Below are 72,089 nucleotides of genomic sequence, written 5' to 3' on the forward strand. Positions count from 1 at the left end.
TTTTCCAGAGGACCTCAGAGCCTCTCCTTTCCACTCCAGCCACTCTTTGTCAGAGATTGCAGAGGCATCAAAACTCTGTTCAGTGTGGAAAACAGAGACCCAAGGATGAAATGTAACCTGCCCAGAGCCAACTGGGAGTCTACAGTTAGAACCAGGCCCTCTGTGGAGCACCTGGAGTCCTTTCTCAGCTAACACAGAGTGACAGTGAACACAGCCCCAGGCTCTGTCTTTCCTTGGATGGTGACCTAGCGCTGTGACCCAGGGGCTGCCTGCAGGGCTTCTCCCCACTGGGCCTCTCACCTGCCTGAGGCGTGCTGCTCCAGGTACTGCTTCCAGCCAGGGGCTAGTTCATTGGGCTTGAGGTTGGGGTCTATGACGAGTTCCCAGCTGTCAGCCGGCTTTGCCACCTCCATCTTCTCGTAGAAGACTTTCTTCCACTCACAAGTGGTCAGGCTGGTACACATGGTCCTATTGGCAGGGGTGGAAGTTTGAGCTCAGTCGGAGTGAGAACAAAGAGTGAGCCTGGATAGGTGCAGCACAGCTCAGTCTCTGTTCTGAAAATCCTCATCAACAAGACCCAGCTCCTTCCTTTGTCACCCTGGAAGCTGTTACCATGGCAGCAAGCCAGGGCACCAAGGGCCAGGGCTGGGAAGGAGTGAAGCCCTGAGGAGAGATCAGGGCCCTGAGAGGCTTCAGAGGCAGGATAAGTCCGTGACACTAAGTAGAGCAAGTAGGCTGGAAAGATGAAACCCAGACTGTACTCATTCAGGCCTCTACAGGTCTCAGGAAGCAGGTTCTATGCGATGGCCCTGCTCCACCCTACTACCTTCCAGGTTTCCTCCACATTGTGCTATGGTAACTATGATACCCAAGGGAGTCAAGAAGAAACAGCAAGAAGCAGAGTCTGCTCTTCCCACACTCATCAATGTGCTGTGACCATCTTTTACTGTGTGCCAGGCACAAGTTACTTGACCTGTGTGCTGTCCAAGGCAGATCAGAAAACAAGTTTATTCAACCCCTAAGTGGTTCATCCAGGATACAGTTCCAGGCCTTCTGAAACCAAGCCCATTTGTTCATTTATTGCAACCCTGTTGAACTAACTCAGGGAGATTGAGAGAGAAGTAACATGTGGGCCCTTTGCTAAGGGAGATTTCAGATCAGTTGGTGAGACAGAATATAATTTAACCCAACATGAAAAGCACTTAATGATATGGTAAATTCATAGTCACAGAATCATTAAAGCCCACATTGAGTTCCCCACTGCAGATATTGGCTGATAGGTGCTGGAGGAGCAAGTTAGTTCTGAGCTAAAGGTTCCTGCTGCCTCAGCTGCTGCAGAACAGACCACAGGGTACCACAGGTCCAATGCCCAATTCAAATACTTAAAGAGTCTAGAGGGACTTGACTCCAAATTTGCATAATTCAGGGAAAGGAAGTCCCCTGGGAGGAGGCAGTCTTGAGCAAGGAAAAGTCCAGGCCATGTGGTTGCTTACCCCAGCTCTGCCACAACTGCTGGGAGTTTTTTCTGCCAGCTGTAATCATCTTTCTCGTTCTTAACTTGGAAACCTGTATCTCTAGATGTGGGCAGACACACAGAGTAAGGATCATGTGGAACTGCAAAGGTTTGCTAAGAGAAGGATTTTTTTTAACTATTGGGTTCTAGACGTGGCACTTGATTCTAAGTGCTTTTCATATGGGTTGGTGCAGGAAAATTGTCATTGAATATTTTGGAATGAAGTTTCCCACCACTAGTTTTGTGCTAAAGACCTCAGAAAAGACAAAAAAAGGTATCATACAGCCATTTACCAATAGCTCTAGGAGGGATGCTTTATTTTTAAAAATCTGATTTCTTCATTGAATTTTTCATTTATTAACTGAAATTTCTTTAAACTGATTTAGGACAAATAAGGCTAAGAAGTGGGATACTACATGCCCAAAGCCTCAAGTTGGGCTGCTCATATCTCACTGGGGACTCTCAGAAGTCAGCTACAAGACCAGATGAGATGGGGAACGGATGAGTTCCCAGGAATTAAATAAAGCTGAGAGGAGTCTCCATAGCCTGAACTTGATCCATGTGGCAGAATGAAGCTGGGAGAAATATTGTACTGTTGTTGCCAGAACAAATGGCAATGAAGGAAAAACAAAAAGAGAAAGAATTGTCAGGGTTTATCTCTTTGGTTTCGTTTGGTTTTTCTCTCAAATGATGCAACCCCTTAGGCCTAGGATCAGGTTTAATTTAGAATATGATCCCTCTAAGCAGAGACCAATATCATTTATCTTTCTGTACAAAAGAACTATTGTCGCTCAAGGAAAAACTTCCTTGTGATACAATCAATGAGCACAATTCCTTCTACAATTGTCTAGGAATGGTACTAGGTTGCTCCAGAACTAACAATTGAAGTGCACCCTGATGTACATTTTATAGCTGTGGCCCCATTGCTCATGGGCGGTTTCATTACACACTGCTGCCTGATTTTAAATCTAGATACTATTCTTTTTTTTTTTTTTTTTGCGGTACTGGGGATAGAACTCAGGGCCTTGTGCTTGCAAGGCAAGCACTCTACCAGCTGAGCTATCTCCCCAGCCCCTATATAGTATTCTTAACAGTAATTTTTTCTTTTATAAAATAAAACAATGTGCATCACGATCCTACAAACAAAATTGGCGAGGGTAGGGGTAGATCAAAGAACACTATAGGTCTGGATTAATAAATATTTTATAAAATATTAATTATTAGAGTGAAACAGACATTCTTACCTCATGTACATATATGACTGCATAACCAATATGATCCTGCAATATGTATAACCAGAAAAATGAGAGATTACACTCTATGTATGATCTATTAAAATGTATAAATGCATTCTACTGTCATATACAACTAATTAGAACAAATAAAATTTTAAAATGTTAAAAAAAGTTATTTAACTTTTACTTGTTAGAATAATATAAGAAACAAAGTGAAAAGTGACAAAGTAATGAAGAGTTAGAAAAATGGGTAAATCAAAATCACCTGGGAAGTTTTGGAAACTATGTATAACCCTACTCCAGAGCTTTCAACCTGTGGTCTTGAGAGAATGGTTTTATCCCCTACCCACGCACCCCAGTGCTTAGAAGAATCCCAGCCATTGCCAGGCATTGTTACTGATGGGAATATGGTGACCCACTGGTTACCAGCCGCCAAGAAAGAAGGAGAAGGAGGAGGAGGAGGAAGAGAAGGAGGAAGATTGAATACAGTAAGTTAGTGCTTCATGATATTTCCTTACTAAGAAACAAATTCAAAGAAATAAAAACTATGTTCTCTCTTCCCTGTCTCTCCACAATTCAAAGAACCACAGAAGATGCTACAGACAACCCCAAGGACCCCTGGGAATCTTTTTCAAGAGGTATTAGTAGAGCTTCTCCAAATCCAGGATGCAGGTCTCAGAGACAGCATGGTCCACATGAAGTATGGGGTGTCTTCTGAGTCTCAAGAGAGTTCACACAGTCAGAACAGGTCACAGCCCTTAAAAGATAGTGCCTGGTAAAGAAACAACTTCCAGGGAAATTTTCATGCTCTCTTTCATCAGCAGCAGCCAAAGGAAACATGAGCAGGCTACATTCTATTGCTTCTAGTGTCCCAGGATCCCAAATCTATGCATCATGCTCCCCAGCACCCAAAAGACAGTGGAGTCTTTAATAAGAGTGGTCATTGGGGTGGGACTGGGGCCCAGTGTCAGAGCACTTGCCTAGCATGTGTGAGGCACTGGGTTTGATCCTTAGCACCACATACAAAAATAAGCAAATAAAATAAAGTCATGCTGTCCATCTATGACTATAAAAAAATAAAAAATAAAAAATGAGTAGCCATTGTCACACTAAATTGGAAAGCAATAAGAAGTTCTATTGTACAATTGCATAGTAGGGTGACTATAGATAATAATAATGTGCTGTATATTTCAAGAAGCTAGAAGAAAAATGTTAATGGTTTCATCATAAAGCAATGATAAGTGTCTGAACAGATAGATATGCTTACCCTGATTTTAAAATTACACAGTGTAAACATGCTTTGAAACATCACACGATACCCCATAAATATGTACAATTTTAAAGTTTTTATGTATCAGTTTAAAAAATAAATTGCAATTGAAAAAAAATGTGGCTAATATCTCCTTACATTTTGTTCAGGGCCTTATCCTGGGCAGAGATTTGGTGAAGAATTATAACATTGTTAATGGAAGGTAAATAGTTTTCAAAATTAGGGTTGGAGAAGGGAGCACTTCATGCAAAGAAAAAAGAGAGAAAGGAGCCAAGTTAGTGACTCAGTCGTTCAGGAAAGAAGAACACAAAATTCTCTGCTGTAAAGTAACATTCAAACTCAGGGGATGGGGACACCGTTAGCAAGTACTGCCCATGATGACTTTTGTCCAAGAAGTTGAGGAACTCCATTGGAGTTCCTTAACTATATTCAGAAAATCTGTTGGTTTCTGATGAGCTGAGGTTCAACATACACACAAATAACTGACTCCTCTCTGCGATCATCCCCATCATCATGGCAGAGGGAAAAGGAAGCATGAGGAAACACTCATTCTCATTCTGAAATGAATCTTTCCTCAGAAAACTTGGAATGGAACCACCATTTGATCCAGTCATCCCACACCTAGGTTTCTACCCAAAGGACTTAATATCAGCCTGTTACAGTGACACAGCCATACCAATGTTTGCAGTAGCTCAGTTCACAATAGATAAGCTAGGGAACCAACTTAGGTACCCTTCAACAGATGAATGGATAAAGAAATACCCAATGAAATATTACTCAGTCATAAAAAGAATGACTTTATAATTTTTTGCCAATAAATGGATGGATCTGGAGATATCATGCTAGGTGAAATAAGCCAATCTCAAAAAACCAAAGGTCAAATGTTCTTTCTGAAATGCAGATGCTAGCACTCAACAAGGTGGAGCGGGGGAAGAATAGAAATCCATTGGATTAGACAAAGGAGAATGAAAGGAAGGGAGGGGGATGGGAATAGGAAAGACAGTAGAATGAATCTGATACAACTTTCGTATATTCATATATGAGTATACTGCCAGCAAAACTCACATCATGTACAATCACAAGAATGGGATCCTAATTAGAATAAGTTATACTCCCTGTATGTATAATATGCCAAAATACATTTTACTGTCACACATATCTAAAAAGAACAAATTAAAAAATAAATGATTATAAAAAATTTTGTTTAAGTTTTAGCAAAGAAATGATCCTTATTACTTCCCCTCACAATTACTTTGGTCAAAGCAAGTCACACAACCAAGTCTTCCATTAATGGAACAGGGAAGTATAATGCTGCCAAAGGGAGGGCCACTTTCAAGAGTGAGTCTGAACATTTGGAATAATAAAAACCACGAAAGCACCCTCCTGGAACAGTGGAGCAAAACAGTGTACTCAGAAATCCTAAACTCCAAGGCCAACTCTTTCCCTAGCTTCTCTGTGATCTTAGTGCAAGAGAAACCCACAGAGATGGAAGCCACATGGCACAGATTCTCCAGGAAGATTACTGCCCTGTCGGTCGTGAGAGCACATGTGCTTAACAGACTATGGGAAGTTGTGGTCGGTGCAGACATGTCGCAGAACTTAATCTCGACCCCTGGGGGTCCAGCCCTGAAGTCCTGGCAAAATCTCTACACTGTTAGGCAGAAAGATGTGTTTATTTTTTAAAGTGGTAATTAACAAAGTAAGAAGTATGTAGTAAACACCACAGCTTCTAAGTCTTACTGTGGTTGTTCCAGAGGACATTATTCTCAAAGTTGGCAGTGAGCCTCCTACTCTGTCTGCTTCCAGTTATTGGAGGACTTGATTATAAGGACCAAGGCTTTTGCTGACCATAATTTTTAAATGTTGCTTAAAATATTATTTACACAAGTGTCAATGATATAATAAGATGACAAAGCACCATTAGGCAAAAATCTATATAAAGAAAGGGACCCAGAGCCACCAGCACAGTGCTATAGCTGCTTTGGTTCTGAAGGCAATTTCTAACTTAACTGAAATAAAGGGCCCACATGTCCTTCAAAGGACCCAGTAGAACAAACAACGAAGCCCAGAAACACAAACAGAAAGGAGTATAATAGGAAATCTCTGAGAGCTAGAACCACATCTTCAGTTTAGTAATGAGTGGGAAGCAAGCCAGAGCCAGCCACCACTCCCAGAGGACACAAGAATAATTGCCTTGATGAGGAGGGTAAAGGTATTGATTAACTTTAGAGATGGACACTTGTAATGATACAGAGATAACTACTAAATGAATAGGAATGGAATACATATAACTTTCCTACTAAGAAAGAGAAAATAATGTAATTACTAGAAAGTATATATCCCAAAAGAAAGCAAAAAGGGATAAAATTAAATCAAAGTACAATGATAAAAATAGAAAGCACGAAATCATTTTGGAATGATCCAACATTTGACCCAGTTATCCCATTCCTAGGTTTATACCCAAAGGCATAAAATCAGCATACTACAGTGATGCAACCACTTCAATGTTTATAGCAGCTCAACTCACAATCTCTAAGCTACAGAGCCAACCTAGGTGCCCTACAACAGATGAATGGATAAATAAAATGTGGTATATATACACAATGGAATATTAATCAGTCATAAAGAAAAATGAAATTATGGCATTTGATGGTAAATAGATGGAACTGGAAAATATCATGATAAGTGAAATAAGTCAATCCCCAAAAAACAAAAACTGAATGTTCTCTCTCATATGTGAATGCTAACCCACAACAAGGGAGCGGAGTGAGGAGAAGAACAGAAGTCCATTGGATTAGACAAAGGGGAATGAAGGGAAGGGAAGGGAGGGTAATAGGACAATAGAATTAGTCAGACATAACTTTCCTAGCCTTCTATTTGAATAAACAACCAGGGTAAATCTGCACCATGAACAAACATAAGAACAGGATCCTAATTAGAATAAGTTATACTCTATGTATGTATAATTTGCCAAAATACATTCTACTGTCATCTATAGCTAAAAAGAACAAGTAAAAAATTCTCAAAAAATAATAACAAAATCAGATATTGGATATAATTCCAAATATATTAGCAAATATGTTAAGTATAAAAAACTCACTGTCTAGTTAAAATGTTTGAGTGAATTAAGAAATCAAATCAAATCACAACCTCAATAAAGTACTGTTAGACACTGCTTGATTGGCAAAAATGAAAATGTCTGACAATGTCAAGGGCTAGCAAGGATGTGAAAAAACCTGAGCTGTCACACACAGGTGGTGGAAATGAACAGAACCCTTTTGGGGAGCACCTGATTACATGTATGATAAAGTGTACAGCATCATCATTTATAACAACTCAAATCGCATTTTAGTGCATTTCATTCCATTTCCCTCTTCCCATTCCATTCCTCTTCATTCAATTCTGCTCCTCTCCATTCCTCTCCACAAATGTCCATCAGCCAAACAAAGGACACACACACTGGAAAACTACAGAGCCATACAAATTAATAACTTCTCCCCACATCAACATGGTAAGATCTCAGCATTGAACAAAAGAAATAGATATACACACAAAATGTATTCGCATTAAAAAATTTTTAATTCAAAACCAAAACTGTATTGTTTCAGAATTACAAAGACTTTTTTTTAATCCAGGAAATTATTATCAGAAAGGTGAGATAACAGTCATCTCTGGGGAGAGAGGGTGGTAGGTGATGTTGGGTGACTAAGTACTAGGGGAGGGGAGTTTCCAGGAGGCAGCTGTTTCCGAACTGAGTGTTTGTTTTTCAAGTGAGCAGTTTGTAACTGGTCTTTGAATTGTATCTATATTCTACATGTACTCTTTTGGCTCTGTGACATATTGTACAGTTTAAACCGAGTGGATGTTACCCCTCCCTGGACAAAGCCCTTTCCAATTGCTCAGATGATCCCTAGGTACTAGTCTCTAGGATTGACTCTTCTGAATATTTCATTAAGATGGTCAGATTTTAAAACCGAAGGAGGTCTAAAGAAGCCATTAGCCCCTACTCTGATAAGGCACTCAGCCAATGAGTCATGGAGAGTCAGAGAAGAGAGTGGGAGGTGGAGCCCAAGAGTAGCTCTTGGTAAGTGTGCCAGGACTTCCTGTCACTAGCAGTTCGATGTAGAACTCTAAGTATTACCAAAGGTCTTTAAATACATACAGATGTTTATAAATTTATCGTTGTTTTGAAATTCAGTTCCAAGAGAAGTCGTAAAATATAAACAAATTATTACTGTCAAAATAAAACACAATTAACATGAAGAATTACTAGAGAACTGTTGCACTTTTAAAATTACATCTATAAAGAAAAAAATAACCATAAGGAAAGATCCTAAATATCATCAGTCACTAGAGATATTCAAATTAAAATCACAAAGTTGTACCAATACCCATCCACTAGGACTGCAATCAAAAAGACCGAGAATTTCAACTGTTGAAAAGATGTACTTTCAAATCTGTCACTGGTGGGAACCCAAAATGGTACGACCACTTTAGAAACCAGTTTGGCAGTTCTTATAAAGTTAAACGTACCCTTAGCATATGACTTTGCAATTCTATTCCTAGTCATTTACCTAAGAGAAATAAAACTGTATGTCCACACAAATACATGATTTTTTCTAACAGTTTTATTCATAATAGCCAAAACCTGGAAACAAACCAAATGAGCATCAACAGATGAATAGATTTCAAACTGTATCAAATACATTTCACCATTATTCAGAAATAAAAGAGATGGACTATGGGATGCACCACATGGATGCATTTCAAAACACATGCACAGTGAAAGAAGTTAAAGACAAGAGTGAATATGTCTAATTTTTTCACTTATATTAAATTGAAAAGGTAACTCTAATGTAGAATGACAGAAAGCAAATCAATGCTTATCTGGGAACAATATCCCAGGCTAACTATTTTAAAATCTCTTTCTCCTGGAACCCACATTTATATAGTGAAACTTTTCTAGCTTCAGGGCCTTCCAGAAGGCATCAGTTCACAGTTGGGAAGGACTCATTCAAGTTGAGTCCCTCCTAGAGGCAAGACTTTCACTATTAATAGAACAAACCATTACTTTGTGTATTTTTAGGAACCAAACCACCTTCCAAAAACTGATGAGGATTCCTTGATATGGAGTCAGGAATGCTTTTTGGCCCAGACTTATCACTCAGTTTATTTTCTTGTAGAATTCACTTAACCAGAATTGACTATGTACCTCAGCTTATATGGGAGTGTAGTGAGGGAAAGGAGGAATGAAGTCATTTATATTGCATTTACCCTTAAGACTGGGCACTAGATTTACTTCTTTCATCTATACTAGATGTCCTTCAATTAATGAATGGATAAAGAAACTGTGGTATACATATACAATGGAATATTACTCAGCTATAAAGAATAATAAAATTATGGCATTTGCAGGCAAATGGATGAAATTGGAGAATATCATGCTAAGTGAGATAAGCCAATCTCAAAAAACAAAGGACGAATGATCTCGCTGATAAGCGGATGATGACACATAATGGGGGGTAGGAGGGGGGCAAGAATGGAGGAAGGAGGGACTGTATAGAGGGAAAAGAGGGGTGGGAGGGGTGGGGGGAAGGAAAAATAACAGAATGAATCAAACGTCATTACCCTATGTAAATGTATGATTACGCAAATGGTATGCTGTTACTCCAGGTACAAACAGAAACAACATGTATCCCATTTGTTTACAATAAAAATAAATTTTAAAAAATAAATAAATAAATAAATAAAAATAAAAAATGTATTTCTCACAATATCAGAAGGTGGAATTTTCAACATGAAGGCTCTGGCATCTGGTGAGGACTTCTTGCTGTTGTCCCATTGTGGAAGGGCCAAAGAGTGAAAAAGCATGTGCAAGAGAGCAGAGGGGCTTGGCTTCCTTTATAACGAACGCACTCTGGCAACATCAAACCCCATTCTGTGTTAGTGATATTAACCTCTTGTGGGGAGGAGCCCTCATGGTCTACTCATCTCCTAAGGGTTCCACCTCTCAACACTGTTGCACAGAGGATTAAGCTCCCAACACAACAGCTTTGGGGACACATTCAAATAGGCAGCCACCTTTCTTAAAAGTCCCAAGATTAAAGCAATAGAAGCTTGAAAGAGAGAATTCTACAAGAAAACCTACAAAAAGGAGTAAAGGAAGCAAAAATCACCTGTTACTGGTAAAATGAGGAAAGGGCCACAGGTATAGGCCAAAACACCTGACAATCATAATTGGACTTGCTTATGCAATGGGAAGACTTGAAGAGCCAATGCAAGACTCAGTTCATTTCAGGCAGAGTGACTATTTCTTTAAACATGACATTCCCCAGTAGCAATGAGCATACCTACTACGCACACCTGGCTTCCATACCTACTACACACACATTTTCCAGTTAAAGGAACTGGGTAATCTTGGAAAAATCATCTGACAGCTCATTCACTGGCATGCCTGGTGGCTGGTGCTGTCTTTTGGTTAGGACCTCAGCTAGGACTATGGCCAGAAAACCTACTCAAGGCCTCTCTGTGTAGCCTGGGCTTCCTCACAGCATGATGTTCCAATAGCCAGGGTCCCAAGATAATCAGGCAGAAACTGCCTCCTCTTATGACCTAGTCTCAAATCACAAAACAATATATTCAACCTTGCCCAGATTCAAGATAAAGGAATATAGATCCCACATTTGGCTAGGAGGAAGATCAAAGGTAGAATATGCAAGTCAGGAGATATTGCTGTGACCTCTTTGGAAAATACATGTTGTCACAGCAGAAGGGCAAGTCAAAAATCTTCCAGAAGGGGTGGTACATAATTACACACTTAAAGGATGACTAATTGACAATTAAACAAAGAAGGGAATAAATGTATTCTAAGCAGAGAGAACTATTAGCAAAGACTTAGAATATGAAATTATCTAGAATTGTTCTTGAAGTTCCATATCATTTACTACCTGTTGCTCACACAGAAGAATGATCAATATTGAGGCTCAAGAGGTATATGGGACCTGGTATTAAGAGTTTTTTTTTTTTCCTTTTACATCTCTTAGGGGTTAAGACTTTGTCTTAGAGGAGATGTGGAATCACTGAAATGCTTTTATCCTGAACTATATGATCTGATTGCATATTGATAGTGGGACATTCAGTGTATTTTACTCCCCAGACCCCCCACCCCACTCACACTCCTGACCCCTCTCTTTATCCATGAATTCACTGATGCCTTACAATGCTGTTGCAAGACATACCAACCCTTGATTCTGGTCTGTCTAGCTCCTTGCAAAGGAGGAAGGAGGAAGCACGCACCTTTGTTCCATTTTCCAAAAAGACTCCACAGTTTTCTGTTGTACATACTTCAAATTGAGACCTATTGAATTAAGTGTCATGAGAAAATAAGAAAACAAATAATTTACAATGTTTATATTAGAAAGTAAATAATAGATTTGGAATATTAAATTTTCTTAATGAGTTTATATTGTCAGTAAAGCTCCTATGGACCATTTTCCCTAATGGGGCTACATGTGAACAAGAAATGGACACACTGATGTTATATATAAGTCTGTATAGTTCATCAGCATTTGTCAAATGAACACAGCACTCTTATGGTTTGAATGTGTGTCCTGAAGTTCATGTGTTGGAAACTTAAATCCCTGATGCAATAATGTTAACAGGTGGCACCTAATAAGAGATGATTAGGTGATGATGGCTTGGCCCTGATGAATGAATTGCTATCTTGGGAGTAGGTTAGTTGTCATGAGAGTAGGCTTGTTCTAAAAGTGAGTTCAGTCCCTTACTGCTGCCTGGCTCCCCCACTTTCTTGTCTTTCATCCACCCACCATGGGATGGCACAGTCCCAAAGCTTTTACCAAGTGCAGGTGACTTGCTATTGGGCTTCCCAATCTCTAGAACTATGAGTCAAATAAACTTGCATTTGTTTATAAATTATTCAGTCTTCAGTATTCTGAACAGACTAAGACAGACACCTACAGGATATATATCCACCAAAGTGTCTCAAATCTCCTAAGTAGTTTTTTTAAAAAAATGATAAAGAAGAACAAGAGAATCTTAAAGTGGATTTATCCTGGTAGGCAGGGAGAAGGAAGTTTGAAAACAGATAATAAATTTGATGATGATAAAGTAGAGCCTGCAGGTACAGGGTCCACAACAATTGCTCAATCTGTGACATGCCCTGAAAGGTGATTAAGATTTGGTTCAGAACCCTTCAATACCCAAGGGAACCTACTGAAAGAAACTGGTCAAAGTTCAACGTCAAACTCATGGGTAGCTGTGGTTTCCACAAGGGAGTTAGGTCATCCTTCCAGGAGACCTTGTATGATGCAAGAAATAGCAGAAGCTGCAACCGGAGTCATCAGGAACCGGTCAAGGAAACAGCAGACTATTTCTTCACCCAAACTACCAGGGTGTGAGGGTGGAGGCCTTAATATACTTGAATTATAATTAAAGTTAAGAGTGATTGAATGGTTCCCATGTGACATGAATTTTCTAAATGCATATATTAATTCATTTAATCACACAAAAACCCTTTGAAGTAGTAGTATACCAAAATTACAATCCCAGTTTTACAAAGGAGAAACTGAGACTCGGAAAGGTTAAGTAATTTACTGGGAGTCGCATGGTTAATATGTGAGCTTATTTGGTCCCATACAATTTGGTTTACCCACCATGTGCATGTATCCCCTGAACTCTCCCTTAGGCTCAGTTTTAAAAGTAATAAATTCATTGTAAAAATTTAGACAGTATAAAAATGTAACAACTAAATGGAAATTCCACATTCTCTATACCCTCTCTCTCTCTGCCCCTCGTTTTTATCTATCATTAAAAATTCAAAATCCATTTTGTTATAAAATATATAACCAAAGGATTATAATATTTTATAGTATCTACAAGGTTTAAAAGTTCTATAGCTTTGATATCTTCCCAGTTTGGTACAGAGCAGTTTATGAGGCACAGATCTGATCCTCGTTTGTGAGCCTGTGTTGACCCATGAGTGCCTGATACGAAGCCAGCTCCAGCGCCTCAACACAGGACTGAGGACACCTCAGGGTGTCATATGGTGGCCCACAGGTCCTGCTGCACAGGTAGAACCCTGTGAAGTTATGAAGACACTGCCTCTGCATGAAAATTGTTTTCCAAACAGGGAAGAGACTTCATCAAGTTCATTAAAATGAGGACATGCCTTGGCAAGCTGTAAGTGCTGGTTAATTTTATGTGTCAATTTGACATTTCCACAGGGTGCCCAGATAACTGATTAAACACTAATTCTGTGTGTGTCCGTGAGGCTGTTTCTATCAACAGTTAAACTGGTGAGCTCAGTAGAGCACCCAGTGAGGGTGGGTCTCATCTAACCCACTGGGGCCTGAATAGAACACAAAGGAAATGGAAGAAGGTCACATTCGCTCTCTGCCTGACTGCTGCTGAACTGTCACTCCATGTCACAAGCTTCCCTGGGACTCCAGCTTGCATACGACAGGTTGTGACTCCCTACCCTCTGTAATCTGTAATCACAGGAGCCAACTTCTCATAATAAATCTCTCTATCTCTCTCTTTCTCTGTCTCTCTGTCAATACATACACATAAGTGCATGTGCACACACGTGTGTACGTATATTACATATATACTTATATATATTCTATTGCTACTATTTCTGTAGAGAATCCTGAGACCCATCTAATATAATAAATATACACATATATGTACATATGATATATATGAACCATATATCTAATAGACATGTGAATATATATATATATATATATCTCCATACATTTTATATGGAGACTAATTATATTCCCCCTCTACACACACACACACACACACACACACATACACACAAATCCTGCTAGTTCTGTTTCTCTAGAAGACCCAAACTAAAGCATCATGATTCTCTCTAAATGTGATTCCAGTAAAAGCAAAAAGCCTTTGCAAACATTCCTGTGTGTTTGAATTGGAAGATTCCTGGAGGTCTTGGCAAAAATTCCCTGCAACGTCAAGGGTCTACTCTGTGGACATTTAACAGCTATCTCTGGGGAGCTGGAGATTGAAGTTCTCCTCTCAAACTTGTGATACCCCTGAGTAAATCACTTTAGTTCCTGAGCATTGATTCTCTGCTTCTAAGATTCAATGACATTGATACCTAAGCCCTGTTAACTGCTGCAACTTGGGGTGTGTGAAGGCATCAGGAAAAGCAAAGCACTCTCTCTGGTCCTAGCACAGATATCCTTCCCCTCCCTGTCTCTATGCATCTCTGTCCTGGCTTTTGTGCACTTTTGCTTCTGATGGCTTACAGCATCTTTCAACTTTGTCTGTCCTGAATAATCCAAGGAAATCCAGACAGGGTAACTGAGGTCTATTTTTAAATGCATTGGGTAAGCATTTAATGCTCAGTGTTGGATGAGGCTCTGAGGATATCAGGATGCCTGAAACATGGTCCCTGCCCCAGAGAGTCAGTCTGGGACAGGGCTAGAATTACCTTCATCTGTTTTCAGCCTTGGAACAATTGACAAATGCACTCCTGCCCTCCTTTGACCTATGAGTTGTTTAGAGGTAAATTTTTTAATGATTTTTTGAAACATGGAATTTTTCCAGTTCCCTTTTTATTATTGATTTTTAACAAATAGCATTGTTCTTAGAAAATAAAGTCAATATGGTAACAATTCAATAAAATTTTTTGAAGCTAATATTAATCACTCTTAATTATGTCATCTTGTATGTAATTTTTAACAATTTATATTATATCATATTATATCTACTTAGAGATATAGTGTTTTCTAATTAAGACCTCAGATTCTAGAACCAAATCTAGATGTTAATCCCAGGTCTGCCAGTAACTGACTTCATAAAATTGGGTAACGATCTCAGTTTTCATGTCTATTAAGTATAGATAATAATAGAGGCTACTGCAATGAACTGCAAGCTCATGCTGGTACAGAACTAAAACTGTTCTTGGCACACCGTGAGTGTTCAATAATAATGATATTTAGAAATATTTATTTCACAATCATTTTATGCATAGAATATTCTCAGGAAGACCAATTACAGAAATGGAGACCATCTTAGTGGTGGCCAAGGGTTAGGGATGAAGGAGGAAAAAGGAAGACTATAGAGATAGTACAAGAGATCTCTGTAGTAATGGAACAGTGTGTGTCCTGATTGTGGTGATGGCTACATGAAGCTATACATGAGATAAACTGCATATAAATACATGCAAAGGTGCACACACATACACACACATATTCTAGTACATGTAAAACTGGCAGAATCTGAATAAGGCCAGCAGCTTCCAGGGTTTGATATTGTACTGTGTATGTGTAAAACACTACCATGGGAGAAACTAGGAGAAGAGTATATGGGATCTCTCTGCACTTTTTATAAGTTCTTGCGAATCTATAATTATTTTAAGATAAAAAATGTTGAAGTGTCCCTGGGATGATATGAGTGTTCAAAAACGGTTTTCCAGTAGTTACTTTTGTTGTAGTTGCTTTGCAAGGTTTTCTGCACTTCATATATTAGGTAAAAATTAAATAGATAGAAAATCACTTTAACAAATAGAAAAATGTATCCCAAAAAAGTTACATAGGCGCTGGTGAGATAGCTCAGTTGGTAGAGTGTTTGCCTTGAAAGCACAAGTCCCTGGGTTCAATCCCCAGCAGCACACACACACAAAAAAGTTACATATAGGAACTTTGAGTCCTAAACTGCAAAGTAACTTAGATGTGATAACTAGTGTCATTTGTAAGACCCTTTTAAATTGTGAAAATATTAAAAGGCATGATTAGGGAAACCTGAAGTCCTGGGGGTAAGTGCTGGTCTCCTGGATGCAGGGAAGATGGGGGATAATAGACAGAGTGCTCTGTGGTCTCAATGAATGGTTTGCATTCCCAAGTAAGAGCAATTTCCCATTTCAGTCTCCCCACTAACTAGACTGGAAAAGTCGGGGTCATGGATTCCAGAAAGGGGTGCTGGAGATAATTTTTGTAATTTTTTTCATTTACATTTAGAAATGCACATTCGGGGAGAATAAGTTTCCTGATCAAGGCCAGGAGATTGTCAATGGTAGAACTGGTCTTGAACCAAGGCCAGAGCTATTTGCTGGGTCTCACTGTGTCAGGGTCCCCCACAGTGACCCATGTGACCTGGAAAGCAGGGCTTCTGGACACCCTTCCAGTCCTCATCCTGGAAGCAGGGAACAGTGAATGTCCAATTTGTACCCATGGCACAGTCTAGGGACCAGACATCCAGAGCACAGATAACACTGAGATGTAGGTGGCAAGCTCAATGGCATATCTTTGTGGTTTCCTTTCTGTCTCTATTCAGAATTTGCAATTTCAACCCTAAGATAATTCCAATTCTGGAAACCTAAATTCTCTTCTCAGATTCTGTTGTATCGTTGGAAATGTCATACCCAAGGTTGAACAAAGATAGGGATACAAAGTGCAAAGGGACCATCTGGACCAGTAGGGTTTCAACTGCAGTCAGAAGGCAAATGCTCCATTCCCCCTGCCACTCACTAACCATGTGTTCCTAGGCTCTATTCTCTAACCCTCTGTTTCTCTATCTGAAAAATGGGATTATTTCCCCTTAACCAGCAAGACTGTGGTGAGGATTAAGGGAGCTCTTAGATATGAAAGGTTTTTTGTGACCTGTCAATTTCGTTATACTAGTTATCAGTCAAATCTCAAAAGCCCCTGCCTCCCTGTAGGGTTCTATTAGGGACTGACTTCTTTTGCCTGAGAGTTGTGATACGATCTCATACCAAGGTGAACCAGAGACCTGAGACTAAAAGGAAAGACTCAGGGTAGAAATCCACATACCCAAGTAGGTCTCCACCAGAGATATTCTGGAACCAGATGACCTCAAGTTGCTTCCAATAGGCCACCAGCCAATTCCACTGTATGGTCCTGCTGAGGAGAAGAAAATTGTGGGAAGGAAACAGGCAGACAGGGGAGACCTGCCCCTTCATACCTTCCCTGGAGTTAGAAAAAGTATACCTGTAACCTTCACTGATTGGCCTACCCTGCCACCTTGTGGCTGTTCTCTAGACTGCAGTAGTAAAATAGAAAACCAGATATCAAAGAACTATCAAAAAAAAAAAAAAAAACAAGAACTTTAATCATGCGCAGACTCTCTCGCTCTACCATTCAACAAACCTGTACAGATGCTCTTGCTTTCTAGGATGAAGAAATTCTCAGTCTTGATGGAGAGGACTTAGGGAAGAGTAAATGAAGAAAAGGACACACCAGGCAGAGACCATGACACATGCAGACACTGAAGGTTTGAAAATGATGCATCTTTCCATGTGACTGAAGGGTCAGGTGTACCAGTCAGAAATGACAGGAAATGAGGAATTGCCTCACTATTGAAAAAGGATATGTATGAAACCCTAAGCTGGGGCATGCTGGGAAAACCCTACAGACACCTTTGCCCCTAGAATGCAGCTCTGACCCTTCCTATGCACAATGGGCCCAACGTCCTATGACTGAGACACTGCTTTCTTGAGACTTGTAGCAGCCACCTTGTTTGTACTCCTTACCTCTTCTCAGGATCAAATTTCATGACTCCCACCATGATGTACCACCACAGGTCCAAAACAATGGAGTCAACCAACCATAAAACTATAAGCCAAAGTAAACCCTTCCTCTTCATAAGTTGATTATCTCGGGTATTTATTATAGTAACAGAAAGCTGACTAACAAAGGGCTCTCTCATAGCTCATTCCCTTGTTAGACATCTGCTTGAAAATCTTCTACCCTACCAAGCTGAGCTCTGCCTTTTTATCATTTCTAAACATTAATCTGAGTTCTTCCCCTTTAGGGTCAGATCCAAGAAGTGATCAGATATGTGAAGATAATGAAGAAGGCAATCATTTAAGGGTTGCACTAAGTTTTTTGGGGAAAGAGAAGCATGCAGTGAGTGATTTTAGTGGAAATAACACTGGGACAGGCATTTGGAGAACCATTTCCTAGTCCTTAGATAATAAAGTTGCTTAATGTCACTGGGCTTTCTTTTCTGAATGATGGAAATGGATTAGACTAGTGATTCTCACCCCTTGCTACATGTTCAAATCATCTGGGGAGCATCAGCAATATGTCTAACAGCTTCATATGGTAGAAAACTACCAGATTAGATCCCTAGAGTTAGTTCAAACTGTTCATTATATTTCTAAATGTGATGAGCGGTAATAATCTCCAGTTCATGTTAAAGAATTTTTACTAAGTCTGTGATGCTCTGGTATATAAGTTCCTGGTGATTCCTATTCAGAGATCTACTTGGACCTAAACTTTTCTCCCATCTATATAACCAAAGTGTGGCCAGTCACTGAGAACAATTATTTTGTCCTTTATTTCTCTTTTGGGATGAGAAAGACATGATATGAAAGAAAAAAACTAGTTAGAGGGGAAGAGAAGCCCCCTGGTCTTGGCTTTGCAACTCATTCTCCTCGCCAGTAAGAGGTAAGGCCCACCCACCTCAGTGAGTTACTGTGGGGTGCCTGAGACTGTGGGAGGAAAGCCAGGTGAAGAGAAGGTGCTCCAAACTCCAACTCCCTTGTCGCCAGCAGCTGGGAGAATATACCAAAGAGCAGTGATGGCAGTGCTATTTTTGAGAGTATGTCACCATCCCCCTTCCATAAATAGTCCCAGTTAAGAACTGAATTGTGTCCCCTTCAAAATTTCTATTTTGAAAAACTATCCTCTACTTCCTCAGAATGTGACATTATTTGGAAATAGGGTTGTTCTGTGCAATTAGTTAAGATGAGGATGTTAGGGTGAGTCTTAACCCAGTATGGCTCATGTGTCTTTGATTTTTTTTTTTTTTAGCATTCTTCTTTGTTTTTAATTGGCATGATCCTACAGACTTATGGTGTAGAGTGTGACGCCTGATGCATGTGTACATTGTGTAATAATCAAATCAGCACATTTAGTATATCCTTCACCTCATTTACCATTTTCTTTCTTTTTTTTTAACTGTATATATTCCACATTTTTTTAAATTGGTGCATTACAGTTGTCCTTAAAGGTAGAATTTGTTTCATTTACCATTTCTTTCTGGTGAGAATGTTCAAACTCCTCCCTTTTAGCTATTTAGAAATACTCAAAAGAGTGTTGGTCACCAGAGTCGCCCTATAGTGGGAGCACTAGAAACCATTCCTCCTGGCTGACAGGAACTTCCTACCTGTGCCCAGGGCGCCCCCTTCCGCCTGCATTCCCAGGCTTCTGGCAACCACCACTCTACCCTTAACTTTCATAAGACGACATTTTAGTCAGCTTTTCGCCACTGTGACCAAAAGACCTGACAAGAGCAACTTTTAGAGGAGGAAAAGTTTATCTGGGGCTCCCAATTTCAGAGGACTTAGTTCATAGATGGCTGACTCTGTTGCTCTGGATCAGCCTGCGAGGCAGAACATCATGGCAAAATGGTGTAAAAGAGGAAAACAGCTCAGGACATGGCCACCAGGAAGCAGAGAGAGAGAGAGAGCTCAGTTCAATGAGGACAAAATATAAACCCCAAAGGCATGCCCCCAGTGACCCACCTCCTCCAGCCACACCCCACCTGCCAACAGTTACCATCCAGTTAATCCATTCAAGTGGATTAATCACACTAATAAATTTAAGGCTCTCACAGCCCTCTCATTTTATCTCTGAACATTCTTATCTCACACATGAGCTCTTAGGGACACCGCACAGTTAAACCATAAGAACAATTTCTTTAGATTCCACATATGAAAGAGAGCATGCAGTGCTTGCCTTTCTGTGCCTGGTTTATTTCACATAACATAATGGTTTGTCTTTGTTGCCACGAATAACAGATTTCATTCTTTTTATGGCTGAATAGTATTCCATTATGTATATGTGCCTTGTTTTCATTATTCACCCATCAGTTGATGGACACTTAGGTTGTCTCTGTATCTTGGCTATTGTGAACAGTGCTGCAATTAACATAGAGCCCACCTGTCTCTTGGACATACTGATTTGATTTCCTTTGGATATTTGTAGGTTCAGGAGTGAGACTGCTAGATTATATGATAGTTCTATTTACAACTTTTTGAGAAACCTCTACACTGTTTTCCATAATGGTTGTACTAATTTACATTCTCACCAACAGTGTATAAGAGTTCTCCTTTCTCCACATCCCTGTCAGCATTTGTTATTTTTGTCTTTTCAGTAAGATGAGTAAAGTCATAGCTCATTGTGGTTTGGATTTGCATTTCCCTGATTATTAGTGATGTTAAGCTTTTTTTTTCATATATCTATTGGCCATTTGAACATATTCTTTTGAGAAATGACTATTCAGGGTTATGCCCATGTTTTTAGTTCTGATCTCATTTGTCCTTTCTTTTTAAAAATATATATTCTGAATATTAACCCTTTGTCAGATGCATTGTTTGGATCTGCTCTATAGCTTGTCTTTTCTCTGTATTGATTGATTGATTACTTTGCTATACAGGAAATTTCAGCTGGTGTCCTTAAAAAATGGAGGAGGGGACTGTGGTATAGTGACACAGAGAAAGAGAGAATGTCATGTGAAGACAAGAGATGGAGATGATGCTTTTACAAGTCTGGAAAGGACAAAGATTTTTAGGAAGTCACCAGAAGTTAGGGGAGAAGCCTGGAACAGATTCTTCCTCAGAGGCCTCAGAAGAAACCAGCTCTGTTGACACCTTGGTCTCAGAATTTCAGCCTGGAGAACTGTGAGACATAAATTTCTATTGTCGAAGCCACTCAGTTTGTGGTACTTAGTTTTAGCAGTCCTAGAAAACCAAGACACCTCCAGAGATGGCTCTGTTGGTGATATCAAAGAGGACATCTCTATCCAGACAGAAGGGGGCACTGTGGTCCCGCAGGGAGGTTGAGAGACACTTGAAATTCAGAAGACTTCTCCACAGATCACCTGTTCAGCAAGGCTGTCCACCTGTACTGTCCCGAAAGAACAATTTGCCATTGATAACACCCCCCAACTCAAAGGCCCTAAATTCATAGAAGCGTCTCTTATTGGCCATAATTTTGTATGTTTTGGTGCTTCCTTGAGATTTTCCTTCCATATTGTCCTTGTTTTGTTTTCCCAACATGATTGCAAACTGTTTGAGGACTGGGCTCATGTTACAAAACTAACCAAGAGTTAAGTGATCTCTCTGTTAAAAATTCTGGGTGAGACCTTGGACGTGTCACCTCTCCTTTCTGGGCCTAGTCTTTGACTAGATGAGAGGATTGTAATCCCTAAGCTGCCTCAGTTGTAATATTCTATAATTCTGACTCCATGCATGCTTGGTGTTTAACCAACTTGCCTTGGTGTGCAAAAGGGAAGAAGAGGCCTAACTCGTCTTTTAGATGTGCTAAACAACTGATCATCTGGGGTTAAAGAAATGGTTGAATAAAGGGAGAAGGTTCCAAAGGCTTGAGGGTCAATATGACACTCCTGGAGCTCTAAGCTCCACTGAGCCCCTTCCTAGAGTCCAAAGCCCCGGACCTTGGTATCTGCTGAAGCTTCCACCTCTTCTGATTAAGGCACATGGCTGCCTCTGAATGCTACTTTGGGTGTGCTGGGCACCACGCTCATGGCAGCTAGGCCCATGTGTACCTTTTAGAAGCCTCCTGCTTTTGCTTTAGGAATTAGAAGAACTGTCTTTCCAAGTGGACATAGTATTTTGGGTGAACCACTTTTCTATCTGACCTTGGAGAGACTTCAGCATGCCTCTGCCTTCACTTGGACCTAGTCAAAGAATATTTAAGGATCCTCCAAATGGCCAACATTCCAGAGGCCTGGGTTCTGTTAAATTTATTCTCTTAGGGATCCAGGAAATAGGAGGTCACACAGATCAGTCTAAGTAACAGAGGCGAGAGGACATGGAAAGAGGGATCTCAATATAAAATGATTGTAAAAAACAAAAAAGACTAAATCTCCTAGGAAACTAAGACCAGAAACCCCCAACAATGACAAGCTTTGTGGAACCTAGTACAGTAAAGTCACCCCAGTTCTGGGGACCTGCTCTAGTACTCTGCTCTTAATACCTCCCAGCTACTCCCCAGGGGTCAGCCTCTCTTTGTTTCTCTTCCCTATTCCTCTTAAGTTTTTTCCAAAGCATGTCTCTGGTAGAATATGAGACAACGAATTACTAATTACTTATCTAAGTGATGCAAAGAAGGAAATAGAAACCCCAGATTCTAGAGAAAACAATTCATTTCTCCTAAGCAGCCTGAGATCTAATATTTGAACTTAAGGGCCTGAAGTTTTACCAACAGCCAGTTGTGTGACCTCAGACTAACTGGACACTTTTAGTTGTATAACCTTGGACAAGTCACTGCCTCCATTTCCTCTTTTCTAAAAATGAGTATTTGCTTTCACTTTTTCTTTGGGTTGGGGTATGGAAGGCTCCACTCTTTCAATCCAGTCACTAGAAGGCAGTAGACAAGTAAGTCTCTTTGCCTTTTGTGCCTCAGTCCCTTCTCCGGTCAGAGGAGACATTTAACTAGAGGATTCTTTCCATCCAACCTCTTCCAATTTCTAAATAGCTCTGCCTGCATGTAACTACCCACCTCTTTGGGTCCTCCCTCAATGCACTCATCCTCCCCATGTCTTCAGAAACCTTTCCCCTAAAGCCCCCAAAGTGCAGAGAAGAACCTCCTGGGGACTCCATTTTATGAAACACGGTTTTGTGAACACTTGTATTCATGCCGTGCTTTTGTAATAAAATTCTATGTTCCCTTTGTCCTGGCTTATCTGTTTAGAGATGTTTTCTTTTTATGTACATTGATCATCAATTGGTTCCAGCCACTTACACTTTGATCATCCCTTTTATTGGAGCAGCACCCAGCATCTGCCCTGGCCCCTTGTTCGCCTATTAAATAGTAACGATATGTAAACAGACTTGGAGACGCGCACTCTCGTGGAGCAAGGGGACCCTGGGGCCAGTCTCCCTTAGGCCTGTGAATTGTCATTCCTGAAGCTGCCTGTTTTCTAAGTTCTTCTGCCAAGTTTCTATGGGAGCAGAGGGATCATTTTCTCCCTTTTCAAAGAGCAGGGTGAGTTGAGGCCTCCAGCTGGCAAGTCCTTTAAAGTCATTTTCAAAGGAAACCTGAGCTGAAAGGCCATGCGGTTGGCAGAGGGTGGTGTGACTTTCTGAAGCTCTCTCTGGGGCTTTGGGTGGTCAACTCCCCTAGGCATCCCAGCACGTGTTTGGAGCCTTCTGCAAAGTCACTGCCAAGGGATACCACTGTCCAACCAGTGGACCCAGGGGCCCAGGGCAAGGCTTCGCCTCATATCCCCTCCCCTCCACCACCCAGGAACAGGAAGAGGGGGGTGCGGATTTTCTCCTCTGGGCCATTTACCAGAACCACACTTATCCTCCCTGTTCTCAGGTCCTGTCAATCAAACTTGATCCTCAGGGTTTTTTGAGGTAAAATAAAACTGAGTGCCAAAGCAGACTAGGTTGAACTTGTATATGAGTCATGGAATCGTAAATGGTCTAGTTAATCCAACCCCTCATGGATGGGGTGGTAAGGAGACCCGAAGGGAAAGTGGTTGTCCCAAGACACACAGGAAGTAGCTGAGTTCCATCACAGGGCTCTTAGGACAAAGAGTACCTCTGCAGGAAGAGAGGTTTGCTTGACTACCTACCATTCATGAGACTTCTGGATCTATAGATGTCTGTCAATCACCCAGGAGACACCAGAAAGCCCCAAATGCACTGAGGTTAACAAATGTATGAGTGAGAACTGATGCCCGTGACCTGCCCCATGTAGCCAAGTGGACAGAAATTGTTTATGAAGCCAGAAGGCAATATGAGTCTTCACACTTTACAGAATGGGTAAACCGAGGCCCAGAGGAGGAAGAGACAGATATGTTTGTATCAGAAGAGGGAGAATTGAAGTCATTAGAAAACTCAGCCTAGAGCTTTCCCCACTTGGACTGGGAATAGTCATACATGCTTGTAATCCCAGTTACTCAGAAGGCAGAGGAAGGAAGATTGCTAGTTTGAGGCCAACCTCAGCAACTTAGAAAGACCCTCAGCAACTTAATGAGACCCTGTCTCAAGATAAAAAGGACTGGGGATATAGCTCATTGGGAAAGCGCCTCCTGGATTCAATACTCAGCTCCCTAAGTCAAACAACAATCAATCGATCAATCAAGGTCTGAGGATGTAGTATAGTGGTAGAGGGCCCCTGGGTTCAAATCTAGTACCACACACAAAGAAAGTAAAAAAACACCTGTGTCTTCATGACCAGGGGCTAGGACCAACAAAGGTCCATGCCAACCTCCCAAGAACAAGCTCCAGCCTCCTCTTAAATGAGGCTCTGTTCCAAGGCCACACAGGCCAGCAGCCCCTCCCCTCAGAGAGCATTCTCCACTAGAGTAAGAGCTGAGTAAGCCAGACCCACCCAAATCCCCATTTCAACACAGGGTAAAACCTTCAGAACAAGCCGACTTGACTTTTCAACATTTTATTCTTATATTTGTACAGCTATATTTTACAACGCGGTAATGCAGTTTAGACACAGCCAAACCCTGTCTCCGGAGTAGTTACAACACAAGCATGACGCAGAATGGGATGAGACAAACATTCCCAAAGAGAGTTTAGTTAGTGACAACTTCAAGTCCCTGTGTCTGCCTACACTTCAAAAAGGGATGGCGCACACTTGTCCATCACTGAAAACGTCTGAAAAAAGGCACCGTGAGGACACGTTGTACAGGTATATACAGACTGAAAACTAGAACAAAGTTACACATTTTTCCTTCTGCAGCTTTTTTTGTTCTTTTTGTTTTTTTAATACACACTTTGTAAATTGTAAACCTTCACTTGCAAAAAATACAAATACACTGAGGCATTTTAGACAAAATATTTTCTTACTTATACAGATGCAATACTTAAAATATTCTCTTAAGTGCTCTTTCTCAATAAAGATTCTCAGATCCGTGTCTGCCTGCAGATACAAAATCGAGCCTTTAACGCAGTTTTATATTTTTAATATATCTTTTTTAGGTTTATATATATTTATATTATATATATATATTTATATATTTACAACTCTGCCATATATTCCTTCACCTTTGGTTAAAAAAATTAAAGCCCTCTCTTTGATAACATACCGAAGTCTTGTCTTTTAAAAGAATGCACATTTACATACAAAAGAAACATCTGTTCCCACAAAACATATACATTCCTCATTTTGCAGACTGTCAAGTCAAAACTTCTGCGTACTCCCCCGCTTTGATATATAAAATGATTTTGCTTTTTGCTGACATGGTTCGCCGTACACATAGGAGAAGCAATATTATTTTCTTAATGGTTTATGGCAGCAGGGTGGGCTGGGAGCTGCCATGGCTCCCGCCCCCCAGGCCCCGACCCCACCCCCACCCCCAGCTATGATTTGCACTAGTGGATGAAAGAGGCACTACATCATGGGATGAACATCATAAAGTGTTACAGTATCCTTTGGGTAGACTCTGAGAAGGGGCTGGAGAGGAAAGCATCAACACTCCATGCTTCAGCAGGCTTTGGGGAGCTCCGGAGGCAGGTCAGTGGCCGACACGCGGTACTGCACCTTGGTGTTGGTGATGGCGCCGTGCTTCTGGCGCAAGTGAAGTCGCAGCTGGCTTTTGTGGCGAAAATGCAGGTTGCACTTCTCGCACTGGAGGGAGGGCAGAAGCAAATTGTTAGCTGTCATCAATCTAAGAAACACATCATTGCTCAAAGACCCAGGCAAGGAGATTCTCCCTGCAAGGGACTGGGGCAGCTGGTCCCTCTGAAAGGTCAGATAAAGAACCCACATGAATCTAGGCTTCCGCCAGACGTAAGTAAGTATTGCACAAGTGTCCCTTTCCTGCTTGCCAAAGTGTCACTTGAGCCTTTCCCTTGCTTGAGACATTCTTCCCTGATGTAAGTCTGTGAATGTAAGTCTTATCCAAAAACACTCTTCAGATGCAAACTCCCCTAATTATTAAGACATTTCTTAATATCTCTAGGATAAAAAAATATATACATCTCTTTCCTTTTCATAGCCTTGCCACAAAGCCACCCCCGTGCATTAGTATCCTCAGTTAGATAACGCTATGAAGGGGCAATGACCACTCCTCACTAAAACTTGATAATTTTCCTAGCACCTAGCAAAATACACCTGTTAGGCAAATTATACAACAAATATAAACACATATAGACAACTAGACTAGATCAGTCTGAATGCACGGAAATTCTTGAGTCTAGGATACATTTTTTTAAATGCAGCTGTATTCCTTCCTAGAGTATATGCCATAGGAAAAACTAGTAAAGTATTAGCAAGTAGAGCTGTTTCTCACTTTGATTCAGTAAATGGGTGATAATAGTTTTAGTGGGAAAAGTTACCTAAAAAAAAAAGTGGATGACTAAATGTAATGGATCCTGGAACAGAAAAAGGGCATTTTTAGGTTAAAAAAAAGCAAATTCACATATAGTATGGACTTTGGTTTATAATTACGTATCAATATTGGTTCATTGGTTGTGACAAATATATATAAAAAATTAGATGTTAACAATAAAGGAAACCAAGTGCACCTAAGAACCTTCTGTATGATCTTTGGAAATTTTTATAAATCTAAAATCATTCTAAAATAAAAAGTGTTATAAAATATGTTCACATAGAGACTATGTTTTAAAGAAAAAATGGAAATAGATTTAGGAAAATAATAAATGAATGAAATGGGCAAGACAGTAAGTAAGGAGCCCTGGTCTTGGGAGACATAGGTCCACCATGTCTATGCTATCCACTGCTGTGTGTTTCAAGCATGTCAGCTAATATTTGAACATGCCATGAGCTAAAGATGGTCTTTACATTATAAAAAGCGATTAGTATTTTTCTCTCTGAATCTTGTCTCTCTCCTCTGTAAGGTTCGGGATCAATAAATAATGATGGTCCTTCTCAACTCTGATATCCTCTGCATGCAAAATTCTAGTAAATGATTATATAGCAGATATTCATTGCACTCTTACTATGTGTGTGAGCTACCTGAACACTTCAATGCATTAGTTAACTTAACATTACTGCTCTTTGAGGTCAGTATTATTTTCAGGCACATTTTACAGATGAAGAAATTAAGGCACTGAGAAGATAACTAACTTCTTCTTACTACTTAGCTAGTAAGAAGATATCCAAAGTCTTATTTTTTTTTTTTTTTTTTTTTTTTTTTTTTGCAGTGCTGGGGATTGAACCCAGGGCCTTTGGCTTGCAAGGCAAGCACTCTACCAACTGAGCTATCTCCCCAGCCCTATCCAAATTCTTAAAAGCAAGTGAACAACAAGCACCACACTTTGCAGGTAAACACCTGAGATGTGAGTGGACTATTCACTGATTTGTTCTCATGCCCATCACCACCAAGCGTGACACCATCAACTCTTGAAACCAGTCAGACAGTATGCAAACAAATTAGCGTGGCTTTGTTCCAAGACCACTGTATGTGCCCTGAAATTTTAATTGCACATAATTTGCAAAGTCCCATAATACTAATCGCTTTTTATAATGTAAAGACCATCTTTAGCTCATGGCATGTTCAAATATTAGCCGAAAGACTAATAGCTTACAGGTTGTAGTTTGCCGAGTCACTACTCTGGGACACGATTCCTATGGCCTCTTCATAGCATTGTGCCACAGAGGCAGGCACCTCCTCTTTCTTCACGTGGTCTTTTCTCTGCTTTATTTCATCTTGTTTTTTCCTTACACCATCACGATTTTCTGGTTCTCCTCCTGCTTCTGAGACGGATCCTTTTCAAACACCTTAACTACTCCTAAATGTACATTTAGCTCAGTATAGAGGTATGCTGTAGACACTCAGTATTTGTGGAATGACCCCAAAATCTCTGCTTCCATAATCTGGACTTCTTTCTTAAGGCTCAGATCACACAATCCAATACCTCCATTTTAAAGAGGAACACACTGAGACCCGGGCGAAGTCAAGTAGGGTGTCTTTGACAATCAGGCTTAGATCTTGGTCTCCCAGTCACTAGTTCAGTGGTCACTCATTGTATGCTTGAGACTGGAGCAAAGCTCTCTGCTGCCCCTCATGACCCTCCCAGGCTGCCAGTGGGCACCAGGGGCTTACGTACATGGTAAGGTTTCTCTCCCGTGTGGATGCGCAGGTGGCTCTTCAGAGTCTGAAGGTGCCGGAAACGGGTGCCACAGATTTCGCAGGGATAGGGCTTCTCGCCAGTGTGGATGAGCACATGGGCACGGAGGTGGGCCACCTAAAGGAGCAGCATAGCATGAGAAGTTCTGCTGGGGTGGGCTGCAAAGCCCCAGGGTCCTTTTGCCACACCACTCTGCTTACCTGTACAAATCTGGCTCCACAGGTTTCGCATTTGTAGGGTTTCTCTCCAGAGTGAATTCGAGTATGGGTCTTCAAGTTGGCCGGCCGGTTGAACTGGGCCCCACAGATGTTGCAACGATAGGGTTTCTCGCCTATTGCCAAGAGGAAGAGAAAAAGAGAAGCCATAATCAATGGGGAAGGACTCCACTGCACCTGGATTTCCATGCAAACTGCCCCTCTCTGAGGCCACTGGAATTTTCCTTTCTCTTGGGGATGTCAGACAGAGAATCCAGAGGCCTGCTCCCTAGCCTGCCACCCTCTGTACATACACACCAGCACACCTTGCATGAGGCAAGGGCCAAAGACAAGCAATGACATGGATGGAAAAGAGGCTATGTGTGGGACAGCATGGGGAGGTTCCAGGAAGCCTGGGCTTCAGAACCACTGTTGCCATTAGAATCATCTGCCAGTAGGACTTGGGTAAGATCCTGTCCTTCTCTGGGCCTCAGTTTCCCTCCCTGAACTTGCAGGGCTAATTGAGATGGCCTGAGGAGGCTCTTTTGGCTCTTCCTTGGATGAGACTGAGGTGGTAAGGCACTTACCCCCCTGGAGATACCATCGAGCTGCTCTAGTCTCTCTTTCAGAACATACTTTTCTGCTCGTGGCAACTACAGCTGTATTCCAATAGCAAGGGGGGTGGGGCCTGGTTTGAGCAGAGGCTCCAACAGAGGAGACCAAACAGGCTTCCTCCATGGGAAGTGTTGAGAAAACTAGGGCCACTTCAAGGTCTAAGAAAGAGTAAACTGTGGACAACAGTCAGGTTGTAAGAAGCTACCTGATCAAGGAATATGAGACAATAAGGACCAAGTCCTTGGAGGACATTAAGAGGCCTTCCATTTTTTCCTGGCTTTACAAAAACCCATTTCACTCTGCCTCTATCAGCCTTAGTTTCTTCACTTGTGCAGTGGGATGAACACTGCTGACCCCCAGCAAAGACGGAGAAGCAGGAAAGAGTCTCAAAGGAAAGACGAAGAATACAGGGAGTGAGTGCACCCCTCCAGGAAAATGAACTAGAGAGGATAGAGCCCTCGCTCAGGCTGAGGGGGGCCTGTCCCTTGCCTCACCCACATCACATCCCAAGGCCAAGTGCTACTTTCCCTGGGATCCTCTCCCTATCTTGCCCCTAGGAACCCTGAGCACTGAGGTGGCAGGGGTGGGGGACAGGGCCATACCTGTGTGAACGGTCTTGTGGCTGGCGAGATTGCCCTTGTAGCGGAAGGAGGCCTGGCAGCGGTCACACTTGTAGGGTTTGTCACTGTGGGTCTGCAGCGTGTGCCTCTTCAGCGAGGCCTCCTCAGAGAAGCGGCAGTCACACTCATTGCAGAAGAAGGCCCCGTTCTCTGTCAGAGGGTGGAGGGACACCACATCAGCCCCAGGAAGGGAAGTGGACTCTAGGCCCACCTCCTCTGGAGCCACCCAGTGCCAAACTGGACCCCAGCCCACCTGCCAACACTCACGGGAACCCAGAGCAAAATGGAATTTTATTTTTCTGAATATTAAGAGCCTTGGTCATGGAGGAAAGAAAGGAGACAGACTGAATCTTAAGGTACAGAAGGGAAGTTCAAACCAAAAGGTACTCATATGGCCTATCCCAGTTGGAGGAAGCCTGGGCAAAGCTTTTCTTTGTCCCAGAAGAACTTGCTTTCTTATCAGTTCATAGTTTTATTTACATTTACACACAGAAGCCCTGGGGCAAGACCCTTCACCTCTCTCTGTATCATTTTCTCCAAAGTCAGGATAACAAATCCCTGTCCTGCCTGCCTCACATGAGTATATTATATAACACAAAATAAACACAAAGCATTGCAGGGATACGAAATACAGGTCAAATTCAATTATACTTTGAGGTCACTGAAAGAGGAATCAACGATGTAGACTTCATGGTCATCTGGCCTATCTGGATTTGTTATCTCCAAGACACTTCTGTGAGACTGGAGACTAAAGGTGACTGTAGAAGTGGAAACAGAGGCCCAGAGAGAAGGAGCTGGAGTGCAGAGCAAGGCAAACAGCTGGGGGACAAGAGGGAACAGTCCCTGCTCTCCTCTAACAATCTGTGATCCTATGCCAAACTTGTCGGTGTAAGCAACTGATTTTATTTTTCTTTTGTTAAAACAATTTGAAAAATGGCATGTCATGGTGATTTAACCCTGATTAGGTATGACTGAGTCATAACAGAGTAGCCACAGCCAGGTACAGAGTTAGACCTTTTTATCTAGTAAAAACTGGGGATGCCAATTGCAGACTACCCAGAAATGTAAATTTAATAATTCAGTTCTATCAACTTAATTCAACTCATATTTCAATTAGCTCCTCCAGGCTAGGGACCTATTAGGACCTAAAGAGAGTGCAGGTATGACTAAAGTCAGACATTTCTCCTGGGAGAATCTGCACCCTGGCAGGGAGAGTCAGGGTAACACAGTGGTTTAGGAACAGAGGGCCTCAGAAAACTCTGGAAGTTTAGCCAACCCTGAAAACCACACTTGCAGGAATAAAGGGCTCCATTACCCCAGATTAACTCCCGTCCCATGCTTCAGCCAGCCCAGTTCCCTGAAAAGTGAAGAATAGGGGGATATGCTGAAGATTTTATGTGCCAATGGACTTCTAATCAGGAACTGCTCCACATCAGAGAAAACAGTACCAATAAATTGGAAACACAAAGCCCGGGGAGCAGAGAAGGCTTTCTTCACCCACAAGAGGAAGGAGGGAGGGAAGGGAACTCACCACAGCTGGAATCCGAGTACTCAGACTGGGTCTCTCCAGTTTCCTCCGGGAAGGCAGGGCCACTGGTATGCAGGCACATCTCTGCATGCTGCGGGGACTGAGAACCACAGGAAGTACACTTGGGGGGGTGCAGGTAGAGTGGCGAGTGGCTCTCACTGCTGCTACGGGGTGAGCCTGTCAGAGACCTGTGGGTAGAATAAAGACAGACTCAGCACCAAAGGCAGGACAGAACCTTGTACTTGGTCTCAATGTCATCTTCTTCCTCTGCTTAGGCAAACACAGAGAAGAGCTGCCCGACTCTGGCTCTGGAGACTCAGAGTCCTCCTCAAGTCTACCTCCAAGAGTATCTACAGGACAGCACAGGCCAGGGTCAAACCAAGCCTGAACCCCACTCCTGGCCCAGCTTCTTCTCCTCAATACTGCAGCCCAGAGACTCTCTAAGTCTATGGGAAATATGAGGGTCCCTGCCATATCAATACCATAGGAAGTATCTGTGGGATTTGTGGGATGTTCTTCTACTATAGAAGGGAATGCTCTAATTCCACACTTCTAAGAGCCTCAGCACTTCAGGCAAAAAAGCAAAACCAAAACCAAAAACAAAAACATGGTCCCTGCATTCATTAGAAGAAATGACCCCAGAGCTTGTTCAGGTGGTCCCTGACTTCGGAATCAGACCACCTCTGAAATCACCTGTTGACGATGTTATTGAGCCGACTGGCTTGAGGGATGGTGGAGTCCTCCCCACTGACACTGAGCTTGGCTGGAGACTGGAGATCAAGGTTCTCCGGCTCCATGGGTGGCTGGCAGGCAGGTGGGGCAGTGTAGGCTCGTGGGGAGAGGCGTCCCAGCTCGGCCTGCTCAGGCCCCTCTGGTTTGGCATTCTGGTTGAGGCTGTTGAGCACGATGAACTTGTATTTCTTCCAGTTGCAGGCTTTGGGGTCAGTGGGGCTCTTGGCTGGAGGGGAGCCAGAGGCCTGAAGGATGCAGGCATTCTTGCTACTACAAGACTCTGTGGGGGAGTTGGGCTGGCAGTCAGATTTCTGAGGACTCTGAGGACTAACCAGACCCTTCCGGTTCAGGGGCGCATTGGGGGGCTCGAAATGCAGGGCGATCTCATCCTCTGAAGAGGGCCTTTCTTCTTCTTTGCTGGCCTTGTCACAGGGGAAGTATGAGGCATTCCGGACTGAGGGGGCAGCAGGCTTGGGGCCCTCAGCCACACTGTAGTGCATGTCACTTCGTGCCTCTTCTGGGACGGCCTCCTTGGGTGAGTAGATGTTGCTATGGCACATACTGGGGGACACCTCCATGGCTGGCCGGCTATACTCACTGGGCACTGGCCTGACACTATCGCATGGGAGGGCCCGCTCCTTGGGAAAAGGATTGGCCACAGGCATCCGGGAATCTCGTAACTCCTCATCAGAGAAGAGGAAGCTGCTGACCGGGAGGTGGCCATACATGGGATAAGAGGCTGGTGGTGTGGATAGGCCACTGTACAGGCTGGGGGCAAAGGCTCTGCTCTCACATCCAGGGGTGTTCCTTAGCGGTAGGTTGTTCTCTACCACCTCACGACCCCGATAGGCCATGATGTCTTGGGGCATCAGCATTCGGCTATTCAGGAACTCTTCACGAGGAGGCTTGATGGCTGTAACCATCTCTGCTTCACTATGGGAGAAAAAAGAGAAAAGACACTGGGTCGCAAATCAGAACCTTCCAGTGACACTACTATATAACCCATCTGTGCTTGAATCAGCTACAGGTGACTTTGGAGTAGGGAAACACAATAACAAGGCAGTTACAACAGAAGTCCAGTAATATAGGTTATAGTTGGGGAAACTGAGGCAAGTTACCCACACAATCTATGCCTGATTAGACTTAATCCTGTAAGTTTAAGGCACATATGTGAGGATGTCTATGAATCTGTAACTCTGCTGATGTCATAGAATTTATGACTTACAGAAAGCTTTCAAAAGCTTATCTCATTTTACCCACAGAAAATCCTGCAAGGAAGTAAAGGCAGAGATTTTACACACATGGAAACAAGAAGGGAAGAATTTATACAGTGCTAGTACTACACTTTCAGAGGGTCACAGACAAACTAGTTCCCTATCAGAGAAAGGGCTTGCCCCAATGCTGAAAGAATTTGCAAGGAAGTTTACGATGGAGAACAGGCAGCAAATGCCAGCACGAGAATCTCTGGCTTTGAGCAGCCAGACTTGGTTTGCAAACCCAGCTGTGCCACTTAGTGGCTATGTGACCTACAGGAAGTTACTAAACCATTCTGAGCACAAGGCCTGACCTGTAGAAAGTGCTTGTAAAATGACAGCAATGATGATCTTGCCACTATTATCACCCACAGGAGAAAAAGAGCTCTGGCTGCAAATACTTGAAGGGACATTATGTGGGCGAATAAGTAGGCCAGCTCAATAGGATCACATTTAACAGAGCTGGAACCAGTGCATAAAGGCTAAAAGAACCAGATTTCAACTGGTCATAAAGAGGAGCTTTCTAAGTGTCCAAGGTAGACTGTGTAGCTCTAGAAACACTGAGTTCTTGGCTCCTGAAGGTGATCAAATCCAGACTGCCAAACCCTTCTGTGGAATTAGGATGCAATCACCCTAGAGTAGCTAGATCAAATGGCTCTGAAGAAGTCCATCAATGAGAATCATGTCTTACCATTCCTTGGGTAAGGGGTTTAACCTAGTGAACTCAATTTAACTCAGTAAGTGTCTTCCCTGCCAGGCATGATGGAATTCTCCTGTAATCCCAGTAGCTCAGCAGGCTGAGGTAGGAGGATCACAAGTTCAAAGCCAGTCTTAGCAACTTAGTGAGGCTCTAAGCAACTCAGTGAGACCCTGTCTCAAAAAATAAAAAGAGCTGGAGATGTGGTTCAGTGGTTAAGTTCTCCTGGCTTCAATCCCCAGTACAAAAAGAAAGAGAAAAGAAAAGAAAAAGTGTTCTCCCTAATAGGGGTAGGGTGACAGAAAAGAATAAGGCAGCCCCTATAAACTTGAGCAACCCACAGTCTGGCAGAGAACTAAAGCACTTACGTAAACATTTGTAATAGATATATAAAGGAGAACTAAAAATTATATGCAAATATTAAAGGAGAAGGAAGGTTTAAAGGACAAGAAAAATGTTTCAGGACACAGAGAAAGAGCTGAGACAGGATGAGTGGTAATCAGAGAAACTTCCTTGGAGGAATTAGCCTCCTCCAAGCTTGGCTTTGCAGGATGGGTGGAAGGAAAGGGCATACTAAGTGACTGGAGGAAAACAAGAGGCCATAATGCACAGGTCATTTCTGAACAGCTGCAAGGAATCAAGTTTACCTAGAGTGCAAGAGTTAAGAAGGGCACAAGTGTGTAACAATAGTGGAAATGTAGGTTGTGGCAAACTCTAGAGAACAGTATCTTCCTATATGTATAAATTATCTACAATTTCTGATCAGAAACCATCCCTTCTGTCTCCAAGGCTTCTCCCTAGCTGGCAGCCCACCTAGCTTTGATAAACTTCCGGCAAGTGTCCACGACATGCTCCATCTGCAGGTACATAGCTGTGGCCATCACAGCCATGATGTTGCCTTCCCTCAGGTTGAGCCGAGATGTGTACATGAAGTCCAAAAGGATGCAGAACCCCTCAGGGTTGATCTCAGGATCCAGATTGATCACACTAAGGTTGCATTTCAACTGGTCTGTGAAGATGCTGTAGAAAAGGCCGCTGTAAAACAAACAAATGTCCCACTATAATAGACACATGGAGTCTACAATCCTTTACAGTAGCACTGATGCTCAGATCCTCTTCCCAGAGCCTAGCTCCAGAATTCTCAGGGCAATTAATAACAACTTCCTTGTCTGGAGAGTTTACCAAATGCCAGAGAGTCCTTAAGCATTTTACATACATTATCCTGTGTTCCTCATAACCCTCTGTACCCTTACAATTTGGGGACTAAGATCAAAGAGGTTAAGTATATTCTCAAAGTCACAGAACCTGTTTTCCTTTTAGTCTTAACTGCAAGGATTATCAGGGTTAAATTTAGCACTCATTTGCAGTAACTATTCTTAGCCTATATCCTTGGGATAAAAATTTCCCCTCTTGTTTTATTACATTATCCTTTTTTAAAAATATTTTTAGTTGTAGATGGACAATACCTTTATTTATTTATTTATTTACTTATTTATTTTTATGTGGTGCTGAAGATCGGACCCAGTTCCTCACACATGCTAGGCAAGCACTCTACCACTAACCCACAACCCAGCCCCACATTATTCTTTTTTTAAGAGATTGTCTTATTTTTATTTTTAGAAGCAGGTTGGATATAGATGACAAATAAATAAAAATATGCCTGTACCCTACTACTCTTCTCAGAGTCCACAGATTATAAAAAAAGAAGTCAATTATTTCTATAAGATTCAAGTCAAACCTCAAGCAGTTACTACAGGTACTGTGTTTCTAGTGGAGGAATGAGTACTCATTTTTTAAAATCAGAATTATAAGCTGTCATTTTAATTTTACATTTACTGGGTGGGATGCTAGAAGTAAGCCAAACTGTCACCAATGAGAGCTATGCAATGTTGGCTAAGATACTTCTCTGAACTTTGGTTGCCTTACCTGCAAAATAGAGGAAATACTAAGGTCACGGCAAGCATGACAATGTTAAAGGTACTTGAATGACGCCAGGCAAAAAGTAAGCACTCGCTAAGCATTAATATTTTTATGTCTGTGTAAAATTCTGCTCCCTACACTATTAAAAAAAAAAAGAATCTGTAGTAGATGTTCGATAAGTTCTCTAATAGCAAGAGAGATCCCTGAATCTACATAATTTCACCTATTTTTGCCTTGCTCTTATTATCTATAAAATGGAGATATAGTACCATCCATGCAACACATACTGGAAGATCTAGGGAGATTATTTAATATACCATTGCTCTGAAGCATTTGACAAATATGAAGAATTAGCTGGCTCATTCTAGCTCTCCCTGTATTCTGAATACCCATGGAAATAGGGTTACAGAATAAAAGACAATTACAGCATAAAAGAGCAAAAAGTTTCAAATTAACTTGCTTAAACTACTGAAAGACCTCTTCCACTTTTCATTTCTTCACTCATTAGCTGAAGTTGTCCTCCCTGTTTGCCCCAAACACTTTCTTTCTCGTGGCAACACGAGTTCTTCCCCAACTCTGCCCACAGAACAAGAACTCTTTTCTGAAAGTGTATCCATTCATGTGCTTTCTGGGAGTCCTCAATACCAGGCCATGTGCTGAGATCTGGAGAAAAGTGAGATGGCATCCCAGACCCAGCTAGAGGCCTTCCTGTTCCACATCACTGGCTGCCAGCACCCTCACCCAACTCTTATTTACCCATCCTTCCCCTCCAGAACCCTCACCTGCAGGCCATGAGGACTGTCTTATGGGCTCTAAACTGCTCACGGCTCACCACGATGACAACATCAGTCAAGATGTCACGGCTTCGGAGGCGATTAAGGTTAAGGAGAACATCACTGGCATGGCGCGTGAACTGGATACAACTGTCAGCCGGGGAGGCCATCTTGTCTTCACCCAGAAAAAAGAAGCCAAACTCCTGTTAGTTCTCAAAAGCCCGTTTCCTGGTTTCTGTGAGCACCACAACAGTTCACTTAGATTGCTAAAGTAGGGAATGCAACTCTGGTCCCTAAGGTTTGATATTTGAACAATTAATAACCCACCTCTATTATTCTTCATAGCTGTAAAATTGGGAGAATAATCTTTATCCAATAAGTTGGGATAGAAAGATCTTTGGTAGAAAGGGCATGCCTATTCGTTGAGCGTTTTCCCCACAAACCAAATTCTCTGCCAACCACTGAGAGGTAGTGAGTATGTTGCAATGGAGAGAAATCACATTTTGAGGGTTATCAAACTAGCTTTGCCTTTTGCTAGTTCTGTGACTTGGAGCAGATTGTTTACTGTTTGGCTTTCCAAAATGGGAATAGTAATCTTAAAAACTAGAGATACAAAAAAAAAAAAAAAAAAAAAAAACTAGAGATACATACCTAGACCATAGTATGTTCTCAAAAAATTGCAGCTATTTTCATCAGTATCTCATCATTATTCTGTCCATGATCTGTCTCTGTCCCCTTTTAGGCTTTAGAGTTATTTTGTTTTATTCTTTCAGAACCCAGTACTAGTACATTTCTGGGGTATAGTAAGTGGCTAAGTTATCTTGAACTAAGAAAGGAGAGGGAATGACTGTCCCATACAACAGTGTTAAGACAGTGCAGTGGTAAGGGCTGAGAGTAATACAGGGGGAACTGGTTATCCTTTGCCTCATCAAATGAAAGGTGGCAAAGTTCACAGAATACCTACATTGGCAAAATTAAAAAAGAAGCACTTTGTCCTCAAAATTTTAAAGCATATAATTTGATTTACTTACCCAATGCCTTGCTTCACAGTCCAAAATTTTGCTTAAAAACTGCAAAGAGAAGAGAGCAAACAGAAATTGGTTTAATGAATGTAAGACTGTCCACTATAGTCTTATTTTAGGACACAGGTAGTTAGTTTTGCTTTGGTAGTTGCAGCCTGCCAGCTGGTGCGGTTTTACCACAAGCTAGCAAACATATTCAAACTTCTGCTCTTATAGAAACAACAGGCACCCGGAGTTATGCAATAATAATGCCTGTACCCCGAGTACTGGGAAAACAATCACATACATTAATTACATATAAATGCATACATATATTTCCTGTCTCCAAGTAAAAAATTTATACCATCTAAAGGTCACTTGAATTTATGGGAAATAAAAATAAGAAACGTAGTCCTTTTAATATTAATGATAATGATCCTTCAGGGGCTGGAAACACTGGACACTATTCAAAGCCTACTAAAATATTATCTTTCAAGTCTTAAAATGATTCCACCAGACTGATAGGGTCAATATCTTTATCCCTATTTCATGGGTAGTGAAACTGAGACTCGGCTTCAAATGTCTTGCTCAAGACAAACAGCCAGACCATATTTCCTGATTCTCTGGAACATTTAAGACTGGATACAAAGTCTACAGAATATAACCTGAGATGACAAGTCTGTGCATTCCTTGAGTATCTTTGCCCTCTTTTTCAGTTTCCTCTCCTGTTCAAGACTAGACAGAAGGGCATAGCTTCCCAGTTTGTGCTTCTCCCTGACGGTAAAAGATTTAACTGTGTGTAGCTGAGAACTGGCCAGGGATACATAACCTCAAAGAGATTTAATGAAATATGTACTCTCTCCAAACTGGTTTCTCTCAAACAAAATCATTAAAAGAATAGGTGTAAAATTCTCATTTACCCTCTAATGTCAGTTGCAAAACAAAACAATATGATATTTTCCCCTTTTTAAAAGGCATAGCCCTTTAGAGCTATTTTCCAGGTTAAGGGGCCTGAGGCCAGTGAGGTCATGTTGGGTCATGTAGACGGTTGATGGCCTGGCCCTAGGTCTTCTGGCTCAAATTCCTGTTCCCTTTCCAAATCAGCCTACGTGCTGTAGAACATGCAAGACGGCACCCTGAGGTGGGTGAATCTCATTTTAAGTTCCTTCCCCCACACAAACACTTTGCCCCATTCCAGGCTGCTGAGTCTTACCAAATGAGCCCTCTAAAATGAGAGGTTTCCTTGAGTCTGTAACCAAACACTCTGACATTTCTCTGTGGTCCCAAGTGCCAGTCACTCAATCTCATTGCTTCAAGATTAGTGTGTGCATGTGAGTATGTGAGGACTGAGGGAAGCAACTAGGCAAAAGGAGAAAACACAAAAAGACAAAAGAACCTATCTCCTCTCCCCATTCCAACTCAAGATAGGCAAAAAGATACTAATTTGGTCCTAACCAGAGTTCAATGACTGTCTCCTTTGAAAAAGAATGCTGAGGACACATAAAGTTTATTTATAAACTTTCTCCTCTTCCCTCATGGAAGAGATCCTCAAACACTTCTAGAATACCCAGGCTGTGCTTTAACCAGCCCAACCACCAGTTCACTTGTGGATTTCCAGTCCCAGACTTCTGGAACCACAGGAAGCCCAGATTTGCCATTTCACCAGGACAAGTGGCAATGACTCACTCCAGATTCAGATTGAAACAAACAAAACAGTTCCCATGTCCACTATCAGTCAAGCCTTGGGCTTTTCACCTTAAGCTCTGCCTGCTCTGGACAAAAACAAATATGCAAATACCAAGGCACATGTTCCCTTTAAGTTCACTCCTTTGGGAGCTAATTCTATCTTAAAAGAACCCAAAACTAAGGAGGTGTGGGTTAAGGTGGATGTGTACAACATTGCCCTCCCTCTGGATGCTGCAGATGCGGAAGTATCACCAATATATTTAGTTTGCATTTTTACAGACCACTTGGCCCTTTCCCTTCTATTATTTTATCTTATATTTATGACAGCACTGACTTACTGTGGAAGACATTGAAGCTCCCCACCCACCTACCCAGATATGAACTTTGCCTAAGATCTCAAAGCCAAGTTCTAACAAAGTCCTGGACAAACCTTCTCTACTAGCTCTAGCCATACCAACGCCACACAGGAGATTCAATCCACAAAAAAATAGCAGGGTCATCAACGAGAAACTTAACTGCAACGGCCCATACCTCGGTCGCAACCACCCCAACTCCCCGCCTGGTCCGGGCTGCAGAAACCACCAAGAAGAGCTAAACGTTGTTTAATCCACCCCCCCCACACCCTTTCCCCACTTTGCTGCTTTCCTTGTGTATATTCAATGAGGCACCTTGAGAAGGCAGATTCTCTAAAGGAGCTTCCCATGGGAGAAGGAAATGGGTGAGGGGGGTAGGGAGAAGGCAGCAGAAAGGAGAGGGAGAGAGACCAGAGAGGAGCAAAGCGACAAGCGAGAGGCGAGGTTAAGAAAAAGTGAGCCAATACGAAAGACCCCGTCCTTTTCCTCCCTCCTCCACTGGGCTGGCACCAGACAGTCCCATTTGCTCGCTCAAGCACACCAGCACAAACAGGCATCCTGCGCGCCGGGGCAAGCCTCCGCAGATTCGCCCACCCCCACCACACCATACCTGTCTTCCAGGGACCGCCCAGCCCGAGGCGATCCGCTGGCACCGCTGCCCATCCGCCTCAAACCCCGATGGCGCGGCGGAGGCCGGGTGGTAAGACTGCGGCGGCCCTTAATCTCGTTACATTCAAATAAAAGTTTTCGGTAGCTAACATTGTGTATGCCTTTTTTTTTTTTTTTTTTTTTTTCCTGTTACTCCGCCAAGGCAGGGGGCAGTGAGGGGAATGGCACAGCCCTCTCATTCCCGGAACGTAGTCGATCTCGGCTCTGCGGATTTCACAGAACACTCTCTCCCTATCGCCGTCTCCAACAAGAAGTAACTTTCCAGGAAGCTGCTGGCCCCCGACGGCCAGCAGGATCGCTGCCTGCGCGGCTCGGACCGCGGGGGATTCACCCGCAGGGGCTGCCGCAGGGGGAGGCTCACGGGGAATAGGGCACACTTTCCCCTAAATCCCTCATCGGCGCGGGTTCTAGGGCTCTTGAGGGCATCTAGCCCAACCCCACCCCCACAACAACTTTAAAATGGGGAAAGTCAAGTTAGTAGCAGTATAAACCAGGAGTGTGGATCCAATCCCAGGCTCATTTCATGCCTTTAGGTTGCCCAATTCTGGCCTTTGCCTGGTACGTCGTTGGGTCACCCCTCACCCTTTTTTTTTTTTTTTTTTTTTTTTTAAGTTTGCTTCCCTCTCGCGCGCTCTGTTAAAGGGAATGGTTAGGTGAGACGTCAAGGTCAAAAAGATTTGAGTCCCTAGGGCTGAGAGTCTCTATCCATTCTGCCCGACCCAGCCGAGTTGGAGGAAAACTAAACCGAAAGCCCTCGTCGCCTACGTTGGCAAGAAAGGGAACCAGCACGGCTCGGTTTCCGCCCAGTCTTTAGAACAGAAGCCACCAGGTTTAACCTGGCCAGGTATCGGGAGTTCGGAATCCTGTTTCCTTGAAACCGTAGAGATACGGTTAGGATTCGGCGGAGGCCGGGGCGCCGGCGTTGGCGCCAGCGCGCGAACTGGCGCGCTCCATAGTTGCCTCGCCTTCGCAAGAATTAAAACCCCGGACTCCATCTCCTAATTGGTCTCGGTAGCGGGCTTCCGAAGGGGCTTTCAGAACGGGAATAGAGGACGCGAAAATCAGCCTCAGAGGTCTCAGTCCAGATCTAAAACCAGCAAGTGTCGTCACACTCCGCCGCGCAACCCTTTGGCAGCGGAGGCGGGGTCAGGGTCGTCCTCAAAGACCGGGCCTTTTAACATTAAACTCCTATTTTGTGACTTTCTCATCTTTTTGCCCGGGGGGATAAAGGTGATGCAGAAGGCTGGAATTTATGGGCTACGGATGAGAATCTGGGGAGTAAAATTAAGTAAATATTCTTATTGGAAATTCGGAGTCGCGAGGTTCCGGAGCTCAAACCTAATCAGGTTTCTACCGCTGCCTAACACTAGAGAGAGCTCTCCATCAAGGTTTGAAACCGACAACCTCCTTCTCGCTCCGCCCCTCCTTCCCATTGACCTAGTTTGGCCAGAGACTCTAGATTTGGAAAACGCCTTCCTCCCTTCCCCCCAGCTCTCTATTCAGGTCGGTCCTTGGATTATTGGTAATCTAATAACTCCAATAACTCGCTGAAAACTCCAAAGGGGAATCTGAAAGTGCAAAGCGCTGTTTAGGGACAGGGACAAGGAATTTTAATAAGCCTGGAGTTGCCGCAGTGAAACTACCACCAGGGCTCCTGCAGGAGCTCTCCCTTTCCCAGCGGCGTCTATGTAAAGAGCTGTTCGGATCTTGTCACCCTGGTCGGAAATTAGGTGTTAGGGTCAAACCGCTGTATCTTTTTATTCTTCTTCGTTTTTCCCCCCTCTGGGGCGGGGCACTCTTCATGCTCTTGGAGAGGGTTGGAGGGGTAGGGGCGGGAGGGTGGCGAAGGCGACAGTAGATAAAAGCGAGTTTGATAGCACAGTGGCCTCTGCAGCTGCTTTGGGTAACCAAGGTGTTCGGGGACATTATGTCCTTTCATTTCTATCACGTTTCCTGCCAAGAGCGCTCTTGCAAGCCTGCAAGCTTCTAGGAAATGCAATAAAATAGAGGGATGTGTTTTATCATCAAGATCTGAAGAGGAGCTGCAGAAGGGACGCTTCCGATGCACCCGGCTCCAGACAGCCTTCCAGAAGGCCCACAGACAATGCCAGCAAATGCGTCCCGGGGCAGAGATCTCCTGGCCATCCTGGCTGGACTGGGCTCGGCCTTTGCATAGAGGCTGGCGGGGGAGGAGAGAGGCATGATCTCCCCAAGCAAACAATGCCTTTTTAAATTTGATCTGGACAAAAGTCAGCCAAGGTCTTTATTCACGTTAATGAAGATGGAAGGCACTAACTGTCCTTGGAAAGCGATGAGTCAAACTTGACCGCGCTTCAAACACGTCCCCAGATTCGTTTCCAAACCGAACAGAGGCGCGTTTCTCCCGACACAGACTCCCACCGCTCCCGCAGTGGGAGACGCCAAAGTGGCTTGATGCGGGCCTGGGCTCGGGAGACCGCTGCGCCTCGCCGGGCAGCCGCTAGAGGCCGCCAGCACGCGAATGCGCGCAGGCCATTTTAAGAGCTCTGAGAAAACTTTACAGAAGAGGTGCTGGGACACAAATTCTACGATTATGCTTTGCTTATCTATCCCCATCCCATTTCCCCATACACGGACACACACCTGAAATTATCGCTTAGGATATATTAGGATGCTTAGCAAAGGAGAGAAGGAATGGGAAGAGGACTTTCAGGTTCCGAATATGAGCCTTGGGAGACACCTCTGCAACTCTGCAGACTAGGCCTTGGCCACCCCGGGCCCCAGGACATACACCCCCGAGCTTTGAGACCACCGACTCTTCAGCACCACTATGGGCTTTTCATGTCTGCTTCTGAAAATCTTAGGCTATGTTTTATAAACAAATTTCCCCAGGACTTCTGGGGAATGTTTTCAATGTGTGCTGGCTGCTAGGGTGACCCAAGAAGTTAGTCATGGTTCTGACAGCTGTTCCTGTCCCTCAGGTACTTTAAAGGAGCTAAGATAAATTCGTCTTTGACTTTAAGTCACAGCTCTAGGATTCAGAAGTTTCCAATCTGGTTTTGGTTCTGGTTTGGTTACTAACTATACTCACATGTTCCCTTGTCAAGACTGTTTTCTCAATGGCCAAAATAAACAAATAAACAAAATAGAAAGGAAAAGAAGAATTAAGCCCTAAATCCCCTGAACTTTGGCATGGCATCCTTCCAATACCGACTTTTCCCTGGGGAAGGGGCCATAGCCACAGGTAGATGATGTCCTCAAAGAGAGATTGTTTCTCTTAGTTAAGATAGGTGCCCATCCGCTGAGAGACTATGGACAGGGAGAGCATCTGGGGCATTTCCAATGTTCATTTTTCTTCTCAAAAGTCTCGAGATTGGATGCTGTCCTCATCAGGGACTGCCCTCCCTGTCACTCCTTGCATCATCAGGATACTGGGAGACCCAAAGGTGAACCGGTCAGCCCACAGCCCAAGGCGGGGACCTTGACCATCATCTACCACTAGGTGGCAGACTCAGTCCATCCGAGAACCTCGTGCGGTACAACCTTCCACGCCCGAAACCCCGACTCCCTTTTATCCCTGTTAGGGCTGGGGGTGTGGTTATTTCCAAAAACAAAACTGGAAAACATTTAATTTACTGGATGTAATTCCATTCTTCTCGATGCTCACGCCTCTAGCAATCACAGTGCGTTATCTGGGTCGGCTTTCATGTACTATACGTTGATTTTTCCTCCCCCCGAAAAGCTGAATTACTAAGAAGGGAAAGAAAGGTTGCACTAGTCTTCAAAAAGCAGAACGGCACTCCAGCAAAGATTCTTGCCACACACCATCGGCCAGCAGAGAGTCGAGAATAAACTCATGAACCCCACGAAGGAAAGGGGCTCTGGGGACCAATGGCCGGGGTCACCCAGCCTTACTGCTCCCGGCAAAGCAGAGGGGTGGGGGCCTGAATATGGTCTTTTAGAAGGGCTGTGATCTCGGAGTGAGAGGCGGGGAGGGTTGGAAGGAGCGGTTCTTGGCTTCCACTGGGGCGAAGAGAAACCAGTGAGCTCCGCCACTACGCTCAGACCGCTGCGGCGGCGTTCCCACTTGTTGCGCAGTGCAGGAAACCGGCACGCGCCACGCTACTCTGACTCGCAGAAGGCTGTTGACCAGCCTACCATTACTGCATAGAATCCACAAACCTCTCCCCACCACCATCACTACACACCCCATACACCACCATCACCGCTGGTCAAACTACAGCACTTCCAGCCACCTCGATATTTCACACCAAAACATCCCTTCTTATGTCAACATCAGAAAGGCAGCAAAATTCAGGTTCCCTGAGAAGTCTAGTTCAAAGGCGAAAGAGAGCTACCTCCACCCGGGGAACTAGCCTACTTAAGGCCAACCAGGCACACACAACTGCCCCCAGCACCCCTTCCCCTAAATTATTTGAACTACATTTCTTTTTATGCCACCATCCTAGCTGGAAAGCAACGTCGTTCTTCTCTGTTTACAAGATCAACTGCAAAGTGCTTCCTTTCAAAGTTAGTTTTAGCTCCACTAATATTTTAATCTCTCGGGGAAGGGGATGCCTCATTGTCATTTCACAATATTTTTAAAAATATTTGACTTTTGCCAATAGTTTTACCCACCGAGGGGTGGCGCTGCCGCACCACCTCCTCGGAATCTCACATTTTTCACAATAAAGTGGGTTTTGAGTGTGGCTACCAGGCAGGGGATAGAGGGAAGGAAGAATTTTGACATCTAGTTATGTCTACCATTTACTCAATCCATGACTGGAACTCTTCAAGAGCTCAGCAAATGACAGCTTAAGAGTTGAGTTCCATTCCTGTCCACCAAAGCCAGAATAACAGTCTTTTCAAGAAAGCATTAGAGTTAAACCCTTCAAAACTGAGGAGAAGAAAAACACAATTGAAGAATTCCCACTATTCTGGCTTTCTCCTCCTTCAAGTCACCTAGCTTTTATGAACGGCATCCAGCCTTGTCACTATCAACAGACCTTTAAAATCAACCAGTGCTCCAACATGCAGTATTGGAAATACTTCCAAATAGGATACTGGAAACTTCTATTTATAAACTTGGGGGGTGGGTATTTCCTACCTTCAGGTTTCCATTTTGGCCTGAAGACTAAACTGCAGTTATTTTAGCAAGAGAATGTCTATCTTCTGGTGCTTTCTGTTCATTTCATCTGCCCCCAGACACAAATATCTTTTATTCTTAAAAAAAAAAAGTATATATTTTCAAGCAAGAATGTGATTTCACCTCACTACTTTGAGCTCATGTTTGCTACCTCCAGGAATAGCGTGTGGACTAGGGCCAGATGAACTTCAACTTGGGCTGCAGATTTACGAGGTTCTGTTCCAGTGCCAAAGGCTCTTGGTAGTAAATACTGAGCAAAATAGATACCTGTCTCCTGATGGATCTTGCTGGTCCTTCTTTTATTTTTTAAAGTTATTTATTAAACACACATACACACACACACACACACACACACACACACACACCTTGCAAAGAAAAAGGGAAACTGGCAGTCTCTGTAAAGGAAGCCAGTGGCATCGCTCGGAGCCACAAACTGTATTTCTAAACAGCCCTTTCCCTGGTTCCCTCTCTCCTGCCCCACTTTTTTTTCTTCTTCTTCTTTTTTTTCTCAACAGTAAAAAAAAAATGCGTCTCCAAACACTTTTTTTTTTTTTTAAAGTAAAGAGTTAAAAATTTTCCCCTGGAAACTATAAAACTGATTGAAAAAAACTTCATAAAAGATTAAATCACTTTCCTAGGGGGATGATTGGCTCTCTGAAGCGGTCAGGGACCCTGTAACAACTTTGGACTTTAAGCAACCGGTTTAAGGTCATTCTCTCAGCTCAACTGTTAGGACCTCCCTCCACCATCCGCACCAAAGCAGATGGAAGTGGGCACCACACAGAGGGTCTTTTTTTTTTTTTTTTTTCCTCTCTCATTCTTTTAGAAAATCTGTTGAGTTGTGCTCTTGCTTTTCATGGGGGAGTTTTAAACTCACTGCAACATTAGTTCCATTTTTCTCCAGAGTTCCAATAGTACGGTATCATAAAAGCAATGCAACCCACAGTTCTCAAGACATTTACCACTGTCACTACATCCGGCAGCGGGGTGGCCCCTTGCTCCTGCTGCACCTCAGCGCAGCAGGTTTCCGAAGCTCCAACTCCCTACCCACTCGCGCCCCAGGCCGCCGTCGCCGCCGCTTCCCCCACTTCTACTCCCTCGAGGAGAGCCACAGGTTGCAGATCCAACCAACCTCGCAATCTATTTTTGCAAAATCACTCACATAGGTCTCCCTTTCGCGCCCGCTCCTCCCGCTGGGTCCCCCAGCCATAGCCACAAAGTGCCCTTCTCTCCTCCCGGGTCTTGCACGTAGGGAACGCGGGCTGGGGTTCTGTTTGTCTTTCCCCTCGCCCAGTGTAAGGACCTTAGGAATCTAAAGCCTGGCGTCCGCTATACTCAGGCCCACAATTGCCTTTTTACAGAGCTTGCAACACGGGGAAAATGAATAAAAAATTTAGGAAAGGGAGGGAACAACCATTGAGAGCCAACAGAGAGTCACGCAGCGCCCAAAATACAAACACCGCGGCCGCCAGAAATCCCGCCACCTTCTCGCTCTCCTGGGCTGTCCTGTCAAGGTTCCCTGTGTCCCCGCACACCAAAAGGCGTCGCAGGTGCAAACACGCACCCCTTTCCTACCCACCCCCAATACCCCTGTCCCACCATCAGCCTCTCTTCTCGGGATGGGCAGAGGAAGCGCGCAGTGGGTTCCCGACTCCCTCGACTACAACCAAGAAAGAATAATTTTCCAAAGTACTCAATACCCCCCCACACACCCCGAAAGCTAAACCTCCCAAAACACAGGGGAAGGGGACACCAAAACACTCCTCTCTCGTTAGGAAGATCACAGCTCTGAAAGGAAGTAGTAGACACGATACTTCATCTGGGTTTATGACCAAAAAAAAAAAAAAGAAAGAAAGAAAGAAAGAAAAAGAAAAAGAAAAAAAAAAAAAAGAAGAAAAGAAAAGGGGGGGGGGGACCCGAGGAGTTCGCTTGTATTTTTCCTCCCAAACCTCGGCTCGGTTGGAAGGCAGGGAATCTAAAGGACTGAGGCCGGTGGAAGGGAGCCAGCGGGGCGAGCGAGCGGACAGCCTCTCTCCTCGCCTCCCGGAGTTACCCAGAAGGACGGGAGAGGAGAGGCGAGGGAGAGGAGGAGGGAGGGAGGGAAAGCGAAGCAGGAGCTAGGGAGCAAGGAAGGCAGTTTGCGAGCAAGAAAAGAGGGAAAAAACACAGCCGCACGAATCCAGCGAGATCACAAGCCGTACGCAAGCAGCAGCCTTTAGAAAGAGCGAGAGCGCGAGCGCGCGTCCTCTCCGCCGTCTGAGGCCAGACAGCCCCCAGACTTGCCCGAATCACCCCCTAAACATTGTCTCGTCCTCTCTGCTCCGGCCGCCCCCTAATTCCCCTCCTTCTCTCCTCCAACCTCCTGTTCAAAAACCAAAACAACATCAGGGAGGGTGGCAAAAGCCTCCCCAAACCGGCCGATTCCCTCAAAGACAACAAAATAATAATAATAAATATATATAAATCTATATCCTAGAGTGGGAGAGACGTGGGACTAATATTCGGCATTTATTTTAACACCTGACAGCTAGAATAAATAAATATATACATTTATATCAATAGATACACATAGGAAACTTGGAGCCAAAGCATTTGGCAAAAGCGGAAAAAAAAAGAATTAAAAGGTAAAATAATGATCATGAGCAGCGGCGGCGGCAGCGGCACCAGCGGCAACGGCGGCGGCGGCGGCAGCAGCAGCAGCGGCGGCAGCAACAGCAATAATCACCTGGTGTCCGGCCTTTCCTAGAAACTTCTTGCATCACCACTTCTAAGAACCCCAGTTCTAAGAATCAACAGAGCTCAATTCTCGGAATTTGAGCTGCGGACTTTCCCACTGCTACGTGGCAGGGGAGGACACGGTGTCAGCTCTCTGGATTTTTTACCTCCTCTACCCCATAAAATTCCCTCAAAGTCACAATATTTTCCCACTTTCCAGCATATTTCGAAGTCCTCACAGGATAATCGTCTTGGTTATGGATGTCCCGGTTCGAGACTCGAGGGGCCAGAAGGCAGCCCTCCCTCCCGGAGCCCCGCATGATGGTACGGCCTGCTCCGCCACTGTCACGTGGGCGCCTCCTGTGTGACGTCGACGTCTTCGCTGTAGCAAAGCTCGGCCTCTGGAATTCTGAGAACTAATTTGCTATTCGGTGACATAAGAGGGGGAGTGCGCTTTGCTTTCCCGGGGTCTGGGGCTAATTCTTCCTCTCTTACCCATATACTCAGCTCCTCGAGCTAAATGCATAAAAGGGAGCGAGAGATTTGAACCACCGGAACGAGTATGTTATATACAGTAGGTTTAGAGAGACGAGTAAGAGGAAAAAAACAATAAACACCACAGCTCTCTCCAGCTAAAATATTAGGCACCACGGGAAAAATATTTGCCAAGCAGTGTTCGGTGGGTTCATTTGCTTTATTTTTATTTGGGACTCGGGTGGAGGGTGTTTTTGAGCTTTTTCTTTTTGGTGTGATGACTTGGGTTTTCTGGTTGTTGTATTTTGATGATTTTCGGATTTTTGCCTCTGATTTTTGCCTTTTGCAAGTTTGTGGTGTTACGTAAAGCTTAGGATCCGTCATCGGTTGATTCTTGTTTTGTGTGTGTTCTTTCTCTCCCTATCTACTCACTCAAGCATTTAAAGAAGATGTATTATTTCAATACTGATACTATTGAAAAACCGCTTACATTTTTGATCATATGTGATCGTCCCAACCCCCATTTTTGCCCTCTTTGGTGCAATTTCCTTTTCCTCTTGGACTTTTACTGAAGAGAGGCTCTCCTGCACTGGAGAGAAATGCTCCAAAGATTTGTTTTGTTTTGGTTTGTTTCTTTCCAGGACAGCAAGTGGTGGGTTTACTCTTTCTGTTATTGTTGACTCTTGGGGAATTTCTTGTTGCAAGAAACGTGTGTACTTGGGTATGTGTACGGGTGTGTTCTCCAAAATTCCGTGAGCCAAATACATGTTTGTGTTTTGCTTTTCCTTAAGGTCTTGATTTTTTTTTTCCCGGGCTTGTTTCAAGGTCGTTGTAAAAAATCTCTTCAGTCAGTGTTGAAGGGATCAGCCGGAGGTAATTCTGAAGGCCTGCCGTGCCAGTATCACAGATACTGCGTGTATTTAGAACAGACTGTGCTACAACTACGACGCACGGCACCGAGCACAGCCCTCTCAGTTCTGGAGTTGAAAGGAGGAGGAGAGGGGGAAATCTGTCTTTCCCTTTTTCTTTCTACCTTCTTTTTAAAGGCGAATGCAGTGCAGAACTATTTCACTGTGGGCCCTGGTTGGTTTGTGCAGGGCTGCCAGTTTCCCTAATTAAATGTTGGTTGGGGTTTTTTCCCCTCCTACTCATCCCTCAATGAGGGAGATTCTTGTTTCTTTTATGTCTCTCTCTTAGAAGAAGGGTGTGAGGGGAAAATAATATTTCAGATTCCTCAAGAATTAACCCAAAATGTTTGGACCAGAAGCAGCTTTCAAAGGTCAGACTGTTCTGAGCTTTGGCTATGAGAGTCCTTCAAGCGACTCATTAAATCACAGATGAGTTCTTAAATGTGCCACAATATTTCTTCACATATTAATTTCTAATAAAGGTATCTCTCCAAACAATCTATCTATTGCAACCCTAAATTTGGATCTATAATGGAGAAGGGACCGGAGCTTTGAAAGATTGCTGGTTGTTTCCTGAGATATTTGGGTTTTCTTTCACTGACAGTCACATAAGAAGTTTCAGATATGGCCGAGAATGCTGTTGTTGATGCATCCCTACCCCACAACACACCCCTTCAAAAGGCTGTGTCACAGGTTTTATGACTAGGGGAAGTCCAAAGGGGCTGATTATTTTCTACAAGGGCTGGAGCTTAGGAAATATGCATAAGTGTCTGTCCCTGTGAAATCTGAATATTTTAATACTTATTGACAGATGGATTACTGCAGCCTCTGCAGAAAAGCCAGTCTTGTGAAGGGTTTTTGAAAAAATATATAGGCCTAATCCTGTCACTGTTGTTGAACATTTTACCCCAAAGACACATGACTTTGTCAAGTGCGGATTCATTCCGCCAGTAGACAGAATGTCTGCCTTTTTATATGAGTCCCCTTCTTTCTTGTTTTGAAGAGTTTTAAACAGATACCACTGGTTTCAGAATGATACCCCAATTTTGCTGAAGCCTTTTCTTTTGTATTTATATATCTGATTTCTATTTTTTATAAGCTTATAAACACTTTCGGGTTTCTCAGATGCATCTATGTAGCTTAGAATGTGAGGTGTTTGGCTCTGCTATATTAACTGGCCCTATAACAGTATTATTTTTGTGATTTTTGGGGAGTCACTTTTCTGGTCAAAATTGTTATCTGCCTCATCCACTGTCCTACACCCTAACTTTAAATACATAGCTTGTCCCTCCTGTGTTTCCTTTGCCACTCCACTCTTAGCCCCATGGGGGCGCTGCAGAGCAAAGGGAAATCTGCTCCCTCAGGCAATGGAACCAGACAGAGTGGGGGCGGGGAAGGAATTCACCCTTCTCCTACCAAGGCCCTCTTTAATTCTCTGCAGGGAGCCTGAGACAGGAGAACCCACCAGGCCTGCTTTATAGATAATTAACCCCATCACCAGGGACTTCAGACCTTCGCAGCACATTATTTCTGGGACCAAGTGCCAGAGTTCCACATTTTTTCTATTTTTTTTTTTTTTTTTTTTGCCAAATCAATGTGTTTACATAGAAAGAAATTGACCAGAACAGAAAGAGACCCATTGGGGAAAGAGCGGGGGGAGGGTTTGGGGGGGAGGGAGAGGATTATTGAAAATATTCTAAAGATAGACACTTACTTTTAGGTGAATCTGTTTCTCTCGAATAAATGATGAGGAAAATTGTGCACTCTCTTCACAATCTCTTCAATTCCTAGGAAAGTAACTTATCAAATTTTATGCCAATTTTATGTCTTCTTGAATGTCCTTCCTTCTCTCATTCTTGATCTCTCCCCCATGGGTCCCAGTTGTTATCATGGGCCTCCCTCACCCTAGCAGTGCTATATTATAGAAGTAAAGAAATGACTGACCTGGATATATTCAAATTCTATTAAGTCGTGCTTAAGAAACCCTAAAGAGTTTCTCAACTTTTGGGGTCTTATGAGTGATTCCTATAGATTTGGGGACACTGTATATCAACTAGTGCCATGATTAAATGGTTAATGGTTATTAATACTCAGAATATAGGACTAGGTAGCTTCCTTGCCCCATGGACTAAGCATAGGAATAGGTCCCTGATCACAGCTGCTGGGTAAATATAAGCTTTATTACAAAATAAAATAGCCTGGTCCTAATATTACATCTATTTAAGGAAAGGAACACATTTCACATCCAGTTCCCCTCACAAAACCTCCCTCGCAATTCAATCATAGCCGAAAAGGAACCTGTCCTTGAAATAAACTGTCTTCTTTCTAAGGGGGCTCAAAATGGGAAGTGGGTTTCACCTGTCAGGAACTTCTGGTACCCTGGTAGATCTATATCACAGAATTAGAGATTTTTGAATTGGAAGGAATGTTCAGATCAATCACTCCTCCGGGCTTCTTTCTTTGCAGAGGATAGGCTTGCTCCTCACAAGAGGTGCGTGTCACTCTGGCAACACAACTGAAAATGGGTCTGTGTGGTTTGATGGTCCTATGTCATTTTAGAAGATCAGGTTGACCTGACAACCTGGGTTTGAAGGTGAGTATCTGGTCTTCTTGCAAAAGTGAGGAAAACAAGTCAAGTCTACATGGGGCCCTGTGAATACTGGAAACTGGTTCTCAGAACCAACTCCAGGTAATGATAAGCATGGGAGTCTGGATGGTCTTCTGGGTTTGGTTAAGCGTGTTACTTGCAGTTACTTGCCAGTACTTTTGATGGGTACGGGGAATGTTATCTGGCTTGTTAAAATCACCTGTTTATTGCGAATCCTTCATTTAAAACTGTTGTAAACAAGCTCCATGTATTATCCTTGGACCAAGGAAAAAGTTTCTTAGTATGTTTTAAAGAAATATAGGAGCCTAAGGGTATAGGGCTCACAGGTAGAACTCTTGTGTAGCATGCTCAAGAACCTGAATTCTACCAGCAGTACCACCAAAAAAAAAAAAAAAAGAAATGAAAATTAAATTGAGCAGAAAGTTTTGAGACATAAAAAGGAAAAAAAAAAAAAAAAGAGGATGATTTCCAGCCACTACCTTCTGAAAAGGAAGTGTCAACATTTAGTTTTGATCCACATGCTGCTGCCTGCTTTCAGGCTTTTTATTATTCTATTTTCTCCCCTTCAGCAAACCTTTTTCAGCCAGGCTCAGAGCTTCCCCCGAAACACTGATTTTCCACACTTTTCTCAGTTATTTAAAATGGAAATAAATGTCTGGAGTTAAAAATAGAGAAGTGATGGGGTGGGGGCACACAATCATTTGTTTATTGCATTCGATCACTGTTTTGAATAACAGGGTTTTCACTTCCTATGAATCCTTAGCGTGAGGGAACGCAGCAGCTGGATTCTGGGAGGGATGAGGAGAGGAAGGCACTTGAGTGTTTGTAAACTCAGGGCGGTCCGCCCGCCCGCCCGCTGCCCTGCCGGCCCTGCCCGACTGCTGTACTTAGCTGTCTCTACTACCTAAGGCTAGAAGTGGAAAAACTTGATTTGCGTGTTGTGCCTGCATTTTTTTTTTTTCTCCCTGCCCCACACCGCCCTCTGTACACCTGACCATGCACAAGCCTATCTGCAGCGGCTCCATGGAGGGAAAGCTGGAGAGCGGAAGAATGTGCGGAGGGAGGGCGGGCTCGGTACTTTTCCATTCACATCTCCACAGTGGCTTTTCTTGTTTATTTCAACCTCCACCCGCAGGAACCTTTCAGCTGCCTGAAATTCGAGTCATTAAACTGTTCCCTTAGGTCAGACTATAGAGGCTGGTGCATGTTTCCAACATGTCAGTGTCTATGTGACTGGTATGTACACACATACACACACACACACACACACTCTCTCTCTCTCTCTCTCTCTCTCTCTCTCTCTCTCTCTCTCTCTCTTTCTCTCTCTCTCCCCTAACTCCACGGGTGCACAGTGGGAGAAGAAAAAGCTGGAGTTATTGCCAGAAAAACCTTGGTTTCTAATTACAGCTCTGCCTGGAACTTTATATGGGACATTTTGCAAAGCCACTGCGGAGGACTCAGTTTCCTCAGCCGTGTGAAGGAATAACCCAGATGATTTGCGGGGTGCGTGTCTACTCTGAGTTTCTTACCTTTACATCTAGATAGATGTTTACATAACTTTAGGGTGGGGGTGGGAAGGAGCTGTGTGTACATGTGTACAGGGGGTGGAGCAAAGGGTTAAAATGTAATTCTAAGTAAAGAAGGCAGTCGCAGAATCCTCACCTCTATCAATTTTTAACCAATTGTAGACCAAAGTCTGGGATTATGCTGAGTGAGTCCAAAAGCCAAATGAAGATTTTAAACGTTAAGAGTTGGAGGAGGTAGGTTCTAAGACCTTGTACCTTTGATCTCCAGCATTAGTAATCAGATGTGACAGTTCCCAAGTGCCTTTTCTGCCCTATAGTTATTTTCCCCCATCTGTTTGTTTTTGGAAACCGTGCCAGTCAATGATAGGAAGGAGATGACACTTGTAAATGGGGTAATCTTTAAGCCACTGGGTTCCATGTGAATGCTGAAAATATTTCATAACATTAGGAAGGAGGGGCAAAAGGAAGGAAAGAGGGAAGAAGGGAAGGAAAGAACTAGAGAGACTGACTCCTGGTAAGAAACTAAGAAGTGGCTCAGCCATCTCTGCATTAAAGGTAATTGTTTGAAGTCAGAGGAAATAACATATGAAGAGTTTGCCCTTAAAAAAAGAGAGAAGATTGAGACTCCACCTACCAGGCAAACTTGAAAGCAATAAAGGAATACTATCAACATTTCCTATACATTTTCCATCAACATTCTTCAAAAGAAATGTCCAAAGTTTCTCGTTTCTCAGGCATGATTATCCAGCATTTAACAGACCCCAGCATCCTCAGGAAATAATAAAGTGACTCCTGTTTATCAGTAATGACCTCCGTACCATCCCTCCTCCCTTAGCTTGTTTAGACTCTCTGGTATATTGGAACTAGGCTCAAGGAGGGGTGAAACCAATTTCATTCCTTCATTGTGAAACTACTGAGGTTATGCAAGAACTGGAAGAGTCTTTAGCATTATCCAACTCACTGCTACTGATTTTATATTATTGGAAGTTGAGGCCCAGACAGAATTTGCCACATACACTGTCACCAACAGAGCTGGATTCAGAACTTTAAGTGCCTGGGTTCTAAATCCTCTATGCTTTTTCCATAGTTTACTAATGGGTAGTCTTCAAAAGAACCATTTACTATGGACTCATATTCAGAGAAGTCCCCAAACTGAGACTTTTGACAATATCTGCACTGGGTTTATGTTAGTGGTACACTGATATGATTGAAAGAACGCCATCATACTTAAGTTTTACGTGGGTCACGGTGGAAGGCAATAGGGTCCTAAAGTATTGTGATGCAATATTGGTAATAAACCTATAATTGTCCTATGAACAGTCTTTTTACAGTTATGTGTATGCTAGTGTTAAAAATGTAAGATTTGAAATATATTTGTCCTAGAAACAATGGCAAGCAGAAAGCCTGCCTAGAGCTCAGATCTTGGTTTCTAATGTCATTCCCTAGTGACAAAAACCAGGGCTGCTTAGAGAGATGGCTGAGTCTGGGACTGGGACAAGAGGCCTACAAAATGAGAATGGAACATCTTGTAGTACCATGAAGTAAGGAGTTGCTGAAAGCAAAACGTTTATAGGAGATATTTCAAGGACACACAGGAACTTGAAGAACTCCCAACAGCCAAAGCTGGAATAATTTGAGAAAAAAGAAGAAGAAGGAGTAATATGTGGGATTATAACCCAAAATAGAAAAAAAAAAAAAACACACAAAACATGAGTCTGTACTGATATAAATAAATCATTGAATAAATTAATAAATGAGAGAGAAGAGATAAATATTCCATGCAGAATTCCAAGTAATTTATTCATTTTTTTGGTTATAGGTGGACATAATACCTTTATTTTATATTTAAAATATAAAATATTTTATATAGGTGGAATGAGGCTTGAACCCAAGGCCTCATGCATGCTAGGCCAGCACTCTACCACTGAGTCACAACCCCAGCCCTCAAGTAATTTATATAGATAAGTTGCCATCAAAAGAGGGAAACATAAATCCCTACTCTTTTTTTTTTTTTTTTTTTTTTTTTTTGGTGGTGCTGGGAATTGAACTCAGGAGCTTTGTACTTTTGAGCTATCTCCCCAGCAACTGCCCCCACCTTTTAAGTTTTTGAAATTTTGAAACAGGTTCTCACCATGTTGCCCAGGCTGGTCTCAAACTTGTGATCCTCCTGCCTCAGCGTCCTGAGTCACTGGGATTATAGGCATGTGCCCAACAAATCCATGCTCCAAGTGTGTCTGCATCTAATACCTTCTTTCCAAAGATACGATGAAGAGAGAATAACAAAATAGGGAGCAATCTGAAAAAACCCATCTCAGGCAGGCAATCAAGGTCAACATCAACAATAATAATATTATGTATCCTTTATATGATATAATGAAATTGACCCTTTATCTCTGTGGTCTTCTTCCCATAATCCTTACATAATCCTAAGAATAAACATCAGACAAATCTAGTAAAGGTCAGCCCATAATATGCTTAACCAGCAATCCTCAAAACCATCAAGGTCTTCAGAAACAAAGTCTGATTAACTCTCACGGCCTAGAATAACCTAAGGAGACATGACAGTTTCATGTAATGTAGTATCCTGGATGGAATCACAGAATAGGAACAGACATAAAGTCAACCTAAATAGAACTGAATCAGGGATGAACTTAATTAATGATAATGTATCAATATTGTTTCATTATTACAAATGGACTATACTAATTTAAGATGTTAATAATACAAAAAGAGTACAGAGTTATTCTCTGTACCATCTTCTCAATTTTTCTGTTAACCTAAAACTGCTCTTAAAAATAAAGTCTGTTAGCTGGGAAAATATATACCTATGTATTGGGGATTTTTAATTATTATTATTATTATTATGACCAGGAAACTCCAAAAAGTGATCTAGGCCTTTTTTGGAACCACAGATTGAACCCAGGGCTGCTTTACCTCTGAGCCACAAACCCCAGCCTTTTTATCTGTATTATTAGAGACAGGGTCTCACTGAGTTGCTTAGGGCCCCTCTAAGTTGCTGAAGCTGTGATCCTCCTGCCTCAGACTCCTGAGCCACTGGGATTACAGGCATGCACCACCACCCTGACTTGACCTAGGCCTCTCTTAAAATCTGAATTGTCCTCCTCCCCACTCAATCATTTTCCTAGAATAGAGTCAGAGAAATGGGAGACCTTGAATAATATTTTAGTTTACTAAATTGGAAGCAATTTATTTAGTTTCTGAATGCCACCATCTGGATAACACTAGGGAGGCACCAACGGTCAAATATCATTATGGAAGTAGATGAATTAAGCCACCTCTTTGATGCATATATTCAACTTTTCTCTGTGTTAAGCCTCCATGCAAACAAGGATCTCAAAGATCTTGCCACCAGTCCAGAGAGACACATGGAACTAGAGGATTCTTTGCTGAAGTTGTGGGAGCCCCAAACACTTCCCAGAGTGTCTGCTATTTCACTATATAACTTCAGTGGAATCATAATCTCATCAGACTTGTAACTCTGGATGTTTAGAGAAGAACCATGGACAAGACCCCAAAACTCTATGAAGATATGTATCTGATCTCCTAGTCTAAATTCTGAAAGCCTCTAGCCTCATCATTTACCTCACCAATTCTACAGTTGAGAAAGGTCCAAGAGGAAATTGATTTGCAAGGACCACTTGGCAAATTAATGGTAGAGTTGATTCCCATCTAGTCCACCCTGAATCATTTATTTTCCTGCAGTATCTGAGGACTGCTATTATATTGATAGACTTGAATTCTAAAGTGCTTCATTAATTTCTAACCAATGGTCAGTTACCGTTGCTTCTAGTTCTAGTGCTACACTTGAGTTTTAAATGTCTCTTTCCTTCTTCCCTTCACCTTTCCCCACCTCTACCAGCATCTTTGCCAAAGTATTTATAAGATGTTTGAACCAACACTTATATTCACTATGGAAGGTGACATTTAAATTACTCTTGGTGAAATGCAGTAAGATGATTCCTACTGTGTCAATTATGATGACTTTTTCAGAGTACTGTTTGGTCACATGTACAAAGAATCATAACATACGATAACTGGGTCATGCCCTTTGACCCAGTAATTCCATTTCTAGAAATCTATCCTCAGGGCATAATTCAACATGTAGTGGGGGAAAAAAACTTTGTATAAATTTTATCTAACAATTAAAATTCTAAGAACCCAATATGTGCCATCATGAGTAGGTTTGGAGAAAGGGTGTTGGGTAAAGAATGGTTAAGTATATTACAATATAATTAATTCTGAAAAATTAGAGCTGAAAAATACATATGGTAACATAAAGTGAAAAGAAGTAGGATATGTATATGTACATGTATACCTATAATATGTATATATGTGTGTGTGTGCAAAGTATATTTTAAAATATTTTTCATAGAAAATAGACTAGATATAAATGAGAGTACATAATTAACAAAAATATTTACAATGACTATCTTAGGATTATGGGTGCTTTTATTCTCCTTTATTCTTTTCTGTATCTTCCAAAATGTTTATCACCTGTCTCACAAGCACACACTCAGGATCTGAAAAACCCTAAGGGATGGCTTTCAAGTGCAATTAGTCCCTTAATTCAGAGTTTTGAATATTTGACTTAAAGTTGGAACCACCCACATCTGTAGGGCCCACAGCAAAAGTGAGAACTGCCCACGCTCTCTCATGGAGAACATCTTTCACTCTGGGAGACACTTGTCTCCAGAGCAACAAAATAGACCCTTTCTGTGCATTGACCGTAATGAGATAGAGGAGAATCTGCAGGTCTTTGATCTGTCTCCCGCCCACTTGGTGGTGGTGTGATTATCTTGTTTGTTGGTGTTTCACGGCATTTTCAAATGTCAAAGGGTTTCCTGGTTACTACACTGTCTCTATGAGGCCACCCAAGAGCCTTCCTGGTAGGTGAACCTTCTTGGGATCATCCTGGGGGTAACAGGTGACTTATTTTTTTTATTTTTATAACATGTTTGGCTAGGGAATGCTGAGGGGAAAAGTTTAAAATAAACTATCTCTGTGTTTTATCATCAGACAGTCACAAAGCCACTAGGAACTTTGCGGGGAGTACACCATTATTTGGGTCACTATTTCTCAAATAAGGGCAGAGAGCTAGATACCAGAATGTAGAGGGGCGAGGGCAAGGACCGGGATCCTGGTAAACCTGTCCCTTTAAACATTGATATGATTCCTCGTTCTCAGCTCATTCTACTCAGGCATTTCTCACTCAAAAACATACTTTATTAACTGTTTTTTTAAGGGTAGACAATGTGCTAGACACTAGGGAAACAAACAGGAATAAAACATGGGACTCTGACCCCAGGGGCCACACCGAGGACTAAGGAAATAGAGATCCAGATTTTGAAGCTTGCTTTAGGTTATGCAACAGATAGTGCCTGAGCTAGACTAATTCCCCAAATGTCCTGATTCTGAACCCAGTAAAAACCCCAGGGCTTCTTCTCAGAGGCTCTTCCCTGACTCAAGTCCCACATCAGTGTGAGGCATTGAAACCCTGCCAGGGCAGGTTCAGCCTCTTTGAGTATTTGATCCAGTATCGATTAGAGCAGAGTATAACCCAGCCACCTCAATGTACCATGCAGGAAGACCAATGCCCTTTGGTAGAAGATCAACAAAGACCAGCACATACACAAGCTCAACTTTATCCACCGTCAGCACCATGTTGACTCAGCTTTTAGGCTAGATCATCCATTCTTCAAGTGAGACTAAAGTCCTGTCTTGGACTTCAAGCCTAGGTTCCTGCTTAACTCCTGTCAGTCCTCTTCCTGGAGAGCCTGGGTCCTGTGTTTTATATCTTCTTGCATTCAATTCCCGTCAGACAGATTACCCTAAAGCACACACTCAACCTCAAGCAACAGCCACAACCTAGACTCTAGACCCTAGCAGGAACTGGCCACCTAGTAGATCTTGATTCCTACTCAACCAGGGCCAAGTTCACCACAGTCCATAGGCATCTCAGATAAACTCATATGTGCCAGTCCTGCATTCAGACCACTTTCCATAGCACCCTAATCATCAAGGCCCAACCTGCCTCAAGGTTGGGCCCTTGTGCCAGGAGTTGTAACTATTTATTTTCAGTGGCCAGGAAAGAATATTGTGTTAGTCAGCTTTGTATTCCTATAACAAATACCTGAGATAATTAACTTATAAAAAGAAAAAGGCTGATTTTGTCTCACATTTTTAGTTTTCAGTCCATGATCAATTGACTCTGTTGCTTGGGCCTGTGGTAAGGCAGCACATCATGTAAGAAGCAAGTGGTGGAGCAAAACTACTATTCACTTTATGTCTAGGAAGCCAAAACAGAGAGGAAGTAGAAGGGACTGGGGTCTTCCTGTCCCCTTCAAGGGCATTCCCCCAATGACCTGAAGACCTCCTAGTAGGTCCCACATTTTAAAGTTCCCACCACCTCCCAATATAGCCAAGCTAGATGCCAACATGGTTCCTTGGGGAACATTCCAGATCCAAATTGTACAGATATAATGGCACACACATAAGGCCACCAGAGAAGATTTTAACAATTTTACAATTAGTAGGAAATTAAGCAATTTTCAAGGTCTAAACATCAAGGTATTAGGAGACTGGCATAAAAATGGAATAGAAAAAGATTAATAATGATATTCATAAAAATCATGATTTGAGAAGGTATATTAGGAAGATTTGATGTGATGGTGACTCAATAAATGAGGAACTGTGTTCCCTCTAACTTCTTTCTAGTCTCATGTACCTCAATTTTCTACACCAGACTCCTGGTTGTTCCCCAGGGACCCATGCACATCTTGGCCTCTTCCTTTTCCTGATAAGCTATAAGCTCAAGGACAGGGGTAGTCATTTTTGTTTTCTTAGAACTGTGCCCAACAAATGATGCTTACTTAGAAAATGTTGACTAAATTAAGGTAGGTAGAACTGAAAGAGAATTCTTTGTGAAATCTGAGGATCTGGGTTCCAGTTAAAGCTCCAGAGCTGACTAAGTTCTGTGGGTCTCAGTTTCTTGTTCTCTAAAATGGCAATTTCTGTTAAGAGTACTTATAGGATTCTCATGAGAATCAAGTACAATGGAGGGGAAAGTGCTTTGAAAATTATAATGCATAGTTCAAAGTGGTTGTCAAATGATTGAATGGATCATCAAATGAGTGAACTATCACAGTTATGTAAAATCATCAGGTTATTCAATAACAGATTCTAAGGCTCAGATTATATCTGGGGAACAATGTATTTGAAGTATCCTGCCTTGATTTTGTAACCATCCTTAAATATGATTATTTCACTTCCCCAAATATTTTAACCCATTAAGTGCTATAAGACATACATTGCTGGTAAGGATTCATAGTGATCCAAAGAGAATAAAAAAGATCATCAGAAAGTCTTCTTGTTCTTGAAATGCAGAATTGGAAATGAACCATTTTCCAGTAGTGGGAACCGAAATCCAGTATTAGATCCTCCTTTTTGGTACCTTCTTCCTCTTTCTTCCTCCTCTTTCTACCTTAGCTCCACCCCACCCCTCTCCTGCACCGAAATGGAAAAAGAATCAGTTCATTTGTGCTAATTTTGGTCCTAGAAAAAGGTATAAGCAAAATACAAGTTTATCAGGTCTATTTTCTTGGATGAACATGGTGGCTATTTATAAAACTTTTAAGACATTTATTAAGGTTAAAAAAGAAAACCATCTCAAAAGCCCATTTCCTACTTTCTATTGTTTATAACAATAGCTAAGAAATGGGAAAAAAATTCAGTGGACTCAAGAAAAATAAGTCACAACAATCTCCAAAGGGCCTGGGGTGGTGGCTTTCAGGGACATGAGAACTCCTAGAATTTGTAGCACCAAGGTTTTGCTAGCACCAAGCCCATGCTCAATAACGCTTTTATTTTTCAATTCCTAGAGGTGGGAGGGAGAGAATTACTGGTGTATATTGCATAAACACTGAAATCTTGAAGAAACTTCAAAGTGAGTGAACTGGGACAAACCGGGAATCCTGGATGATGCCTACCCTGAGCAAAGACAGCCACCTCCTTATGTGGTTCCTTTGTTTTTTTCTTTTTTTTTTTTGTTTTTGTTTTTTTTCCTTTCCCCTCATTCTATTCCCAACACTTCTCTCCCATCTTTAGCTATGGAAGCCACTTTCCTGCACAAAGCTAAATATATCTGGGGGGAGCAAAACACAAGAAATATCATATCAACATACTTTCCTTCTCAACTCTGAAAACCAGGGAGGTTTGCTAAGAGAATAGAGGAGTGCTGTTAAGCTTCTAAGTGTTTAGAACTGAAATATGTGGAGAAACAGGACACATTCAGCTATATTTCTTTATTTTATCACCCATTTGGTTGTGACTTTTCAGCCTGAAATAAACACATGCTCGTATTCTTAGGCCTTACTAATAGACAACCACAAAAGATATAAACTTAACTACCAATTATGAATTGAGCACTTACAATGTGCTAAACTCTGTACTAGATTTTGCATTACAAAGGACAATACAGAGCCATTCCTAAAGGTGCTTGCAGCCTAGATCAGCAGAGAAGAATTACACAAGTAAATCATCAGATGTATTTTCTATCATAAATTATGATAACCAAGATATAGGCCATAAGAAAGTTGCTATGAAACTGGAGAAGAGCATAATTGATCAGGAGAAGGAAACTTTCAGCTGAGATTTAAAGAGGAGGATGGGTTAGCCAGGCCCAGAATGAGGGGGGAAAATATACCATACAAAGAGAAGAAAGGTCAAAACATTTAAGTGAGTCAAACTAAAATGTTCAGAGACTGGAAGGAGGCCAACATGGTAGAGCATGAAGTTATGGGAAGAATCAAGAGCTAGATCATAGGTCTTCATAGACCACCATGGTCAGGAGTTTACACTTTATTCTGAGTGCATCAAGAAGTCATTTAAGGTTTTTTGCCAGGGTGGTGACAAGACACAATTTATGTTTTAAGGAAACCATCCTAGCTATTGCATGGAAGAAAAGGGCAAGGGAAGATGGTTTATGAGGCTATTATATGAACCCTGGTGAGAGATGAAGAAGCTTGGAAAGTGGCAGAATAGGCACTGAGATGTAGAAAGATTTGAGACATGCTTCGAATTTAAAACTGACAGGCTCTAACAATAGATCAGATTGAGCAGGAATGGTGGAAAATGAGAGTGAGGTATCAAGAATGAATTCCAAGTTCCTGGGTTGGGCAGCTAGATGGACATGTTTCCACTTACCAAGTTAGAAACAGGGCAAAAGACAATCTTCTGGAGAGGGGCAGTCAACACACATCAGTTTCGAACATGGTATATTTGAGATATCTCAGAAGAAGATGTCCATATAGACAATAGGATATTCAAGACCTGAATTCAAAAAAGTGATGTCAGTTTGGAGATAAAAATTTGGGATTCATCAAAATAGAGACAGTGTTTCAAAGCAAGAGAAAGAATTAATTTTTGGATCAGACTAGCATTAAAAAAAATAGCCAAGGTTGAATGGTCTTTAGAAATACTCAAGTTCAAACTCATTTCTCAATTTATAACCAAACTGAAAACTAAAGAATCGAAGTCCCTGGAGGAAGTGTGTCCCCTTCTCTTGGACCAGAGATTTTTTTCATTTCACAGCATATTTTCAACATTTGACACCAACAGGGTTGGCTGATACAGCCCCTTGTATCAGATGTAATTCTGTAGATGTCATTCATGACTTCTCCCCCTTTTGATTTCTGTGAACCACCACATTCTCATAAGTAACTAGTTCCCTGCTTCCTTCAGTTACTTGGAATATACCTGGATGATGTGATATCAAAGAGGTCTGAATCTTAGAATGATCATTGAGCTGCTAGAGATACATTCCCACATAGCTCCGTATGACTCAGCTTAGGATTCAAATCCTCTTATACTTATTTAGCAATTGGACAGTCTTTTCTCTTGAATGTGAGATCCTGGAGATGGGAAGCTTTTTTGTTCTTCTCCTTGGTATATTAATCTAAGATTAACTGCCCCTAAGATAAGTAACCTAACTATCTTATACATATCGGTCTTGAATGAGAGAGTTCAATAGACTAAGAACTTTACTGCATTTTATGCGTCTTTATTCTTCCATTTTCAAATAAATACATTTGCTGAGCACATACTATGTATCAAGTACAGTACAAGAGATTATTCTTTTGTTCAGTCTTTACAATATTGTTATGAATAGAGGGTATGATTAATTACTGTCAAAAATTGGCAGGTTTATTTATGACTATACATTTACATACCTTCCATTTAATTCGACACACATTTACTGTGCAGTGATCATGTCTATAGAAATTAAAGAGCAAGCCTCTGTCCCTCAGCACTCCAAGGCTGGTGCAGTAGGGAGACATTAACAAGCACACAAGCCATGGCCAGGGCTGTCTCTGAGCTACAGCCAATATATTTAAGTTGAATTTGAGAATGTGATTTTTTTGGACTAATAGATCTGAAGAAGTTTCTGAAAGATGTGGGATTTGAACATAATAACAAAATAATGTAAAATAAGATATCCTTAAAACAATAGTCATCAAAACAATATACGTACCTTTGAAATAATGAGAGCTAATCTTTTATATAGTTCCTAGGATGCACTGTTATAAGTCCTTTATACTTGTTAATTTATTTAATCATCACAACAATCTTAAAAATGGGTGGTGGTGTTATTCCTGCTCTATGGACTGGAAACTGAAGAACAGAAAGGTTAAGTAGCTTACCCAAGGTCCAAACAACTTGAAGCAGAGCTGAGATTTGAATTCTAGCAATCTAATAAAGTCTTTGCTCTAAGGCTTGGTGCTCTACAGCCTTGGGAATGAAGAAAAGAACTTCAACAAGCAGGGTAAAGAGGGAGTGTGGGAGGAAGCGCACTTCAGACAAAAGCAGAGCAGAGACAATGGCACAGAGGTTAGGCACATACTTAATACTGCTTGATGTGTGTGTGTGTGTGTGTGTGTGTGTGTGTGTCCAGAATGGGGAAAGCACTGGAGTATTTCTCTGTGAAGCAAGGTTGTTTCACTGACTTGGTTTAACTCTACGAGTACCTTTTCCTGTACCCTAGTGCTGATAACTAAATGCATTCCTTGCCCACTACTCTGGGCAAAGCCCTGTGCTAGCCTCTTTCTTCATATGTATCCTACTTCCATCATAACCCTGAGAGGTAGGTGGTATTTGCATTTCAAAAAGAGGAAATGGTTCAGTTCTGCCTCTAGCTGACTTTTTTTTTTTTTTTTTTGAGAATTCTACTGATTCCCTAGGAAGCATGTTAGTTTTCAGTTTCATGCTTTGCCTACTCTTTAGTCCCTAGGAACCCTGGAAATGAAGTATCACTCCTGTACTAACACATGCAGCTTCTCTGAGAATGGAAAAATCCCAATTAGTATCTTTGCCAAAATCTTCCAGTCACTCCTGTATTTGGCCAGTCTTTCTTGTATGTGAAAGTCAACATTTAAATATGAAACCTGGCTTCAGTTTCCAAAAATTTAATTGCATTATTAGGAATTAGTTGAAACTGGGCTTTGTGAATTGATATGGGACGGTTAGGAGTAAGGTTGGTCTGCAGTTCAGGGCAACTGTTAAAATACTAAATGCAATCTTGATCACCCTGGGGCAGCACCATGTCCAGGTCAATGGGTACCCCTCATGTCAGGCACACTTCTCAGCCCTGTAGGGGGACTATAAATCAGGGTCTAGAGAAAGGGACTGCTTTCTCATGGATCCCAGGGCAAGTATGTCAAATACTAAAAAACTGTGATCAAGTTAAAAACCGGATAAACATTCATAGCCAGCCCCACAGCCTGGAGAGCAAGGGCTGAATCCCCAAGCATGGGCTTTGTTTGTGCACGTTCTGTCTGGGAACCAGGTTTGGAAGACTCTGTGTTCAGTCCTGTTGTCTTCCAGATTTCATTAGGGCTCTTAGGAGAGGTCTGACCTCGGCCCAGAATGGCAACATTTAAGAGACAACAAAAAAGAAAGATAAGATAACTAAAGCTTTTAGTGCAATAGGAGGGAGAATGGATTGATTGAACATTGGGAAGTTTTCACTTGATTTTCAAGGCCAGGGGTAGAATGAAGGACCTTGTTCTCGAATGCTGTTGTCAAACCTTCCAGAAGAGTCTTCCTTGCATGCTAGTCGCCAAACTAGAGGTGTGGGATTACTTCTTTCTATGCATGCCTCTTACCTTGGTTTGCTCATTTGTAAAATGGGAAAGCAACAGTTACCTTGCAGGTAGCCGTTTGAGGATTAAATGTAGTAAAGCACAGCAGATGGCCTGTAAACAGACTGTTTTGTGTACTACTCAGCTATGCCAATCTTTTGGTGAAAAATAAGACTAGACAATCTCGTCTGATGAAAGCTTTATCTGGTCTAACACCTGGGTATGATGGGTGAGGAGACTGAGGAGCAGCAGTGCTACATTCCTTCCCCAAGAGTACTTCCAAGTTATTCAGGATGTTACAGCCTTTATAACATAATCTCATTTATTCTGACAGGATACAAAGGAGGGACATATCTTCATTTTATAAGTCAGGAGCCAGAGCTTCCAAAGGGCCCATAAATAGGTGAGGGGAGTTCAAACTAAGGTTGAGCTAAATCCAAAACCCATGCTCTTGATTCTGAACCATATCGCCAAGTTTTCTGCCTCTTTTTTCTTAGGATTTCCATAGCTCTTACTGAAAACCATAGTGACCATGGAGGGAATGTTTTTGCTAATTTTTGTTTTTAGAGTCTGCCTATGAATCACTGTGAAACCCTTCACGATTTCGTAATCTAAAATGGCTACCTGTACCTGATGACCCAGTCCTCTTTCACCCCTAACACTGTAACTGGTAAATCACGCCAAAGGAAAAATTGTCCAGGTGGTTTTAAAGAGAAAAAATCACTTATTTAAAATTGTTGCTATATGTTTCTTGTGGGATTCTGAGGTCACTGCCAGGAAATACGCCTCCCACTTCCTTCTCCTAACACCCAGTAGGTGTTCTATAATTTTCTGGTTTATAAATTTTGAAAGTCGGTACTCTGTCAGTGTCCAATACACAGTTACTGGCTATTTGGGGGTTATTTCTCTGATATATGGGTTCAGTTTATGCATCCTTGTGTGTATCTGTCAATCAGTCAAATGAACTTAAATATTTGCCAAACCATACCAGCACCATGCATGGTAGAAATATACATGTAGATATATGCATATATTTAGTGAACATTTATTAAGTAAGCTTTATTGTGTGACAGACACCTGGTGAGTGACTGCAAAATATGATCAGCAAGTTAAAATATAGATTTGGATTGCTAATTCTAAAGAAAAAAAAAAGACATCATTTTTTTATATCACTGCTTTAAGGAAAAAAAAAAAAATCAGATGCTTAGAAAGACCAGAAGACATCACTCTCAGATATATTATTCTTAAACTCTTACTGAAAATGTAGATCAAAATCCTGGTTTCTTCTCAATTGTTATGCATGAAGAAAGAAAATATTCCTAGTGCAAGGCAGTGGTCTAGATTCATAGGTGTGCATTAGCTGACCTTCCTTTTCACTTTTAGAATTACACCTAATAGCTCAGTTACCAGCCTGTGCCCCTACTTTAGACCTGCATATTATTCACTCACCCAAATTCATGCCATTTAGGTAGCACTGTTGCTGTTAATTATTTGCACCAAAGTCTCTGAAAGGAAGTTTATGGAAAGAACACAGGATCTTGAGATGAAGATAGTCCTTTGACTCTGATGCCATATAGCAGTGTGACTGTGGACAAGTTACCCTCTCTCAACCTGGTTCTTCTTATCATTAAAGAAAGGAAAATAGCTATCTAACTTGTAAATATAAAAGGAAAAGAAATAATCTCTAAAACCTGGTGCACAAGAAATAAACAGCACATCTTTCTGACCGTAGCCATGTCCCCCATAAGGTACATCTTCCAGTCCCTCCTCCTATGTCACTCCCATATTCAGACACCAGACATAGGGTTTTTTAATTAGTCACTGATGTGGGACTCCTTTACCTCCTTCCCTTACCTTGGAAGTAGATACATGAGTCTGAATAATTATTTCATCCATATACTCGTGCAATTTACTAATCTCCACTACAGTCATCCCACTCTTGGAAAGTGAAGCACTTTCCATTTGTTACCTCACTTGATCCTCACAGCAGCCCCATGAGAATCACAAGCCAGTGCCCTTATCCTTCCTTGATAGATAAGCAAGCGAGGGTTAGAGAGGTTAAGTGGCTTATCCAGGTCACAATTATACATTCAGGTGTACGACTCTGAGTTCCAACCCTCAGCTTCCTATTCTATCAACAACCTTGGGGTTTTTGTCAAATACTGGATAACAGACAATGGTTTTCTGGTAGAAATAAAATTAGGAAGGTGAATTCTGATGGAGAATGGGTCAATGCATCCAGCCCTACCATCTCCACTGGGCCCCACCTTGGCCTGTAGGTCAGTGACCCACTCTCTTGAGCACTCCCTTTTTAGTCTCTAAGTTTGTCCAGATCCTCTCTGTGGTTTAGAGTATAGCTTCCCCATGAAACCTCTGGTCAACTACTCATCTGTTTCTGTAATCAATAATTACTAAATGACTGATATTGTGCTCCATTGCTCTTGTGGAGTTGTCCTCAAGCAGAGATAAATAGGAATAAAATCCATAGTAAATATGCATGATATTCTTATTGGTAATAAATGCTGAAAAAGAAATAAAAAAAAAACAAGAAAGAGGGATGAGGCATATGTGAGGGGAAAAGTAATTCAAGATAGAATGGTTAAGAAAGTCCTCACTGAGCAGATGACATTTGATTTAAGACTGAAAAGAGATGGAGAAGAAAACTATTTGGACATCTGTGGTAAGAGCTTCAGGCAGAGGGAACTACAAGTGCTCAGGCCCTGAGCCAGAGCATGCCTGGCGTGTTTGAGGAGGAGGAAAGAGGCTGCCATGGTTGAACCAGTGAGGAGAGCAAAATAGTGGGAGGTGAGGACAGAGAGGACCTCATTATATATACTCTGTAGGGCACTGGAAGAGCTTTCTATTATTTTGCATGAGATGAAAAGTCACTGAGGGTTGGTCCAGTATCTAAATTTTGTTTTAGTAGAATCCTTTTGGCTGTTGCATTGAGATGAGCAAGAGGTCATTGAGGAAGCTATTATAATAATTCTGGAAAGAGATGATGAGGACTTGGATTAGGAAATGATGAAGGTTACTTAATTTCTGTATAGATTTACAAGGAGGAGCTAAAATTATTACTGGTAGTTTGGACACAGGTTGTAGAGAAGTAGGAGTCAAGTACAACTCCAACTTCTTGAACCTGAGCAAATAGTAACAAATGCAAGTACTATTTACTAAGAAAGGAAAGACTGCAAGTAGGGTGGATTTGAAAGAATGAGGGGCATATCAAGAACTCCAATTTGGATGTACATATTTCATGAGAGAATTCTGAGTTGGAGATAGAAATTTAGGAGTTGGGCATAAGACTTTATTAAAACTGTGACACTAAGTAAGATCCCCAAGGGAGTGAGTACAGAACAAGAAAAGTCCCAATGACTGAGCCCTAGATTCCCTTGCTAGAGGTTTGGGAGAGGAGGAAGCACCAGTCAGAAGGAATGAGGAGTGGCCATGGAGATAGGAGAAACCCTCCATTATGCTGTCTGGGAAATCCTGTGGAAACTTGCAACCCCTCTTCAATATTGTTTTACATTTCTGTTATAGAAGCAGACTAGAGGGAGGTCTCTATGGAGTGGGAATCATGTCCCTTCTCTGCTCTCCACAGTGCTCAGTTTCTGGGAGTCCTTCATTCAAGCCCAATTAACTTGTCATCTACGGCTGAATTATAAAATGATAGAGGGTAAGGAACTCAAGAAATCATCCAGGTTTGTCATGTTCCCACTGTGTTCTTTGGAGTGAAGCAAAGGAGTTGTTTTCTGTATCATTGGGAAATCAATGTAGCTGTGACCCCTCCTTTCCTTGAAGGGTTAACAAAAGCAACAGTATCCTGGGAGGCAAAGACACAACCTCACTCCTTCCAAGAAATATTTGTGACTTTTGTCAGAACTCAAATACTTCAGAAAGTTCCAAGTTCTTGGCTCTTGTCAAGATCTCTACAAGGTAGAAGGTCCAAGGGAGAAACACACTATTTTCTGAAGACTCAGCCTTCTTTCAGATGAATCTGAGAAGAAAGAAACCATCTGCCATGTTTCTTCCTCTTAAGGCCAATTGAAGACCTAGAATCCTAGAGAGACTAGCAGAGATTATCTAATTCAATCGCCTCCTGGAAAAGATGAGGGCCTGGGCCTCCAAAGGCCAAAGTAGCTCATTTACAATCACATAATGTGTGTCTTTCATCCAAGGCTAAAAACAAGATCTCAACTTGGAAATTTTTTCTGATTAGATTCGGAATCAAGTAATCTATGAGAGAGCATTTGCCACATGCCTGGAAATGTGCCAAATGCTTCCACTGATACCATTCCCATTCCTTACCACAGTCCTTATCAGTACGGCTCATAGGATTATTCCCCCCATCTTTCAGATGAAAGCTTTGGTGCTCAGACAAGAAAGTGACATGTCCAGGGTCACATGGCTAGCATGGGAGCCCAGGCCTGTTTGACTTTAAAATTTGTGCACACCTCCTACCTCCCTAGGGGAACTCACAAGCTTACATACTCTTACATAATTCCACAGTGCAAGTGACCACCCCAAGACCCTGCCCTCTAACCAACAGCATAGGCCTCTTCAGCCTGGTAGGTTAGTGAGCAACTTAACATTGAATCCAGTGTGAACTCTGGAACCAAACTACCTGTGTTTGAATCATGATTTTGCCATTTATTAGCTAGTGACTTTGGCTCAAGTAACTTCCTGGGCTCAACTAAACCCCAGGTTCCTCATCCACAGTGGGAGCAAGGATATACTTCTTACCCTGAGGAAGTTAGGATTAAGTAATATTAAACATGTAAATCACTTAGCATGATGTCTGACATGTATAGTACGTGTTCAATAAATATTAAATATTGTAGTAAAGGGATGAAGTTTTTTAAAACTCTGGAGTTGTTTTGGAACACACTGTCTGATGTTTCAAAACCCTTTCCTGGAGGAAAAGTGAAGAGGCCAATATCAAAACTCAGGCCTAGCCTGATAGGTCTAGATATTCAGCAATACTCTGTACCAGGATTTCAATTAGAAAAGCAGGACCACAAGTGATATGGAATTAGGGACTTAGAGGAATTAGATCTTACACAACTGATATAAAATCAAATGTATATAGTAAGTCCTTTGAGAAACCAACAAAAACAATTAATAAACATAATATACATTTATATGTGTGTGTATATATGTGTGTGTGTGCTTATATATGTGTACAAACACACACATACACATACATATATAATATCAGAATGAAACTCACCAAAATGTTCTTAATGAACATCTCGGAATGATAAGATAGTAAGAGGTTTTATTTTGACTTTCATTTTCTTGTTTTCTAATTTTGTACATTAAACAGGTATTTAAACCAGAAATTATTTGTTAATATTTATTGTTCCCTTATTTCATACTTATTCCTAGTATTTCTTTACTCTAAAAAACTCAAGATAATGTATTAAAGGCATTACAATTATAAAGTTAATTATGGGAAAGAGATAAGTTAAATGAAATTGAAGAATATCAGACCCGGAAATGTCAAAGGCTCTGTAGTTCAACTCATTTGATAAGTGGGGATTTGAATGCTCACGAACGCAGGTCACCTACCAAGACCACACAGAAACTGGACAGAACCTGGGACTTGGCACTCCCACTGGAGAAAGCCCACACCACACCTTCTTTCTCTAAGGTCACACTGATGGTTGATTTTAAGATTCAAATAATGATCAAGAGAGAAGAGAAGTAGCCATTTATCTCAGTTTTATTCAGTAGCAACTGGGAAACGTCTCTCACAGGCAGGCTCTCTAAACTGATTTGTTTACTTTAAGATCCTGGAGTGCCCACAGCAGCATTCTGATCACCAACCATCATTTCTCTTCCCAGGACTCCAGAGATGATCCAGGTCTACTCTTTTAATAGTCTAACATTCAAACTGTAGACGGTGTCAGTCAGTTGGGCAGGCTGGGCTATCTCTTGTCACTCTCACTGGTAACAGAGATATGCTTGCCTAAAGTTGCTCCCTGGATCTCAACAGAAACCTCAGAATTGGTCATTGCTTCCAGAAAACCTTGTAACCAGTCAAGCTTACACATCACTGGCCACTCAGTTAAGACAAGTAATGAGCCAAGAAATATCAAAAAGTGCATGGTTTTGATATACAGAATTTTACTATGGGCATTAGTCCAATAATTATGGGCCAGTAAATTTTCAAAGCAGTCTACAGGAGGATGAAAATATGACCTTTTCAACACACTATTTTTTTCTTAGGCTTTGTAGTCACTCCATGGTCCCAAATCTAGAAGCTTTTAAGACAACTAAAGATTATTGCATTGGAAGAGGCAACAAGATATAGATAAAAACAAGTTGAGTCAGGAAAGGTAAGACTATATTTTGATGCTTTCATTGGTCAGTTGTAAGACCCTGTACAGGACATTCTGCTTTCTGGCTCCAGTTTCCTC

At 42.1% G+C, this 72,089-nt stretch overlaps 2 protein-coding genes, 1 long non-coding RNA gene and 1 other non-coding gene across 7 annotated transcripts in view; 2 read left to right on the top strand and 2 right to left on the bottom strand.

The window, feature by feature from the left end:
• The window catches only part of Rtp2 (receptor transporter protein 2), a 3,580-nt gene extending 3,099 nt beyond the window's left edge, over positions 1-481 (bottom strand). Inside the window, exon 1 of the mRNA XM_047563024.1 lies at positions 301-481. Within this exon, the coding sequence (XP_047418980.1) occupies positions 301-464 (164 nt within the window). The 5' untranslated portion in view covers positions 465-481. The remainder of the gene's footprint in view (positions 1-300) is intronic.
• Positions 482-15,607: 15,126 nt separating this feature from the next.
• Positions 15,608-15,680, top strand: Trnas-uga (transfer RNA serine (anticodon UGA)). Its single transcript has one exon. It is a non-coding gene; the product is annotated as a tRNA-Ser (tRNA).
• An 8,772-nt stretch (positions 15,681-24,452) lies between these two features.
• On the bottom strand, positions 24,453-48,085 carry Bcl6 (BCL6 transcription repressor). Of its 3 annotated transcripts, none has more exons than XM_047563569.1 (10): positions 48,007-48,085; positions 37,479-37,517; positions 36,457-36,622; positions 34,568-34,789; positions 31,766-32,737; positions 31,076-31,260; positions 29,527-29,694; positions 28,316-28,446; positions 28,095-28,232; positions 24,453-25,650 (listed from the first exon to the last, which is right to left on the bottom strand). In XM_047563569.1, the coding sequence occupies exons 3-10, from the start codon at positions 36,615-36,617 to the stop codon at positions 25,507-25,509; spliced, it is 2,121 nt and encodes a 706-aa protein (XP_047419525.1). In that variant the 5' UTR covers positions 36,618-36,622; positions 37,479-37,517; positions 48,007-48,085; the 3' UTR covers positions 24,453-25,506. The 3 variants fall into 3 exon arrangements, with proteins under 3 accessions (XP_047419525.1, XP_047419526.1, XP_047419527.1); XM_047563570.1 differs by lacking the exon at positions 48,007-48,085 and adding an exon at positions 40,098-44,333; XM_047563571.1 differs by lacking the exon at positions 48,007-48,085 and adding an exon at positions 38,662-39,617.
• Positions 48,086-48,252: 167 nt separating this feature from the next.
• On the top strand, positions 48,253-55,211 carry LOC124992597 (uncharacterized). 2 transcript variants are annotated; one of them, XR_007110151.1, is made up of 6 exons: positions 48,253-48,675; positions 51,845-51,971; positions 53,122-53,222; positions 53,394-53,489; positions 53,675-53,746; positions 54,959-55,211. It is a non-coding gene; the product is annotated as an uncharacterized LOC124992597 (long non-coding RNA). The 2 variants fall into 2 exon arrangements; XR_007110152.1 differs by lacking the exon at positions 53,122-53,222.
• Positions 55,212-72,089: the final 16,878 nt, after the last annotated feature.

Source organism: Sciurus carolinensis, chromosome 9 (genome assembly GCF_902686445.1).
Source record: "Sciurus carolinensis chromosome 9, mSciCar1.2, whole genome shotgun sequence".
Lineage (NCBI taxonomy): Eukaryota > Metazoa > Chordata > Mammalia > Rodentia > Sciuridae > Sciurus > Sciurus carolinensis.

Coding starts and splice junctions, on each gene's coding strand:
- Bcl6 (XM_047563569.1), bottom strand. CDS start 36,617: ATGGCCTCCCCGGCTGACAGTTGTATCCAGTTCACGCGCCATGCCAGT. Junction 29,695..31,075: donor GTACTCGGATTCCAGCTGTG/GTGAGTTCCCTT, acceptor ACCCTCTGACAG/AGAACGGGGCCTTCTTCTGC. Junction 28,233..28,315: donor GTGGAGCCAGATTTGTACAG/GTAAGCAGAGTG, acceptor CTGCTCCTTTAG/GTGGCCCACCTCCGTGCCCA.